This window comes from Salvelinus namaycush, chromosome 24, assembly GCF_016432855.1.
Source record: "Salvelinus namaycush isolate Seneca chromosome 24, SaNama_1.0, whole genome shotgun sequence".
In the NCBI taxonomy this organism is placed as follows: domain Eukaryota; kingdom Metazoa; phylum Chordata; class Actinopteri; order Salmoniformes; family Salmonidae; genus Salvelinus; species Salvelinus namaycush.
Window position 1 is genome coordinate 25,522,488 of NC_052330.1, and position 72,089 is coordinate 25,594,576.

Genomic DNA, 72,089 nt, shown 5'->3' on the forward strand with positions numbered 1-72,089 from the left:
TATTAGATGATAATATTGGAAATATAATCAGTACGGCCCACACTGAGCCAATAATTGATCAATAAATTGACTGTCCTCCTCTCGCTGTATCATTGTCTGTCTCTGTAGGAGCATCAATGATTTACTGTACACCGCAACCCTTATAAGCATATTATCCATGTTTTGTAGGTAAAGGTAGACAGCGAAATGATGTAGAAAGTAAACAGCATAGTGGGTCAACTAATAGCATTGAAGATTGAGGCTCAACTTCTCCGCTGTTTTGGTCACGTGGCTGCCACAATGTGAACCGTGTGACGTGAACCCGTGCATATGCGCAGATACTGTGTGTGACTGAGAGAGCGAAGTCTTGCAGCGCACTCATCTCAATATTTGCGGTACTGCTCGTTGCACCGTTTTTCTCTGAGTCTACCTTTAAATTTGGACGTAGTCTGGCGTTTGAAAGTTTAAACACTGCTTGTGTCTAGATTCTTGTCAGCAATTGTTTTTTTTAAATCAAACGTGGGCATTATAGGGGATACAAGTGGTTTGCAGTCAAACAGAACGTCACATTCCACACAATTGAAGACAACAGTTTGACAGGTTTTTGTAATGGCTTTGCAGTAAGGGAGTCAACCATAGCGATGCTATAAGGAAACGGAATAATTGTAATAAGTCTCCCATGCTTTCATGAATCAAGCTTGCTTTGTCCTGCAACAACCCATTGTTTACAGATGACTAGTAGTTGAGGCTTCTGTAGCCTGGCGTCCTTTATCAACCAAACCTACATTATTTGGTTTCACAAAAATAAAGTTTACCCGCAACAGAGGCACATCCAATATCTCTAGCAACAATACTTACGATTTGTCAGGTTGAATGTGTCCTTTGAAACACATCTCCCATTTTCCGCCTCTGTGCAGCCATTGTCTAGACCACGCAAGAGCAGGCTACTATGTAATCTCCCATTTTCCGCCTCTGTGCAGCCATTGTCTAGACCACGCAAGAGCAGGCTACTATGTAATCTCCCATTTCAACAGGTGGAAAATGGGAGACCCTGGATAAAAATGTGTTTTAAATACTTATTTGATAGCAAAGGACACATTCAACTCGATGAATCTAAATTATTGTTCCTAGGGATATTGGATATGCCTCTGTTGACGGGAAACCTCTGTTACGGAAGCTTGCGCAAATGGGAGACCCTGGATAAAAATGTGTTTTAAATACTTATTTGATAGCAAAGGACACATTCAACTCGATGAATCTAAATTATTGTTCCTAGGGATATTGGATATGCCTCTGTTGACGGGAAACCTCTGTTACGGAAGCTTGCGCAACGAGCCATCTGTAAACATTGTTGCGGGCCAAGGCAAGAATCAACCATTATTCTACAATACAATGAGAATTTGCTTATCTTCTATAGTTTGACTGAGATGGGACCTACCCAGAAATAGAATGGTAGGGGGTACTTCTGCAAACATCAATAATAAATAATACAAATGTATTAATTAGGTATTGCTTTTTCATAATCAGCTATTCGACATTACAGCGTGATTGAAATTTAAAGGCAATGTTTCCACGTTGGCAGAAACTGCATTCAAGGTAAACGCTGCATCAGCTCAGTTGAAAATTACCTTTACATTTCAACCGTGCTACAATGCTGATCTTCAGCATTATGGATTGAATACAGCCCTTAGTCAATAAATGTTGGTTTGCAAGTACAGTGTGCTGGAGTCACTTCAACCAAAGTTCTTCATTTTTCTTCACTGATTTAAACACCTGTTCTACAATGTGTACTTCATGTGTGTCAAAGTGATCTTTACTTGAGTTGCAAAACTCAAAGATGGTTTTGGGGATGTGAATTGTGTCCTTTATCAGTTCAAAACATGACTTATAGTGATGCTACTGTAGGTGATTAAAATGTCCACATCTGAAACAGTTTTTATGGGCTTTCAGAAACAGTAACATAACTGTATAACAGGGATTTTATCAGGGGTTGGTCCTGGAAAATAACATTTTTCAAGGAACCGAAACGTTTTTTTTTTTTAATGCATTGGAACTGGTTAATAATGTTATTTTATTTTCTAGTCCCACAAAAAAAATGAACAAAGCACCTATGCAAAGCCCTCACTCTGTCACTCAGAAACTTACTTCAGTGTCTGCCTGCAAAGCTGAAAATCTTTGCCAATGTGTGTGCGTGTTTAGGCTACCTGCCCCTCCCCCCTCCGAAGCATAAGCTACTGTACTGAAGTTACAATCTTGATTCAGAAGATAGGAAGAGAGATTTTTAATTAGCTAGAGAAAAATGTATTCACTTTTTCAATGTTAGTTAAGGATACTATAGGCATAGTTACCACGTTTCATGTTGGATTTATTAACTACAAAAAAGTAAAACGAGTTTTTAAATCTTGTGCCGCTCTGCACAGACAAGCTTGTTAGCTAGCTAGCTCAAAAGACATTCAAAGTTCCTTCATAGAAGCCGCTCCTCCTAGGTATAATTCTGTGGACCTAATTCAGATAATGCATGTCATAACAAGATGCCCAGCGCTTCAAGCCTCCTCCTCAACCCTCTCTAGTTCTGTCCCCAACTGCAAAACACTGGGGTGGCAGGTAGCCTAGCGGTTAGAGTGTTGAACCAGTAACTGAAAGGTCACTAGTTCAAATCCCTGACCTGACAAGGTGAAAAATCTGTTGATGTGCCCTTGAGCAAGGCACTTAACCTTAATTGCTCCAGGGTTGCTGTTCATAATGTCATTTAAAAATATATATTTTTTATTTAACTAGGCAAGTCAGTTAAGAACAAATTCTTATTTACAATGACAGCCTACCCCGGACGACACTGGGCCAATTGTGTGCCGCCCTATGGAACTCCCAATCACAGCTGTATGTGATACAGGTACTGTAGTGACACCTCTTGCACTGAGATGCAGTGCCTTAGACCGCTGCACCACTCGGGAGCCCCTCTAAAATGATTGACCCCACTCCCTGAGGGTGTCTCACATTTCCAATTCAAAAGTGCATGTTAATAAACAATTGTACATGTGTGAAATAGCACAAATATAAGCACCCATCAAATTATTATACTGTACCCTGCCCTTTAAAAGCAGACAACTGCACTCAGTCTGACAACTGAATCGGTGTAAAGTGGTCTTTTGTAACATTGAGGAACATGTGAGGGGGCAAAATTATATAATAACAAACAAAGAGTGTTATAAGATCAAAGAGTGTTATAATATTTTTTAATCTATATATATATATATTAACATGTATTTCTTCCGTGAAGGTTTAGAGATATGATCAAATAATTGTGACAGGCCTATACATTTAAACTTTTGGTTCCCTGACAATAATGTAATTGTATTTTTCAAACATTGCTTTAAAGAGTACAAAGAGGGAAGTTATTTAGTATGCAACACTTAAGACAACACCGGGGGTGAGGACATTGACAAACCAGTGATAGCAGAAATGAATAATCCATGAAGACGCTTACATAATAACTACATTCCAAAAACCAGATCTGCTCAATACCACAGGACTGTATTCACAATAAGGTTCCAAACTATACATACCATGGTTGCATGACAAGCATGACAACATTATTTGGGGTCATATAGGGTCATATTGCCCCCCCGCCCCCCACAATACATGGGAAATAGGTTATGTACTGTATATCTTATCTTCATGAAGCATGGAGCTCCTAAACTACGTATAGATCTGTAGGAACCCAGATGCATCACCTATGAGATTAGTGTACAGTCTATGGCATAGCCGGGTCAACTAGATGCATGAAATCCCCATCATCAATCCGTGGTTGCCCACCCAGAGGAGCCTCAGCAGGCTCTGCTCGCAGTCCTAGCTGACTGCTACTTAGCATGCTAGCATCCTATTTAGATAAGAGTGCCTGCTAAGTCTCAAGACAAATATAATAATACAGTATTATATAGAATATATGCCATTTAGCAGACGCTTTTATCCAAAAGGAATTACAGTCATGGTAAAGTGGGTTTGCCAAGCTATGTGGCCATGGGAATATTAAACAGAATTAAAAGTTAATATGAACAGACACCCAATTCCTCCGTCACAAATTCAGATTCCGTCCGACCTCAACTATGACTTTTCAACCCCCTTAGTGGCTGGCGTGTGACCTTTGAGGCTGGGCTGGGATCCATCCTGAGCACTAGAAGCATCCGTTTCTCCATCCTCTCCTCTCCTCATGGGATCAGTCCTGAGCACTAGAAGCATCCGTTTCTCCATCCTCTCCTCTCCTCATGGGATCAGTCCTGAGCACTAGAAGCATCCGTTTCTCCATCCTCTCCTCTCCTCATGGGATCAGTCCTGAGCACTAGAAGCATCCGTTTCTCCATCCTCTCCTCTCCTCATGGGATCAGTCCTGAGCACTAGAAGCATCCGTTTCTCCATCCTCTCTTCTCCTCATGGGATCAGTCCTGAGCACTAGAAGCATCTGTTTCTCCATCCTCTCTTCTCCTCATGGGATGAGTCCTGAGCACTAGAAGCATCCGTTTCTCCATCCTCTCTTCTCCTCATGGGATCAGTCCTGAGCACTAGAAGCATCCGTTTCTCCATCCTCTCCTCTCCTCATGGGATCAGTCCTGAGCACTAGAAGCATCCATTTCTCCATCCTCTCCTCATTGGATCAGTCCTGAGCACTAACAGTGTATTCCCTCTTTAGTGCAGGGCACTACTTTTGACCAGGGCCCATATGGCTCTACATAGGGGATAGGGTGGACCCAGGCTTAGTGTCTCCATCCATCCTCTCCTCCATGGGAATACGGTCACTTCCTTCCTCTGCATTGATCAATGGTAGCTGTGTTTATCTAAAGAAAACAGCCCAACTACTGTACGCTCCGTCCATTCAAACCGTATACGGTCTATGATTCCCTATTGGCTATAGCATATTGTCAATCCTCTTCATCCTGGCAGCCAATTGGCTTGGGAACCAGTCCAGAAATCCTCTCATTGGTTGCCATTTTTCACTCACATCCATTGAGTTAAGATACAGTAGTGCAAACACGCCCTCTTTCATTTAACCATCAATACAGGATTTGATATTACCCTGCAAGTTATGTTGCACACACCAGTTGTGCTTATTAAAGTATAACTTGTCTTTATGTAAAAACTATTTTCATGCCAACAGCAATTGATTCAGGCGTATAACAATAAAATCATAGACATTGGTCTTAGCTCGTTTCAAATGATATACTGTATGATGTCCTCTCTCATGACAATCTATAATTCCTCAGGGTCTAAATTATTATAAAAGTTCACCATTGTCTCTAAAAGTTTTCGTCAATTCAGCATTCTGTGAAACCTCATCTCATCACCGACACCCACGGGTAGAGTTCACCAAGTTCAATGGTGAACTTTTATGGTCATTTAGACCCTGACTGGATGAGGAATGATAAGATTGTCATGAGAAAGGACATCATACACTATACCCCTTACCCCCTCCCTCCCCGAGGCCTTCCTATTGGCTGTCGAATGAGTTTAACCTGGTCTCCATCTCCCGGCTCTTCCCAGAGGACAACTTATCCTCAGTGGTCCTCCCAACCACCGTGGCCACCACCTTCTCCCCCTTCTCCGTCCGGCTGCCGTCACACACCAGGTAGATGGCGTTGTCCGTGATGTTGTTCCTGGCGCTGGAAGCATGACATGCGTTGGATCTACCACACAGCTGCTTCACCTCCTGCTTAAAGGTCTTGCTGAAGATATAGTAGATCAGGGGGTTGTAAAGAGTGGAGGACTTGGCAAACAGGCAGGGCAGCATGGTCACCTCAGGGGGGATGAACTCACTGCCCCTGACAACAGACACCAGGCTCACCAAACCGTATGGAGCCCATGATAAGATGAAGCCCAGGCTGATCAGGACTGCTATCTGTAAGATAGAAGAAACACTGTGAAAATGGGCAGGCAGAGAAAACTATCTGAAACAGAGGGTAGAAAGCAAACTAGTTAAATATACTTTGAAGACCATGCAGTTGAAACATTGTTGTTGAATCCATATCTTCAGTTAAAATCTGATTTGGACACTGTCCCTGAAACAGGATTTTGAACGGTGGGATTTACTTTCTCTTTCTTAGGGCATAGGAAATAACACTGTTAAAATGAATGTATTACCTATGTTTTTATACTTATTTCAATGTATTCCTATCTTTCTGACAAAATATTTTTTTTATCTCCATAGATAAACTGATATCTGCTTTTATCTGGAACAAGAAAAAACCTTGAATACGTAAGAGCGTATTGCAGAGATCTCGCCCCCAGGGTGGTCTAGCACTTTCAAACTTTTTCAATATTATTACTGGGCAGCTAATATAAGAATCGTTCTATATTGGATGACAGAAATCCCGGATGTTACAGGCCTGAAATGGTTGACCTTGGGGATTTCATCCTGTGGCCCCACCTCCTTAGCTGCCTTACTCTGTTCTAAACTAGCTGAGACCGTTTCCAAATACATTAAAAACCCTATTGTGAAACATTCTCTAACAATCTGGAAATAGTTCAGGCGATCGTTTGGTCTCAGTGAATTTTCAACTTGTGCCCCATTATTAAAGAACCATACATTCTCTCCATCATTATTAGAGAGCAGGCAGGCATAAGTTACGAACAACAAACACAATTGCATTTTATCGATGGCAATTTGAATGCACAGAGATACTGTGACGAGATCCTGAGGCCCATTGTCGTGCCATTCATCCGCCGCCATCAACTCATGTTTCAGCATAATAATGCACGGACCCATGTTGCAAGGATCTGTACACAATTCCTGGAAGCTAAAAATGTTCCAGTTCTTCCATGGCCTGCATAATCACTAGACATGTCACACATGTTTCTTTGGATCGACGTGTACGACATCGTGTTCCAGTTCCCGCCAATATCCAGCAACTTCGCACAGCCATTGAAGAGGAGTGGAATAACATTCCACAGGCCACAATCAACAGCCTGATCAACTCTAGGAGATGAATCCCACTGCATGAGGCAAATGGTGGTCATACCAGATACTGACTGGTTTTCTGATCCACGCCCCTACCTTTTAAAAAAAAGATATCGGTGACCAACAGACACATATCTGCATTCCCAGTCATCTGAATTCCATAGATTAGAGAATCATTTATTTATTTCAATTGACTGATTTCCTGATATGAACTGTAACTGTTGCATGTTGCATTTATATTTTGGTCAGTATATATAACGTATAAAGTTAAAAGTATGTGTAAATAGGCCTGTATAATGTCCATATTCTAGTCCTTTAAAAAATATATTTAAATTAAGATGGTGTGACAAAAACAACTCTATAGGAATTCAACTCCAAGCCAGCAAGTCACTCACTATGAGAAGGCGGCGGTGCATCTTGATGATGTTTGGGATATTTTTGCTGTGGTCGAGGGACTTGTAGGTAATGTACAGCTTCAAGGCAATGCCAAAGTAGCAACAGAGGATGATGAAGGAGGGCCCCAGCAAGTTGAAGGAGAAGACGGAGATGACGAAGGAGAAGCCTTGTTCCTTCATCTCTCCCCAGGCCAGGGTGCAAGAAAGGCCGAAGGGCTCTGGACCGTACCGGCCCCAGCCCAGGAGAGGGAAGCAGGCCCACAGCAGGGCATAGAGCCACGTCCACAAACACAGCAGCTTCACGTTCCTCCGGCTGATCTTCTCCTCTAGGGAAACACACACAGACAGTTGGTCACTAAGAGGTTTAGTGGGAGAGCAGTACTTCCTGTGTGGCTCAGCTGGTAAGAACACTAGCAATGGAAAGGCCATGAGCTCAAGTCCTGGAGGGATCACATACGCATACCAAACATGTAAGCACTCACTTACTGTAAGTTGCTCTGGATAAAAGCGTCTGCTAAGTGGTATATATTACACTTCTGACCTCAAGGTCCGGATTTTAGACATTTTCCCGGATCTCTGTAGTGTGAGAGTGAGAAAATAATTTGAGGAGCTTTATATAGTTTATCTGTTGCTATTTCTGGGTTGTACTCTTCAAAAACAAGAGGTATTTTTCAGGTTTAAATGCTGCGTGGGCATTGAGAAATCAGTTGGGGCCCCTAACCACACACCACTTTTGTAAATGCTTCCTTGTTTGTGTGTTTTTTATTCCAAACATCCACAATTACTTTCCAAAATGTTCCTATGATGACAAGTGGTGGTATCACTCACTCACTCACACAGCCTATACACAAACTGACTCAAACACACACAAATTCCAATGGTCCTAACATCATTCCCTGTGGTACTCCTGCTCCACATGCTCTATGTACTCACTGGGAGACTGGAGGCTGAGGGAGACGACGAAACGCACCACAGCCATCACGGTCATGGTCATTATGCTGGCCGTGCCAAAGAAGAAGCCTACCAGGCCGTAGTAGATGCATGTGGTGTCTCCTCCCAGCCAGTGGTGGTTCCAGGCCGAGGCCACAGCCAGAGGGTACATGGCGACAGCAGCTCCCAGGTCTGTCACCGCCAGGTTGACACTCAGCAGCTCCGGGGGCTTCATGTGAGATGAGTGCTTAAATGCCATAATAAGCACCAGCAGGTTCCCCACAATGGACAATATAGCTAGAGAGAGGGGAGAGAGAGACAAAGAGGGAAAGTCCCAACACCCAGACCAGACCCAACAATCCCACCAGGCTAACATTGGTTATTTTCTTGTCTGGGTAAACACTAAATTATTAGGCATTCAAAAAGCACATGAATCCCTCCGGAGAGAAATTGATTTGGTCAACATGGTCTCCACGTGATTCCAACATACCTTCAATGCCCAGACCCGTGTAATGGTTTAGTGAAAGAGATTACATAAAGTTAGCACACGATAGAGCAATACGATGAGCCATAGAGAGTTAACCGTTTAATTTTCAGACAACACAGATGGTTAACTGAAGATCAGACCTAGATTCCTCAAGCTGTCATGGCGATTGGACCATTGAGAAGAAACCTCTGTTTACCAACAGGAAAACATCAAGGTTGTATAAACTGTGAATCTTTTCTCAATGGGTCTTTTGTTGTGCCAATGAATGGCGAGCACATTCAGTTTTGTTTGATTGGGAGTATTTGAGGTCATCAGTAATAGACAAGAAAACAGGTCTGATAGGATCTGACAAGGATCCCATTTTGAGCCTAATATAATTTCCAGATAAAAGAAATATGAAGAGTATATGCCTCTGGCAGAGGTTCTTCGTCTGAGTAAATTAATGTGGGCCAAAAAATATCACGTTACCTTTAACTCTAAATACACAGGAGTTAGATAAGATAAAGTAAGATCGAGTTCGGACTTCAGCATGATATTGATAACTCAATAAAACATTGTAAATTGGTTTCATTTCAATGCACATTGAATTAAATAAAAAAGCTATTGGAAAAACAAATCCCGTTTTCTGTGGTATACCCCACACAGCTGCAGGTCAAATGGAAGGAAAGAGACATCCCACTAAAATCAGCAAAGAAGATACCTGATTCCTGGACAAGGACAACGGTGGAAATGGCAATGAATGAACTGTATAGACTACAGGACAGCCTCTCAACAGACAATGTACGACAGATGGGGCACTGGAATACTTGACTGTTTAGGCTACTGAAACACGCTTTTTGAAAATACAATCACAGCACCACTCAGGAGATCTGTCTAAATGAATAACACTTTAATGACTATTGGTTATGCAGCTTAAATGACAACCAATTCATTGGTAGGCTATAGCCATGATCTAAATGTTCAAGTAACAAACTGACAAATGAACAGGACAACATGATGATTGCTATGATCTGGACAATTATTTGCGAATGCTCCCCAGCCGATAGGCTCCAAAGGCCTGGGTGGATGGAAAGAATTTAAACGGCCCATATGTGAAAAAAGACTGGGAGGGATCAAATGTCATACAGCCTAAGAACCTGAAAATGTAAGCACACAGTACTTTTTCCCCCGTTGCTTTTACTCCCAATTCTTTTTAAATGTATTTACTTTTGCCCTAATACTGGTGTCTTCGCCCAAGACATTAGTGACCACTGACCCGTCGTTTGTGTTAGAGATGTGAGAAAACAACAATCCTAGCCTCATGTCATCACAAAGAGGAACTATAAAAACATCAGTGAACAGTTTTTTTTAAACATTTTCTTTATTTTAGTGACATTGCTTGTATTTCAGCTATCCCTGAACCTGATTTAGCTTTGAGCCTTTTTGCAGATGTCTTCCACACTATTGTGGATAATCATGCTCCCTTCCGAAAATTAAGGGTTAAAGCTAGATCGAATGCCTGGTACACTCCGGAATTATCAGAAGTCATTCATAAAAGAGTTGATGCTTGGGTCAAGAACAAGAACACATGCCTAGGCCTGGACTGGCAAGCTTTTAAGCAACTGAGGAATCATTGTGTAAAACTAATCAGAAAGGCCGAATCTGATTATTATGTAACCGCTCTTTGGATTGCAATGGGAACATGGCTAAATTCTGGAATACTGTCAAATCCCTGAAGGGTTCTACTTACTCCTTTGGGCCACAACAAATTTATTTAAACACTGGTCTCATTACAAAAAAAGAAAAGTCATCATTGATGCAGACTCATCTCTTCAGTAGGTCCTATGATTGAGTGTAGTCTGGCCCAGAGTTGCGATGGTGAATGGCAAGACACTGGAGCGACGAACTGCCTTGCTGTCTCTGCCTGGCCGGCTCCCCTCTCTCCACTGGGATTCTCTGCCTCTGACCCTATTACGGGGTCTGAGTCCCTGGCTTACTAGTGCTCTTCATGCTATCCCTAGGAGAGGGGTTGAGTCACAGACGTGATCTTCCTGTCTGGTTTTGCGCCCCCCCAGGCCTGTGCGGTGGAGGAGATCTTTGTGGGCTATACTCAGCCTTGTCTCAGGGAAGTAAGTTGGTGGTCTGTTGATATCCCTCTAGTGGTGTGGGGGGCTGTGCTTTGGCAAAGTGGGCGGGGCCATATCCTGCCTGGTTAGCCCTGTCTGGGGATATCGTCGGACGGGGCCACAGTGTCCCCCGACCCACCCCTGTCTCTGCCAAAGCACAGCCCCCACACCACAGTCTCCAGTATCTATGCTGCAATAGTCTATGTACTGGGGGGCTAGGGTCAGTTGTTATATCTGGTGTAATTCTCCTGTCTTATCTGGTGTCCTGTGTGAATTTAAATATGCTCCCTCTAATTCTCTCTCCCTCCCCTCCCAGAGGACCTGAGCCCTAGGATCATCCCTCAGGACTACCTGCCCTGATGACTCCTGGCTGTCCCCAGTCCACCTGGTCGTCCTGCTGGTCCAGTTTTAACTGTTCTGCCTGCGGCTAGGGAACCTTGACCTGTTCATCAGACGTGCTACCTTGTCCAGGACCTGCTGTTTTCAACAGTAACTAAGGTACAGCTCCAAATCTCTCTCTCTCTCTCTCTCTCTCTCTCTCTCTCTCTCTCTCTCTCTCTCTCTCTCTCTCTCTCTCTCTCTCTCTCTCTCTCTCTCTCTCTCTCTCTCTCTCTCTCTCTCTCTCTCTCTCTCTCTCTCTCTCTCTCTCTCTCACACCTGCTGTCTCGACCTCTGACATTTACTCCTGAGGTACTGACCTGTTGCACCCTCTACAACCACTGTGATTATTATTTGACCATTCTGGTCATCTATGAACATTTGAACATCTTGAACAACAATCTGGCCTTAAATGGCCATGTACTCTTATAATCCTTAACCCGCACAGCCAGAAGAGGACTGGCCACCCCTCAGAGCCTGGTTTCTTCCTAGGTTCCTGCCTGTTTGGGGTTTTAAGCTGGGATTCTGTATAGCATTTTGTGACATCTGCTGATGTAAAAAGGGCTTTATAAATACATTTGTCTGATTGATTGAGAGGATCTGCAGAGAAGAATGGTAGAAACTCCCCAAATATAGGCGTGCCAAGCTTGTAGCGTCATACCCAAGAAGTCTCGAGGATGCAATCACTGTCAAACGTGCTTCAACAAAGTACTGAATAAAAGGTCTGAATATTTATGTAAATGTGTTATTTCAGTTCTATATTTTTTATACATTTGCAAACATTTCTAAAAACCTGTTTTTGCTTTGTCCTAATGGGGTATTGTGTGTAGATTGACGAGGGGAAAAGCATTGTATGTCAGTGGCAGTCAGGGGCATTTTTTTTCATGAGCATGGCCTTATTCATATTACAGCATATTGAATGAGTGTCATTCATATTCCATTCACCCAGTTCAATATAAGATTTTTGGCTACAACATGTTTTGGGTACGACATGTTTTGGCTACGACATGATGCTAAAATTTTCCCTATACCCATCATGAGGTTGCTACATAATAGCCTATGAATGAAAGTTTACAACGTAGTTGCACACAGGTTGAGAGAGAAATTTGAGATGACAGACAGTGACACATTCAATACCGCCTTGCACACTCTTGCCTGCATCTAGCTGATATAGGGTGTAATCATAAGTTCAACAGTTGCAACACATTCAGGTACTGTATGTTAATCCTGTTTCATTCTGTTTGCTTCCATTTAAGAAAAGTTTTTCAACAGAATCGGCAGAATGAATACACGCCTGATCACACAAGCACAGGTCCCTTTCATAGCAGCCACGTTGTATTCCTTCTTGCATCTATGCCCTCTCCACCTCTTACCTTTTTCCTTCGCTTGTTGACTTCAATGTACAACACATCTGCTATATGTGACCAGGCGAAAACACCTTTCCAAGCCAAACCATATCATAACCGCTACACACAGCCTACATCGTTGTTACCATATGAGCTAAAGTAACATCATAGTCAACATAGCCAATAGAACTAACGCATTAGTAAACCTGCTACAATCATGCAGTACAGTGTACAGTCAGTAAGCAGTTTAGCAGTTACACCGGCGGGCCCCAGTGGCAATAAATTAGTAAAACCAAACACTTATCTTGACTTGGAAGAGTTCCAGTGTTGTGTTGGATAGTCATAGCCAGCTAGCTAACATTGCATCCCTTTGTTTGAGCCGGGTGTTTGAGTAGGCTAAACTAGCTAGCTGCATGTGCTATCTAAGTAAGTGAACATCACGTGTGCTCCCTCTCTGTCCTCTAGGTCACCAGGCTGCTCATTATGGTGCATACCTGTCACCATCGTTACGCACACCTGCGCATGGACTCCATCACTTCCCTGATTACCTTCCCTATATACAGTTGAAGTCGGAAGTTTACATACACTTAGGTTGGAGTCATTAAAACTCATTTTTCAACCACTCCACAAATTTCTTGTTAACAAACTATAGTTTTGGAAAGTCGGTTAGGATATCTACTTTGTGCATGACACAGATAATTTTTCCAACAATTGTTTACAGACAGATTATTTCATTTATAATTCACTGTATCACAATTCCAGTGGGTCAGAAGTTTACATACACTAAATTGACATACACTAAATTGACAACAAAGTCAAGGTATTGGGGTGGCCATCACAAAGCCCTGACCTCAATCCTATAGAAAATGTGGGGGCAGAACTGAAAAAGCATGTGCGAGCAAGGAGGCCTACAAACCTGAATCAGTTCCACCAGCTCTGTTAGGAGGAATGGGCCAAAATTCACCCAACTTATTGTGGGAAGCTTGTGGAAGGCTACCTGAAACGTTTGACCCAAGTTAAACAATTTAAAGGCAATGCTACCAAATACTAATTGAGTGTATGTAAACTTCTGACCCACTGGGAATGTGATGAAAGAAATAGAAGCTGAAATAAATAATTCTCTCTACTATTATTCTGACATTTCACATTCTTAAAATAAAGTGGTGATCCTAACTGACATAAGACAGGGAATGATTACTTGGATTAAATGTCAGGAATTGTGAAAAACTGAGTTTAAAAGTATCTGGCTAAGGTGTATGTAAACTTCCGACTTCAACTGTATGTCACTCCCTTTGGTTCCTTCCCCGGGCGTCATTGTTTCTGTTTCTGTTTCATGTCTGTGTGCTGTTAGTGTTTCTTGTTTTGTATTATGTTCTGATTATTTTATTAAAACACTCACTCCCTGAACTTGCTTCCCGTCTCTCAGCGCATAACGTTACAGTGAAAGTGAAAGTAAAATGACAAAATATAGGTCTCAATCTCTCTCTCTCTTGCTTCTCCATTTTTGAAGAAATGAATTTGTTCAAAACTGTTAAACTATTGACTTTCTCTATTGTCATGACGTGGCCCTCTTTGGGTATAGCGAGTGCCTTCCCCCTCTCTCTCCCTCTTACACCCAGGTTCTGTTATCTCAGGTCGTAAATTCCTAGAGCACTCTCTTCCCCCCCGGTCATGCAGTATAGAGAGTGGGTTCATAGAGAGAACAAAGGAACTTCTTCTACATCACAGAACTTGAGAACTGAACAATGTCCATGTTTTGGAGAAAGCGTAAACGGTCGGTGGAGAATCCAGCTACGACCGGTCCATTTTGTTTAATGTTTGTGACCTCATTGAGAGACAATACAGCCACATTACCATAATTCTGTTTATACAGGAGCCTCCGTTATGAGATGTGTATTTAATTATTGTATAAAATGAATGAGTAAAGATTAAACTATTTGTGAAATTATGTAATGTGATTTTAAACTGTTTAATGAAAGAGAATCCAATTCCCTTTAAAGTTATCTAAGTAATTGGCCCGCCCCATGAGCACAGACATTGATCTGGCATCATGGAACAGCCTTTTCTGCTGTTCCGAATAAAACCCCACCTAGAGAAATCATCTGCAGACCATGCGTACCTCGATTACCGAGAGGGCTAAGGTTTGAGTAGAGACCATGCGTTCCTCGGTTGTTGAATTCCTAACCAAACCACGTGGAGCATTGGCTACACTGGTGGAAATGGTTAAACTCTGAGACTATCGATACCGACAGAATAAGAGCAAATTTTTGATACTAATTACTAGTCTGCAGCTAGAATTTATGTTGACTGTATGCGAAGACCGACAACCGCCGAAACATCTATTCTATAAGAACATTTCTGAATGGGACTCTGAAGTATCCATTCTAACCACAAAAGACTCCAGGGACGCAAAGAGAAGATCAGATGAACTTTTCAACAGAAAGACGGACGACTCCAACAGAGATTATGACGACACACTTAACGTAAATATATATATTGATTGCAATTATTCCCGAATGAGTGAGCGTTCATGTGCAAAGGATTAGCATTTCAATTATTATAATTATCAACTTTGTAGTGTCTCTTGTCTTTCCCGGCCTTCTCAGTCCGCACCCACTTTCCTTATAATTTCCTTGTAACCATATATATTGTTGTTTGTTTATGCATTTCTGTGATTATTTAGTTAGTTAGTAAATAAATGATTAAAACAATTGATGTATGGATGATTCATAGTGAAGGCTGGGTTTGTGCAGATAACCAACCATTTACGACGTTTGGAATGAGACTAACGTGAGGTAAAGAATGATTCATTAATTAGAAGACTAACGGATCAGATATTAAAATATCTGAAAAGTTATATTAGGAAAATTATAACTTTGTAATCTGAAGATTTTCTTTGGTGCCCCGACTTCCTCATTATTTACATTTACATGATTAGTTTAATCACGTAATAATAATTACAGAGAATTGATTTGATAAAATAAGTCTTCACTTTAATGATGTCAAAGACACAACACTATCTTTGAGTCAACAACTCACCACATGTTATGCAGTGCAGTGCTAGCTAGCTGTAGCTTATGCTTTCAGTACTAGATTAATTCTCTGATTCTTTGATTGGGTCGACAACCCGTCAGTTCATGCTACAAGAACTCTGATAGGTTGGAGGACATTCTCCGGATGTTGTCATAATTACTGTGTACGTCTATGGAAGGGAGTGAGAACCATGAGCCTCCTAGGTTTTGTATTGAAGTCAACATACCCAGAGGAGGACAGAAGCTAGCCTCTGGCTACATCATGGAGCTACCTTACAGAGTGCTGCTGAGGCTACTGTAGACCTTCATTGCAAAAGAGTGTGTTTTAACCAACTATATATTTAGTATCGTTTTTTTTTTCTTCCCCCCACTATTTTTATTTTTACGAAATTCATTGAGGAGGATGATCCTCCCCTTTCTCCTCTGAGGAGCCTCCACGAATGTACAGTACCAGTCAAAAGTTTGTATACCCCTACTCATTCAAGGTTTGTTTTACTAAATATTTGTACCATTTTCTACATTGTAGAATGATAGTGAAGACATCAAAACTATGAAATAACACATTGAATCATGGTGTAACCAAAAAAGTGTTAACCTGTTATGGCTGCAAGGGGCAGCACTGAGTAACCTGGAAAGAGGTGGCCATTTCAAACGGCCTCCTACTCAATTCTTGCTCGTACAATATGCATATTATCATTACTATTGGATAGAAAACACTCTCTAGTTTCTTAAACCGTTTGAATTATTTCTCTAAGTGAACCAGAACTCTTTCTGCAGCCCATTTCCTATCCGGAAGTGAGATTTCCAAATGCGAGGTCTCTCTTCAAGAGCTTGTCTATAAAAGGGCATGTCACTTGGGACTATAGAAACACATCATACGCCTTCCCTTGGGTGTCATGCGGAAGTGAGAGCAGAAATGACTTGAATATCTCGTTCAGGGATTGAATACATCATCTTTGAGTGAGAGGTCCGCCATTATGTTTTGTTTCGAAGGCGCGAAGTTGGACCTGGAATTGCCTCCTGGAAAACCGTCGTTATAGGTGAATATGATCTCTGGCTTCGATTTTACTTGATACATGTCACAATATCATCCTAAAGTATGTTTTTTCAATATAGTTTAATTATATTATTGAAATTTATTCGGGACTTTAGACGTGATTCGTTGGAAGAATTTTTTCAAGAAGGAGAGGTTAGCGCCGCACGGCCAGTGTGCTTGCTAATTCAAGAGGGAAATAGTTCGTTCTGGATCCAAACAAAGAAGGTTCTGGACAATGGACCCCTTTACAACATTCTGATGGAAGATCAACAAAGATAAGGACCCAATTTGGGATGCTATTTCATATATCTGTCGAGCTGTGCTATCGCTACCGATTACTTGGAATCAATGCTGTTGTGTGTTAGCCATTGCAGTAAGCTAATATAACGATATATTGTGTTTTCGCTGTAAAACACTTAAAAAATCGGAAATATTGTCTGTATTCACAAGATCTTTGTCTTTCATTTTGCTATACACCATATATTTTTCTGAAATGTTTTATGATGAGTAATTAGGTAGTTGACGTTGGTGTCTGTATTTACTCTGGCTACTCCCGTGCTATTTCTGACTGTAGCTATGATGGTAGCATCAATGTAAAACTGATTTATAGCTCAAATATGCACATTTTTCGAACAAAATATAGATTTATTGTGTAACATGTTATAGGACTGTCATCTGAGGAAGTTGTTTCTAGGTTTGTTTGGTTGGATCTTGGTTAGTTAGGTTGGCTTTGTGCATGCTACCTGTGCTGTGAAAAATGTCTGTCCTCTTTTGTATTTGGTGGTGAACTAACATAAATATACGTGGTGTTTTTGCTGTAAAACATTTTAAAAATCGGACACGTTGGCTGGTTTCACAAGATCTTTATCTTTCAAATGCTGTATTGGACTTAAATATTTAAAAAAAATAGATTTTGAATTTCGCGCCCTGCAATTGAGCTGGATGTTGTCATAAGTGTACCGACCTCGGGCTTGCAGCCATAAAAGGTTAAACAAGTAGCCACCCTTTGCCTTGATGACAGCTTTGAACACGTTTGGCATTCCCTCAACCAGCTTCATGAGGTAGTCACCTGGAATGCATTTCCTTTCCTTCTTAATGCGTTTGAGCCAATCAGTTGTGTTGTGACAAGGTAGCGGTGGTATACAGAAGATAGTTCTATTTGGTAAAAGACCAAGTCCATATTATGGGAAGAACAGCTCAAATAAGCAAAGAGAAACAACAGTCCATCATTACTTTAAGACATGAAGGTCAGTCAATGCGGAACATTTCAAGAACTTTGACCGTTTCTTCAAGTGCAGTCGCAAAAACCATCAAGCGCTATGATGAAACTGGCTCTCATGAGGATCTCCACAGTAAAGTGAGACCCATAGTTACATCTGCTGCAGAGGATAAGTTCATTAGATTTACCAGCCTCAGAAATTGCAGCCCAAATAAATGCTTCACAGAGTTCAAGTAACAGACACATCTCAACATCAACTGTTCAAAGAAGACGTGAATCAGGCCTTCATGGTCAAATTTCTGTAAAGAAACCACTACTAAAGGACACCAATAATAAAAAGAGACTGGGTTGTGCCAAGAAAACACGAGCAATGGACATTAGACCGGTGGAAATCTGTCCTTTGGTCTGATGAGTCCAAATTTTAGATTTTTGGTTCCAACCGCTTTGTCTTTGTGAGACGCAGAGTAGGTGAACAGAGGATCTCTCTACATGTGTAGTTCCAACCATGAAGCATGTAGAAGGAGGTGTGATGGTGTAGGGGTGCTTTGCTGGTGACACTGTCAGTGATTTATATAGAATTCAAGGCAAACTTAACCGGCATGGCTACCACAGCATTCTGCAGCAATAGGCCAGTCCATCCGGTTTGCGTTTAGTGGGATTATCATTTGTTTCTCAACAGGACAATGACCCAACACACCTCCAGTCTGGGTAAGGGCTATTTTACCAAGAACGAGAGTGATGGAGTGCTGCATCAGATGACCTGGCCTCCACAATCACCCAACCTCAACCCAATTGAGATGGTTTGGGATGAGTTGGACCGCAGAGTGAAGGAAAAGCAGCCAACAAGTGCTCAGCATATGTGAGAACTCCTTCAAGAATGTTGTTAAAGCATTCCAGGTGAAGCTGGTTGAGAGAATCCCAAGAGTGTGCAAAGCTGTCATCAAGGCAAAGGGTGGCTACTTTGAAGGATCTCAAATATAAAATGGTTACTACATGATTCCATATGTGTTATATCATTGTTTTGATGTCTTCACTGATATTCTACAATGTAGAAAATAGTAAAAATATAGAAAATCCAAACTTTTCACTGGTACTGTATGTGCTATTATTTCATTGTGGCTAGGAATTTATATCCATCCATCTCCACGATTTTGTCTGTTGGGAAATGTTAATATTGGTGATCAATATTAGAGAAAGTGTTCTAATCTAGGTCTAATTGCTGCAAAAATTTGTATAGCCATCAATTGGAAACGCCTCATATTCACACTCAATAACAAACTGGAGGACTGAACTATCTAGTTACATCCCACTAGGTGTCAGGTTCTCCCTAGGAGAGGTGGGTGTGGAGTCAGGCGCAGGAGAGTGAGAATTGCAGGAAGGGCGTTTATTTACAAGTCCAATAAAAAACAGGCACAGGACCACAACAGGACCACAAAAACACCTGTTCAACAGAACAAACCAAACGCAACCCAAACAAATGACAGATACGCAAACAATCCCGCACAAAACCTAGAGGGTAGGGCGAGATTAAATACCCCACAATTAACCTAAACTCGACACAGGTGAACAACAAGACAGACAAAACCAAACGAAAAGGAAAAGGGATCGGGGCAGCTAGTAGACCGGCTACGATGACCGCCGAGCGCTGCCCGAACAGGGAGAGGAGCCACCTTCGGTGGAAGTCGTGACACTAGGTTTCTATATACTATGAAGTCAAACAAAAACCAGACTTATATGACAGAGTTTGGAGGCCATATGTGGACCATCTCGGGGAGTGTGGTGCTTAAGTGGAAGTGACGGCTACTTGTGCCGCGCTTGCGTGCCGGTCGGGGCTCGGGGGTTTCCAAATTTCTGATTGGTTGTGGTTGTGCGCATGTCGCGTTTGTGTTTTTGTGTGTGATTGTGGGCAAGTGTAGGCATGTTTTTGTGTTTTGTTTTTGCAGTGTATTGTTTCTGTTTGTGAATGTCAGTTTATTTTGGATAGATTTTTTACTTTAATATTTTGTTCAATATAAAAAAAAGTTATTTGTGAATGTTGAACCATTATCAAAATAAACATATTTTCTAGCGAATTTGCCATAATATTGTCTAGATAAGGGGTGGGCAATTCCAGTCCTCGAGGGCCTGATTGGTGTCAGTTTTGCCCCAGCCAACACATCTGACTCCAATAATCACCTATTCATGATCTTCAGTTTAGAATGCAATTTGATTAATCAGCTGTGTTTGCTAGGGATGGAGAAAAAGTGACACCAATCAGGCCCTCGAGGACTGGAGTTGCCCACCCCTGGTAGATGATGCACTGATTTCTCTTCATGGACAGTACTGTACCCTACCCTGGTGATCAAAGTAGTGCACTATAGAGAATAGAGTGCCATTAGAGACACAGCCTATGTTCCGTTAAGAATAGATGACAGGAGAGGAGAGGAACCTCTTGAAGCCATTAATGGCAGCATCACTCAGGTTAAGTGCCTGTGTGTGTGTTTGTGTGCATGGATGTGAGTCCCATCCTAAATCAGTCCTGTTCCTGAGGGACTGTGAGGAGTGTCTCTCTACGTCTACCTGAGGGACTTGTGGATGACATTAGATCAGTCAGGCCTACTAATCCAACTAATGACTCTCTCATACATGCTCTCACACACTCACACACACACACACACACACACACACACACACACACACACACACACACACACACACACACACACACACACACACACACACACACACACACACACACACACACACACACACACACACACACATATATAGACACCTGTGTTGGAGCTCAAAGCCTCAGGCTCTTAAAGCCATCTCCCCTCCTACTCCCCTCCACCCCCTCACCTCTCTGTGTGTCACGGTGAATGCATAAATGTGAGGAGATATTCCATTATGAAAGGAATCCAATAGGTGGCTGCATTGCTTAAGCCTGGCCTGGACTCATTAAGGTCAGGGTCATAATAACAACACACAACACACCCACTCTCTGTACCTGGGGTGACTTTCCAGTACATCTCTCTCAGACTTATAGAAGAGCTGGAGCTGGAGGCATTGCCTCAGGGTCTTAAAACCACCTCCCCTCCTCTAGCTCTCCCCTCTCTATACATGTCAAGGTACATACTTACATACAATGTCCATGGTCACATAAGCAGCACTTCTATTACAGTTTTTTCCAACTGCTTACACACAAAATCTTTTCATGTCACACGATTTTTGAAACCTCTCACTCAAAGTGCAAAACTACGCACCAAATATCCAAAACCATAAGCTATTTCTCAGCCTTTGACTCAGTTGTCAATTGCATAAAACACTTTTTTCAAAACACTACACACAATTCTCTACCTAAAACACAAAAATCTAACAGGAAGTGACTTGCTTTCCTTTTCCAAACACAACCAATCAAAATGCTACACTTATTCACAAGGTCACACACACACTCCTCACATGTGCAAACACTAATAGCTTAACTGATCAATAACCAATCACTGCTTTACTGTAGTACAGGCCTATAAATAGGTCAAATGTCAGATTACCTGTTTTGAACAATGGATGCCAACAATGGACAGAGAGCAAGAGGAGTAGGAGGGAGAGGAAGAGGAAGAAGAGGACGAGGGCAAAGAAGAGAAGGAAGGAGAGCCATCTCTGATGAGATTAGGGCAACACTGTGATCAACCACGGTTTGACCATGAGAGAGGCTGGACTGAGAGTCCAGCCCAACTTGAGTCGATTTACAGTGGCGTCCATAATTCGAACCTTCAGAAATGAGAACAGGTATGCAACTATCTAATGACTATTTTAGCATTACAGTAATGTACTGTGAAATACGTATGACTGCATAGTATTGCATAAACATTTGTAACTCTAAGCCATCCATTTACTGCACTGTATTGAATGAATGAGGTTGGTTATTATGCTGTACTACCTTCTTTTGTACATTGTTTACAGTTCCTATGCTGAACACATACTGTGTTTGAATTCTGTACAGAGTGGAAAGGCAAAGACATCATGGAGGACGAGGACGCTTGTTTACAGATGTACAAGAGACTGCAATTACAAATATGGTTTTGGCCAACAATGCAATTAGGATTCGAGAGATAAGAGAGCATATCTTGAATAATGACACCATATTTAACAAAATCAATGCTGTAAGCCTGTCGACCATACAACGCATCCTCCAACGGCACCGAGTGACGATGAAACAACTTTACAAGGTGCCATTTGAGAGAAACTCTGACAGAGTCAAGAATATGCGACATGACTTTGTAGAGGTATGTATGCAACACTACTTCCAGTACTTCAGACATACCATATTTACTCATCTGTATGTCCTTTTGTCTGTTACAGAGAGTATTGGAGCTGGATGCCCATGTAATTCGCCTACATCTGCATTGCTTGCTGTTTGGGGTTTTAGGCTGGGTTTTTGTATATCTGCTGATGTAAAAAGAGCTACATAAATACATTTGATTGATTATGATTAGGGTAATAATAACAGTAATTATCTATGGCTGATTATGGTAAGCTAAATGTTTCATACAGCAGGTTATCATATAGCAGCAGTGACCACTCGTCATTCAAGGCACATTGAGCCCCACATTTTTAGCTAAATAAGTATTAAAAGAAAATAAAGAAATTGGGCATTAAAACGTGTCACATATATATCATTGAGTTAATAAAGCCCGCATGGTCTCTTTTTTGTTTTCTTGAGTATGGGAGCTCCAAAATGCAGGTGTTTCAGCCTAGCTCAGTGCTTTCTGTGGTGGTGGGGCAAGCCAGCAGAAAATACAGAGCGTTGCGCCATGATTGTCTCAGTGTTTTGTCACTCATGGGGACACTACGTTACCACCAAGTCTAAGGGTAGACCTCGAAAAATGTTGCCCTTTGGGTGCTGCCATAGAGTTACATTAGATGTGCCCATCCAAGAAGGCTCTAGGTCATTGGCCACAGATAAAATGACATCAAATTACGTTATATGTACAGTAGCTTTGATTGGACTGATCATGTCAACATCATACTTTCAAAATATTAGCTAGCAGTCATCATCATGAATCAAGTCGACAATCTACTGGCAAATCCTTTTTAATCTTTGTCATATGAAGAGAAATAATGAAGAGAAATTATAGATAAAATGAATTGGTGCTCATCGGCCATTGGACATAAACATTACACAACAAGTTGGAAATCGCAAATTCAACAACGAGTGGTTTGGAAGGAATTAGTGACAGTGGCTGTGTGGTCCCAATTCTAGGATTAAGGGGCTCTTTTCCAAGTTTAAAATGATAAACATTCAACCGTGCTCAAAACAACAGTTAACTCGGAACTGCGAAAACTTGACTTCAGTGAGTTCAACAACTCAGAATTGAATCCGGCCTCTTTCTTGGTGCTACGACCTGAAGATTATTGACGTCATCATGATTCAACCTTGTTTTTATCAGAGTTCCCAATTGTTTTGAAAGCACCATAAATCCAGAGAATGCCAGACTTTTATGACAAAATTTGCCCATAAAGGACCGCCGCGCCAACTTCCTGTTCAAGTGAGCACAGCACAACAAGGTGAGTCCAAAAATGTATTGTATGCTGCTGCAAAAATGATGTAATATGCCAGGGAGATATGTATACTGTAGCTAAGAAAGTAATACTAAGTGTATGTTGTGTAGTAAGATGTTAGTAGCCCATGTGCAGCAGCCGAATCATTTGGTCTATTTACCCCTCTCAATTTCGCCTACTGTTCTGACTTGGTGATGCATATGTAGCCTATAACCTGTTTTAGAGAAATTTTATCATTGAATATTGTAAGAGCTTTCATTGTCTGCTTATATGCCCCCTTTATTTATCCTACGGTTCTGACTTGGTGTACAGGGAGAACACTGTAAGAATGGCCTATGTTCTGAGTTCTGTCGCTGTACATTTCAAAAGTGCCAAATAAATAGTTATATTGACTACGTCCATCGTCGCCTGCTCCATAATGTCTAATCGAAATTACGGATTGCCTCTTATCCGCTTGTTGTCCCCTTATGCCATAGTTTGTACATCTCAATAGTCATTAGAAACCACATTTGTTAAAGCTAGTCAGACATATTTATTAAAAGGCAGAAAATAAGGTGTTTCGTTGCCAGACAAGGCTCCGCTGATAGCCAGGTGTAGCAGTGGCAAGATGTTGGGGCTGCTGTTGGGACAGCTTTATGTAGGCCCTAACAGTTTGTGGACACCGTTTGTCACCGTTATAGTGCTATTAATGTATTGTTTAGGGTTGTGTTGTGTAATGGCTTTGCTGGCATGCATCCCATTTTTTTTTTTTTTACCCCACCAAGATTTATATGATAAAATTGCCTCTGTACAGCAGGTTATCATGACCAATTATTAAGGAAGGTATCCCTGTTGTTGACTGCTAGTGAAGTCTTCACTGTTGGGGACTAAAATAGCTCTATTGGACACTATACACACAATCTAAATAACAACACACACACACACGCTTGGCAACAGGTTAGTTATCTCAGTAATCAGACATTATAGATCAAAATAACCTGTTGCCCCCTTGATCACATGTGGATCCCTCCACTTACAGTCGCATAGAATATATACCATTCATAAGACATTTCATTACTTTAACATAACATCTACATCCTCCAATCACCACCTGAGCAGATATCCAATTTGTGCAAAAGATATCACTCCTGCCTAATTCGTATGCGGTTGGATAGTAGTCATGTAGAAAATTAGATGGATAGTAAATGCCAGAGGGCATAAAAAGCACTTTCTAATATAATACCATTGACATACAATATCGGTCAAAAGTTTTAGAACACCTACTCATTCAAGGGTTTTTCTTTATTTGTACTATTTTCTACATTGTAGAATAATAGTGAAGACATCACAAATATGAAACAACACATATGGAATCATGTAATACTTTCTCTGTGGGACAAATGGCAAATAAAGTCTCTTTGTCAAGTTAAGCTGGTTACACATAGTCATTTCCATGTAAAAGGACCCATGACCACCAACATTTTCAGACAGGTGTAGACGATTGAGGCATCGTGGTCTGATTGTGGTCAGATCTTCCTTACCACCTCAGGAGGTATTCTGGCTCGCATTGTGTCTGAATATCATACAACTGTAGACGGATCTGGACTGTGAAATCATTTTTATCATCATCTCACCTTCTAAATTCATTGACAGCTGGGCACCATTGACATACACTACCGGACAAAAGTTTGAGAACATGTACTCATTCAAGGGTTTTTCTTTATTTGTACTATTTTCTACATTGTAGAATAATAGTGAAGACATCACAACTATGAAATAACACATATGGAATCATGTAGTAAAAAAAAAGTGTTAAACAAATCAAAATATATTTTATATTTGAGATTCTTCAAATAGCCACCCTTTGCCTTGATGACAGCTTTTCACACTCTTGGCATTCTCTCAACCAGATTCACCTGGAATGCTTTTCCACCAGTCTTGAAGGAGTTCCCACATATGCTGAGCACTTGTTGGCTGCTTTTCCTTCACTCTGCGATCCAACTCATCCCAAACCATCTCAATTGGGTTGATGCTGGGTGATTGTGGAGGCCAGGTCATCTGATGCAGCACTCCATCACTCTTCAGCACTCTCCTAAGTGGTTTCTTAGGCGCAATTCGACCATGAAGGCCTGATTCAAAAAGTCTCCTAAGAACAGTTGATGTTGAGATGTGTCTGTTACTTGAACTCTGTGAAGCATTTATTTGGGCTGCAATTTCTGAGGCTGGTAACTCTAATGAACTTATCCTCTGCAGCAGAGCTAACTCCGGGTCTTCCATTCCTGTGGCGGTCCTCATGAGAGCCAATTTCATCATAGCGCTTGATGGTTTTTGTGACTGCACTTGAATAAACTTTCAAAGTTCTTGTAATGTTCAGCATTGACTGACCTTCAATTCTTAAAGTCATGACGGACTGTCGTTTCTCTTTGGTTATTTGAGTGTTCTTGACATAATATTGACTTGGTCTTCTAGCAAATAGGGCTATCTTCTGTATACCCCTCATACCTTGTCACAACACAACTGATTGAATCAAACACATTAAGGAAATAAATTCCACAAATTAACTTTTAACAAGGCACACCTGTTAATCCAGCCGCTGTGTCAGATTTCAAAAAGGCTTTACGGCGAAAGCACACCATGCGATTATCTGATGACAGCGCCCAGCACACAAAAGCATTAATAACATTTTCCAACCAGGCAGATGCGCACGAAAGTCAGAAATAGCGATAAAATAAATCACTTACCTTTGAAGATCTTCTTCTGTTGGCACTGCAAAAGGTCCCAGCTACATCACAAATGGTCGTTTTGTTCGATAAAGTCCTTCATTATATCCCCAAAAACTCAGTTTAGCTGGCGCGCTTCATTCAATAATCCACCGGTTTCCCTCCTTCAAAATGTATACAAAATGAATCCCAAAAGTTACCAATAAACTTCTCCAAACAAGTCAAACAACGTTTCTAATCAAACCTCAGGTAGCCTAACACGTAAATAAACTATCAAATTTAAGATGGAGAATAGTTATTGTCATTATTGGAGATAAACAACAAAGTGGGAGCCACTTAGAAAAACTACAAATTCTAGCTAATTTTTCCAAAAACAAGCCTGAAACTCTTTCTAAAGACTGTTGACATCTAGTGGAAGCCCTAGGAACTGCAATCTGGGAGGTATTTCTTTCATATTAAAAATGACAGCCATAGTAATCAATGGTGGGCTGAATTTGTTTTTCTGGATGGTTTGTCCTCGGGTTTTCGCCTGCCATATCAGTTCTGTTATACTCACAGACATTATTTTAACAGTTTTTAGAAACTTGAGAGTGTTTTCTATCCAATAATACCATATGCATTTCCTAGCTTCTGGGCCTGAGTTACGGGCAGTTTCACAGTCATCCAAACTTCTGAATACTGTCCCCTAGCCTTAAGAAGTTAAACAGATTGGACATGATTTGGAAAGGCACACACCTGTCTATATAAGGTCCCGCAGTTGACAGTACATGTCAAAGCAAAAACCAAGCCATGAGGTCGAAGGAATTGTCCGTAGAGCTCAGAGACAGGATTATGTCGAAGCAAAGATCTGGGGAAGGGTATCAACATATGGCTGCAGCATTGAAGGTCCCCAAGAACACAGTGGCCTCCATCATTCTTAAATGGAAGACGTTTGGAACCGCCAAAGACTCTTCCTAGAGCTTGCCACCCGGCCAAACTGAGCAAACGGGGGTGAAGGGCCTTGGTCAGGGAGGTGACCAAGAAACCGATGGTCACTCTGACAGAGATCTAAAGTTCCTCTGTGGAGATGGGAGAACTTTCCAGGAGGACAACCCCGGTATGAATGATATTGACCTCATTCCATCAGTAGAAGATGCCTGGTTATTCTTTAAAAGTGCTTTCCTCACAATCTTAAATAAGCATGCCCCGTTCAAAAAATGTAGAACCAGGAACAGATATAGCCCGTGGTTCACTCCAGACCTGACTGCCCTTGACCAACACAAAAACATCCTGTGGCGTACTGCATTAGAATCGAATAGCCCCCGCGATACGCAACTTTTCAGGAAAGTTAGGAACCAATATACACAGGCAGTTAGGAAAGCTAAGGCTAGCTTTTTCAAACAGAAATTTACATCCTGCAGCACAAACTCCAAAAAGATCTGTGACACTGTAAAGTCCATGGAGAATAAGAGCACCTCCTCCCAGCTGCCCACTGCACTGAAGCTAGGAAACACTGTCACCACCGATAAATCCACGATAATTGAGAATTTCAATACGCATTTTTCTACGGCTGGCCATGTTTTCCACCTGGCCACCCCTACCCTGGTCAACAGCCCTGCACCCCCCACAGCAACTTGCCCAAGCCTCTCCAATTCCTCCTTCACCCAAATCCAGATAGCTGATGTCCTGAAAGAGCGGCAAAATCTAGACCCCTACAAATCAGCAGGACTAGACAATCTGGACCCTCTCTTTCTAAAATTATCAGCCAAAAATGTTGCAAACCCCTATTACTAGCCTGTTCAACCTCTCTTTTGTATCGTCTGAGATCCCCAAAGATTGGAAAGCTGCGGCAGTCATCCCCCTCTTCAAAGGGGGAGACACTCTAGACCCAAAATGCTACAGACCTATATCTATCCTACCCTGCCTTTCTAAGGTCTTCGAAAGCCAAGTGAACAAACAGATCACCGACCATTTTGAATCCCACCGTACCTTCGTCACTATGCAAACTGGTTTCCGAGCTGGTCATGGGTGCACCTCAGCCACGCTCAAGGTCCTAAACGATATCATAACCTCCATCGATAAGAGACAATACTGTGCAGCTTTATTCATCGACCTGGGCAAGGCTTTCGACTCTGTCAATCACCACATTCTTATCGGCAGACTCAACAGCCTTGGTTTCTCAAATGACTGCCTCGCCTGGTTCACCAACTACTTCTCAGATGGAGTTCAGTGTGTCAAATCGGAGGGCCTGTTGTCCGGACCTCTGGCAGTCTCTATGGGGGTGCCAAAGTGTTCAATTCTCGGGCCGACTTTCTCTGTATACATCAATGATCTCGCTATTGCTGCTGGTGAGTCTCTGATCCACCTCTACGCAGACGATACCATTCTGCATACTACTGTCCCTTCTTTGGACACTGTGTTAACTAACCTTGAGATGAGCTTCAATGCCATAAAACTCCCCTTCCGTGGACTCCAAATGCTCTTAAATGCAAGTAAAACAAAGTGCATGCTCTTCAACCGATCGCTACCAGCCCCTGCCAGCCCGTCCAGCATCAGATCTCTGGACGGTTCTGACTTAATATGTGGACATCTACAAATACCTAGGTTTCTGGTTAGACTGTAAACTCTCCTTCCAGACTCACATTAAGCATCTCCAATCCAAAGTTAAATCTAGAATAGAAACTATTTCGGAACAATGCATCCTTCACTCATGCTGCCAAACATACCCTCGTAAAACTGACTAGCCTACTGATTCTTGACTTCGGCGATGTCATTTACAAAAAGTCTCCAACACTCTACTCAGCAAATTGGATGCAGTCTATCACAGTGCCATCCGTTTTGTCACCATAGCCCCATATACTACCCACCACTGTGACCTGTAAGCTCTCGTTGGCTGGCCCTTGCTTCATATTTGTCGCCAAACCCACTGGCTCCAAGTCATCTATAAGTCTTTGCTAGGTAAAGCCCTGCCTTACCTCAGCTCACTGGTCACCATAGGAGCATCCACCCGTAGCACACGCTCCAGCAGGTATATCTCACTGGTCACCCCCAAAGACAATTCCTCCTTTGGCCGCCTTTCCTTCCAGTTCTCTGCTGCCAATGACTGGAACGAATTGCAAAAATCACTGAAGCTGAAGACTCATATCTCCCTCACTAACTTTAAGCACCAGCTGCCAGAGCAGCTCACAGATCACTGCACCTGTACATAGCCCATCTGTAAATAGGCCATCCAACTACCTCATCCCCATACTGTTATTTATTTATTTTGGTCCTTTGCACCCCCGTATCTCTACTTGCACATTCATCTTCTGCACATCTATCACTCCAGTCTCTGTCACTCCAGTGTTTAATTGCTACATTGTAATTATTTCACCACTATGACCTATTTATTGCCTTACCCCCCTTATCTTACCTCATTTGCACACACTGTATATAGACTTTTTTTCTATTGTGTTATTGACTGTATGTTTTGTTCATTCCATGTGTAACTCTGTGTTGTTGTTTGTGTCGCACTGCTTTGCTTTATCCTGGCCAGGTCGCAGTTGTAAATGAGAACGTGTTCTCAACTAGCCTACCTGGTTAAATAAAGGTGAAATAAAAAAAATATGCAGCACTCCACCAATCAGGCCTTTATGTTAGAGCGGCCAGTCGGAAGCCACTCCTCAGTAAAATACACATGACAGCCTGCTTTGAGTTTGCCAAAAGGCACCTAAAGACTCTAACGATAAGAAACAAGATTCTCTGGTCTGATTGAAACCAAGATTTAACTCTTTGGCCTGAATGCCAAGAGTCACATTTGGAGGAAACCTGGTACCATCCCTATGGTGAAGCATGGTGGTGGCAGCATCATGCTTTGAGGGATGTTTTTCAGAAGCAAGGACTGGGAGACTAGTCGTCAGGATTGAGGCAAAGATAAACGGAGCAAAGTACTGAGAGGTCCTTGATGAAATCCTGCTCCAGAGCGCGCAGGACCTCAGACTGGGGCGAAGGTTCACCTTCCAACAGGACAACGACCCTAAGCACACAGCCAAGACAATGCAGGAGTGGCTTCGGGATAAGCCTCTGAATGTCCTTCAGTGGTCCAGCCAGAGCACAGACATGAACCCGATCGAACATCTTCTGAAAATACCTGTCTAGCAACGCTCTCCATCCAACCTGACAGAGCATGAGAGGATCTGCAGGGAAGAATGTGAGAAACTCCCCAAATACAGGTGTGCCAAGCTTGTAGAATCATACCCAAGAAGACTTGAGGCTGTAATCGCTTCCAAAAGTGCTTCAACAAAGCACTGAGTAAAAGGTCTGAATGCTTATGTAAATGTAATATTTCCATTTCTTAAAAAAATAAAATAATAATAATCTAAAAACCTGTTTTTGCTATGTCATTATGGGGTATTGTGTGTAGATTGATGAAGAAAAAAACTATTTAATACATTTTAGAATAAGGCTGTAACCTAACAAAATGTGGAAAAACTCAAGGGGTCAGAATACTTTCTGAAGGCACTGTAAATAAATAACTATAAAGAATAAAAATAAAACAATTATTAAAAAAGGCACACGTAGCCTACATATCAATACATACAAACTATCTAGGTCAAATAGGGGAGAGGCGTTGTGCAGTGAGGTGTTGCTTCATCTGTTTTTTTAAACCAGGTTTGCTGTTCATTTGAGCAATATTTGATGGAACGGAGTTCCATTTAGTAATGGCTCTATATAATACTGTACGCTTTCTTGAATTTGTTCTGGATTTGGGTACTGTGAAAAGACCCCTGGTGGCATGTCTGGTGGGGTAAGTGTGTGTGTCAGAGCTGTGTGTAAGTTGACTATGCAAACAATTTGGGATTTTTAACACGTTCATGTTTTTTATAAAAAGAACAAGTGACACAGTCAGTCTCTCCTCAACTCTTAGCCAAGAGAGACTGTCAGCATAGTATTTATATCATATATATATATATATATATATATCTGATTACAAATAAAGATCAGGACGTGCCGCTCTATTCTGGGCAAGCTGCAGGTTAACTATGTCTTTCCTTGAAGCACACGACCACACGACTGGACAAAACTAGAGCTTGCAGGACTTGCTTTTTGGAGTGTGGTGTCAAAAAAGCAGAGCATCTCTTTATTATGGACAGATCTCTCCCCATCTTTACAACCATTGAATCTATATGTTTTGACCATGTTTTTACAATCTAAGGTAATGTCAAGTAATTTAGTCTCCTCAACTTGTTCAACAGCCACATCATTAATTACCAGATTCAGCTGAGGACTAGAATTTAGGGAATGATTTGTACCAAATACAATGCTATTAGATGTAGAGATGTTCAGGACCAGTTTATTACTGGTCACCAATTCCAAAACAGACTGCAACTCTTTGTTAAGGGTTCCAGTGTCTTCATTAACTGTGGTAAATGATGCGTATACAGCATACGTGGACACGCAGGCTTTGTTTAATGCCAGTGGCAGGTCATTGGTAAAAATAGAAAAGAGTAGAGGGAATAGAGAGCTGCCCTGCGGTACACCACACTTTACATGTTTGACATTAGAGAAGCTTCCATTAAAGAAAACCCTCTGAGTTCTATTACATAGATAGCTCTGAATCCACTATATGGCAGAGGTTGAAAAGCCATAACAAATATGTTTTTTCAACAACCGGTTATGGTCAATAATATCAAAGGCTGCACTGAAATCTAACAGTACAGCTATCACAATCTTCTTATTATCCATTTCTTTCAACCAATCATCAGTCATTTGTGTCAGTGCAGTACATGTTGAGTGCCCTTCTCTATAAGCATGTTGAAAGTCTGTTGTTAATTTGTTTACAGTGAAATAGCATTGTATTTGATCTAACACCATTTTTGTCCTACAGTTTGCTAAGAGCTGGCAGCAAGTTTATAGGTCTGCTGTTAGAACCAGTAAAGGCCGCTTTACCACTCTTGTGTAGCGGAATTATTTTGAATGTCCTCCAGGCCTGAGGACAAAGACTTTCCTCTAGGCTCAGATTAAATATATGACACATAGGAGTGGCTATGGAGTCAGCTACCATCCTCAGTAGCTTTCCATCTAAGTTTTCAATGCCAGGAGGTTTGTCATTATTGATCCATAACAATAATTTCTCCACTTCTCCCACACTAACTTTACAAAATTCAAACTTGCAATGCTTTTCTTTCATTATTAATTTTTTTATGCATGAATTTGATGTCTCACTGTTCGTTGATGGCATTTCCTGCAAATTTTTTCCCACGTTGCCAATTATTGGTCTTTCTGGACATAATTTAATTTAACGTTTTTTCCCCGTCATTCTTTATATCATTGCGCTTGGCTTCATAATACAGTTTCTTATTTTTTGTTGTTGAGTTTAGTCACATAATTTCTCAATTTGCAGTAAGTCAGCCAGTCAGATGTGCAGCCAGACTTATTAGCCATGCCTTTTGACCCAGCTCTTTCAACCATACAGTTCTTCAATTCCTCATCAATCCATGGAGCCTTAACAGTTCTAACAGTCAGCTTCTTAACAGGTGCATGTTTATCAATAATTGGCAGAAGACATTTCATAAATTCATCAAGTGCGCATCTGGATGCTCCTTATTAATCACATCAGACCAACAAATATTTTTAACATCATCCACTTAAGAGTCTCAGCAAAATCTTTTGTATGATCTCTTATACATTATTTTAGGCCCAGTTTTTGGAACTTGTGGTCTTGTTCCTGTAGTGTTGGTAAAATCCTGGAAGGTAGTTTAATAACCTGCACCAGATTACAGGCACTGGTTATAGTGAGAAGCTTCCTATTGAGTGGACAGCTTGATGAAAACCAGTCAATATTCAGGTACCCAAGAAAGTAGACCTCTCTGTTTACATCATATACACTATCAAGCATTTAGATATTGACTGTTATCACTTGGTGGCCTATTGCAACACCCCAAAAGAAAAGGCTTTAGAGCACTTCAATAACACTTGACATAAGATCTTCTCTAAGCATTACAGGGATATGGCTCGGAATATATACAGCAACACCTCCCCCATAAGCATTTCTGTCTCTTCTATAGATGTTATATCCTTGTATTGCTACTGCTGTTTCATCAAATGAATTATCTAAGTGAGTCTCAGAAATGGCTAATATATGAATGTTATCTGATGTTAGCAAGTTATTGATTTCATGAACCTTATTTATAAGGCTACATATATTAATATGGGCTATTTTTAACCATTTCCTGGGTAGCTTCTCAGAGATAGACATAATATGGAAAAGAGCAAACAAAGCAAAAGAAAGAATATACATTCAGCAGTCCATTGATCAAATGGTGTGTGTGTGTGTGTGTGTGTGTGTGTGTGTGTGTGTGTGTGTGTGTGTGTGTGTGTGTGTGTGTGTGTGTGTGTGTGTGTGTGTGTGTGTGTGTGTGTGTGTGTGTTCTGCGGGGTTGAAGCTACGAAACCATAGGCTTGGCTCTCTCATCCCTTCCAGTCTTCTGGGAGGGAGGGTGGACAATGAGCCTGTCATAGCGGATGTAAGCAATGTCCCCACGGGCTCCAGCAGCTTTCATGGCCAGGATAAGTTATTTCCTCTTCTGGCCCACAGCTTCAAGATAGTCCTCGTTGAGGAAGAGATACGTTCTTCTCAAGTTCTTGGCTCTTTCCAGAACAGCTACCTTGTCCTTGAACCTCAGGAACTTGAACACTATCGGCCTGGGCCTGTCACCTGGGCCGGTGGTGGGTTTTCCAGTCCTGTGGGCTCGCTCCACCTCAATCTTCCTGTGGTCCATCCTCAATTTCTCTAAAATAATTTCCCTCACTTTGTCCTCAGACTCCGTCCAGGTCTCATGTGGAGATTCTGCAATTCCGTTCACAACCATGTTGCACTTATTAATAATTAACAGCAGGAAAGCACAACATGTTACTAGTGCAAATGGACAAATGGACAAAATAGGAGATAACGTTAAATGTGGAAAATCTACAATTTCATAAGATTGGTGCTTTGACTCCAGCGTCGTTAACGCCGTTGCCTGGGGAGGGTGAATCGCATACATGTGACCCAGATAAGATTACTCCAAAGCCTAGGCCTGATTTGCAAGAGGCAGCATTGGAATCGGGACAAGTATTGTATACAGATGGCTCTAGTTACATGACCATAGAAGTGAAGAGAGTAACGGGGTACGCTGTGTGTGATGACAGGGGAATAATGAAGGCTGGTCTACTGCCAGCTTCGGTGTCAGCCCAGGGGGCGGAGTTACATGAATTAGCTGAGGCCTGTAGGTTGTCAGAAGGGGAGAATGTAACAATATACGCTGATTCTCGATATGCATTTGGAGTAGTTCATGATTTCGGTACATTGTGGTCACAACGGGGCATGTTAAGCAATAAAGATACAATGTTTGTACAGATGTGTAGGAGGAGACTCAGCATGGAGAAAGGGTTAAATATCAGTGCTTGTGTGAACAATGTCTTTGTCTACATGGAGCTGTATTGACCCTCGGGGAAGAATAAACTTGGTTTAAGCTTTCATAGTGTCCATCAAGTTTTTCCTCTGAGAATTAGAACCTAACACATTGTAGTATCGTCAATTTCTTTAGCCAAACCGTCTTGATGGCCTTGATCAATTCATCTTTGCTTGTAGGCTTGGCAGAGATATGGATGAATGATTTCAGTTGATGCCAAACAAGTTCGATCGGGTTTAAATCAGGAGACCTACATGTAGAGATTAAAAAAACATTTTTAGATATACTGTAGGACTACTGTAGGTGTTGTAGGTATTTTATTTGTTTCTTTTTATTTTACCTTTATTTTACTTCATAAAGGTCTACTTACTCTGCTGGCGTCTTGACCCAGTTTATGCCCTAATTTGCAATGCAAACCCGGGTGGCAGTGTGTTTTGGGTCGTTGTCTTTTTTTCTTCTCCAAATGCAGACATTAAGCCTAACAGCCAACAATACTAGAAATATACATGTACATAGGCCTAAACATAACAAAATATTGCTATAATCCTACCTTGAAAGAAATGATGTGGTCCCAGAAACACCTCTGACATAGGATCCAGCATATCTCTCGATGATTTCTTCCTCAAATAAATTTTGAGCCATGATACCTGAAAAAGGAAGCAACAGTGAATTATTGTGGAACACATAGCATTCCGTGCAGTGTAGGCTACAACATTTTATGTACCTTTGATTTGTAAATAGCCAAACCTACCATCAAAAATCAAATATTCGCCTGGTCCCTGACAAGAAATTGCCCCCCAAACATGGAGTTTGAGAGGATGCTTAGGACTCGGCTTGCTTGACTTTCCTTTTTTTCTGTAGCAATTTTGAGCAAATTGCTCAAGGGCCACGGTTGATTCGTCTGTCAAGATGACATCATTGAATGTCTCGCCAGCTTTGATCGATGCCTGGGCCTACAGGACGCAAAGTTCTTCGTTTGTCAGACGAATCATCGGGTCAAAACTACAGAACAGTACAAAACAAGTGAACACACATTGTAAAAACGTCTTAAGGATCTGCCCCCCCCTTTTTTTTATCCCTAAAATGACATACCCAAATCTAACTGCCTGTAGCTCAGGCCCTGAAGCAAGGATATGCATATTCTTGGTACCATTTGAAAGGAATGTAGGAGATCTCCACCCGGCACAGCCAGAAGAGGACTAACCACCCCTCATAGCCTGGTTCCTCTCTAGGTTTCTTCCTAGGTTCTGGCCTTTCTAGGGAGTTTTTCCTAGCCACCATGCTTCTACACCTGCATTGCTTGCTGTTTTGGGTTTTAGGCTGGGTTTCTGTACAGCACTTTGTGACATCAGCTGATGTAAGAAGGGCTTTATAAATACATTTGATTTGATTTGAGAATATAACACAATAGATCTGGTAAAATATAATAACGTTTTTTTGTCCCATCATCTTTGAAATGCAAGAGAAAGGCCATAATGTATTATTCCAGCCCAGGTGCAATTTAGATTTTGGCCACCAGTTGGCAGCAGTGTATGTGCAAAGTTTAGACTGATCCAATGAACCATTGCATTTATGTTCAAAATGTTGTATCAAGACCGCCCAAATGTGCCTAATTTGTTTATTAATAACTTTTCATGTTCAAAATTGTGCACTCTCCTCAAACAATAGCATGGTATTCTTTCACTGTAATAGCTACTGTAAATTGTACAGTGCAGTTAGATTAACAAGAATTTAAGCTTTCTGACAATGTCAGAAATGTCTATGTCCTGGGAAATGTTCTTGTTACTTTACAACCTCATGCTAATCGCAAAGCCTTTGTAAGCTCAACCATCCCGTGGACAGGACACCGATCCCAAATAAGTTTCTAATGTTCTGAAAAAAATGATATATATATATAAAACATGTCTTACCGAGCCTTTCCATAAGTCCACGCAAGTTTCTTCACCTGTCTTCTGACTGTGATTAGAGTGATGTTGATGTTGTGCCATGATGCCAGCAGATTACAGATGGACTTTGCCGATCGCTCATCATCTTCATTCATCAGTGAGTCGATGGCTTGAATAGTCTTGCTGGATATGGAATACAATGTAAAAATGTGCAGCATTCAGTAAAGACCAGTAGTTGATTTATTTAAGCATTCTTTTTAGCATTATTAGGCCTACTTTACAGTATTGTCGCCTACTGTACCTGTTCATAGGCCACTGTAATCGATGGGGGCTCAGGGCGGTACCATTCTGCTCATCTGATGAAGGTGCACATGGATCAGATTCAAACTTTGAAGACCGAGATCGAGTCATTGAAGGCAGACCAGCAGAAAGAGAAACATTATCTGAGGGCAGAGATATGGGCGACAGCTGATGCATTGGTCCAGAGCTAGGCGGCATTGGTGGAATGTCAGGCAGAGGATGACGCGTTGAAGAGGGCGAGGAACGAGATGGAGTCACAATCCATGCCAGGCACCTGTGAGCTCTGGAACTCCACTTCCAACAGGCAGAGTCAACATACCTGGCGGGTTCATCAGGTCGTCGGTTCACCCTGACGTTTCCATTCCTCTTCTGTCAACAGAACTTGACCAACTGCTCACAGGCACAGCAAGGTCCATACGGACCGTTCTGCTGTTCTGCTATAGCCTAATAAACAAATGCAGGTGGCTTATATCTTCAAAATGCTTTTTATATTTATTTCACCTTTATTTAACCAGGTAGGCAAGTTGAGAACAAGTTCTCATTTACAATTGTGACCTGGCCAAGATAAAGCAAAGCAGTTCGACACGTACAACAACACAGAGTTACACATGGAGTAAAACAAACATACAGTCAATAAAACAGTAGAAAAATAAGTATATATACAATGTGAGCAAATGAGGTGAGATAAGGTAGGTAAAGGCAAAAAAAAGGCCATGGTGGCGAAGTAAATACAATATAGCAAGTAAAAACACTGGAATGGTAGATTTGCAGTGGAAGAACGTGCAAAGTAGAGATAGAAATAATGCGGTGCAAAGGAGCAAAATAAATAAATAAATACAGTAGGGGGAGAGGTAGTTGTTTGGGCTAAATTATAGATGGGCTATGTACAGGTGCAGTAATCTGTGAGCTGCTCTGACAGCTGGTGATTAAAGCTAGTGAGGGAGATAAGTGTTTCCAGTTTCAGAGATTTTTGTAGTTCGTTCCAGTCATTGGCAGCAGAGAACTGGAAGGAGAGGCCAAAGGAAGAATTGGTTTTGGGGGTGACCAGAGAGATATACCTGCTGGAGCGCGTGCTACAGGTGGGTGCTGCTATGGTGACCAGCGAGCTGAGATAAGGGGGGACTTTACCTAGCAGGGTCTTGTAGATGACCTGGAGCCAGTGGGTTTGGCGACAAGTATGAAGCGTGGGCCAGCCAACGAGAGCGTACAGGTCGCAGTGGTGGGTAGTATATGGGGCTTTGGTCACAAAACGGATGGCACTGTGATAGACTGCATCTAATTTGCTGAGTAGAGTTTTGGAGGCTATTATGTAAATGACATAGCCGAAGTCGATGATCAGTAGGATGTCAGGTTTACAAGGGTATGTTTGGCAGCATGAGTGAAGGATGCTTTGTTGCGAAATAGGAAGCCAATTCTAGATTTAACTTTGGATTGGAGATGTTTGATGTGAGTCTGGAAGGAGAGTTTACAGTCTAACCAGACACCTAGGTATTTGTAGTTGTTCACATACAGTGGGGAGAACAAGTATTTGATACACTGCCAATTTTGCAGGTTTTCCTACTTACAAAGCATGTAGAGGTCTGTAATTTTTTATCATAGGTACACTTCAACTGTGAGAGACGGAATCTAAAACAAAAATCCAGAAAATCACATTGTATGATTTTTAAGTAATTAATTTGCATTTTATTGCATGACATAAGTATTTGATCACCTACTACCCAGTAAGATTTCCGGCTCTCACAGACCTGTTAGTTTTTCTTTAAGAAGCCCTCCTGTTCTCCACTCATTACCTGTATTAATTGCACCTGTTTGAACTCGTTACCTGTATAAAAGACACCTGTCCACACACTCAATCAAACAGACTCCAACCTCTCCACAATGGCCAAGACCAGAGAGCTGTGTAAGGACATCAGGAATAAAATTGTAGACCTGCACAAGGCTGGGATGGGCTACAGGACAATAGGCAAGCAGCTTGGTGAGAAGGCAACAACTGTTGGCGCAATTATTAGAAAATGGAAGAAGTTCAAGATGATGGTCAATCACCCTCGGTCTGGGGCTCCATGCAAGATCTCACCTCGTGGGGCATCAATGATCATGAGGAAGGTGAGGGATCAGCCCAGAACTACACGGCAGGACCTGGTCAATGACCTGAAGAGAGCTGGGACCACAGTCTCAAAGAAAACCATTAGTAACACACTACGCCATCATGGATTAAAATCCTGTAGCGCACGCAAGGTCCCCCTGCTCAAGCCAGCGCATGTCCAGGCCCGTCTGAAGTTTGCCAATGACCATCTGGATGATCCAGAGGAGGAATGGGAGAAGGTCATGTGGTCTGATGAGACAAAAATAGAGCTTTTTGGTCTAAACTCCACTCGCCGTGTTTGGAGGAAGAAGAAGGATGAGTAAAACCCCAAGAACACCATCCCAACCGTGAAGAATAGAGGTGGAAACATCATTGTTTGGGGATGCTTTTCTGCAAAGGGGACAGGACGACTGCACCGTATTGAGGGGAGGATGGATGGGGCCATGTATCGCAAGATCTTGGCCAACAACCTCCTTTCCTCAGTAAGAGCATTGAAGATGGGTCGTGGCTGGGTCTTCCAGCATGACAACGACCCGAAACACACAGCCAGGGCAACTAAGGAATGGCTCCGTAAGAAGCATCTCAAGGTCCTGGAGTGGCCTATCCAGTCTCCAGAACTGAACCCAATAGAAAATCTTTGGAGGGAGCTGAAAGTCCGTATTGCCCAGCGACAGCCCCGAAACCTGAAGGATCTGGAGAAGGTCTATATGGAGGAGTGGGCCAAAATCCCTGCTGCAGTGTGTGCAAACCTGGTCAAGAACTACAGGAAACGTATGATCTCTGTAATTGCAAACAAAGGTTTCTGTACCAAATATTAAGTTCTGCTTTTCTGATGTATCAAATACTTATGTCATGCAATAAAATGCAAATTAATTACTTAAAAATCATACAATGTGATTTTCTGGATTTTTGTTTTAGATTCCGTCTCTCACAGTTGAAGTGTACCTATGATAAAAAATTACAGACCTCTACATGCTTTGTAAGTAGGAAAACCTGCAAAAGCAGCAGTGTATCAAATACTTGTTCTCCCCACTGTATTCTAAGTCAGAACCATCCAGAGTAGTGATGTTGGACGGGCGGGCAGGTAGCGATCGGTTGAAGAACGTGCATTTAGTATTTAGTATTAGTAGTATGCACTTGTATTTAAGAGCAATTGGAGGCCACGGAAGGAGAGTTGTATGGCATTCAGGCTCGTCTGGAGGGTTGTTAACACAGTGTCCAAAGAAGGGCCAGAAGTATACAGAATGGTGTCGTCTGCGTAGAGGTGGATCAGAGACTCACCAGCAGCAAGAGCGACATCATTGATGTATACAGAGAAGAAGCTTTAAATGCTTTATTATCCAAATGTATAAAAGCATATACTGTGCAGTACTGTATTTCTTCATCAGCATCTTTATGCTTTCGTTAATAAAATAATGATAAAAATACTCTTTCAAAATGCCGATGTTTATTTAGTTATGGATTTAGAACAAATTACTATGGAAATAAATATCACTGAATTACAGAAATATTGGAACAAAGTTTAATAATGAAGGTAAACAAATTGTTGCTTACTGGAAAATACTCTTTCAAACACACACGGTCACGTTGTACAGCGCCATTATGGCTATTAGCAGGTAGCTGGATAATAGACTTTCCTAGAAGGAGGAAAGGGGGAGAATTCTATCACCAAATGTATTTCTTAGTTAGGTTGGCCGTGATTGGTTGCAATTTCAGTATAATCCATCAGAAAAGACAAAACAAATAATACAACAAAAAGTATTATTATGTATCACATCCGACCGTGATTGGGAGTCCCATAGCGTGGCGCACAATTGGCCCAGTGTTTCTCTCCCTCTAAAAATAGAAATAAATGTTTTGGCCTTCACAAATATTACTTTGGCTTTTATTCAGAACCAACCTCCCATCTTTTCCCACCCTCCCTACCACTCAGACACATCCATCCATCGTCTTACTCACACATTCTCATTCAATCCCGCCCAACATATACCCTATGCATCCACATAGCCATTCTCTCCCACCCTCTTACACATATTCACATTCTTCATCCCTCACTCTTCCTTCACAATCCCATTCATATACACAAACACACACATATACACACCTACACTCCCACACGCACGCACATTTTGCATACGCTCTTATCCAGAGCGACTTACAAATTGGAAAGTTCATACATATTCATCCTGGTCCCCCCGTGGGAATTGAACCCTGGTCCCCCCGTGGGAATTGAACCCACAACCCTGGCGTTGCAAGCGCCATGCTCTACCAACTGAGCCACACGGGACCACATCCATAGAACAGTTATTGACATACAGTACATGCTATATGTCCCCCTTTGTATTGTCGTTTCAGTGTCCATATAGCCCATTGGCAACGGCTACTTCTATCATTACTTCATAGAGAAGAACAGTTACTTGTGGAAAGTAGAGTATAGATTGTATTGGGAGGAGGGAGAAAGGACACTGTCTCAACTTACGATAAGCTGGTCTTAGGCATCATTGTATGTAAATAAATTAGGTTAAATAACACAAATAAAAAATGTAGCCTAATGCGCTTATCGTTTTTTCCGACTTCTCAGAGCAGGGGGATCTCCTACTTCAACTGGAAGGTTTCTTGTAGCTTGATTAGGGCTTCATCGGGGGCTTGTGAATTTCATCCTTTGTGTTCCCTTCCATACCCACAGCACTGCCAGGAAGCGGAGCTGAGACTTGATCCCTTTTTCCTCCAGTGACTGTCTGATCGGAATGTATTCCTTGCGTCTCTTTCTCAGCCTAGCAGACAGGTCGAATGGACCCTCCGTGGATTTTGATCTCCTTTCTTCCTGTGCCCTCAGAATGTTTATTTTGGTCTGATAGTTCCACAGTTTGAAGATGACCATACGTGGGTATTTAGCATTCTTCTGTTTTTCACGGCGATCCTATGTTGATATTTCACCAGATCTATATCCACGTCAAGTTCCTCTGATATCAGTTTGGCCATGCAGCTGGAAAGGTCTCATTCTTCCTTGTTTTCTGGTAAGGACAATATTCTTATGTTGTTTAGTCTCATTCTGTTTTCTTGCTGGTCCAATTTGTCTTCTAAAGTTTGTAACTTTGTTTTCCAAAAGGCAAATATGTTGTGTTGCTCGTTCATGCGCACACCTTGTTTGTGCGTGTCTGACACGATAGCCTCTACTTTCTTTTCGAGCAAATCTACTTTTATAATAAAAATTGTACCAGTTAGTTTGTTTTGGTGTGCACTGAGAGCATTTTAGCGATGTTTTCCTGGATAGCCTTTAACTGTTCGTTACTCTCGTTTTCATCTCCAAATTGATCCTTGTCTTTTCCTCTGGGGGAAGCCATGGCTTTTTGGATTCGTGTCGCTGCCACGCTTTACCAACTGATTGGTTTGCTGTTGTACATAACTGATTGCTCACACTTTCCCAGTTGCTTGGGGATATGTTGATTTATCTATTTTAGAGGATTGATTTAAACTTTGTTGTCTGGTTTCTACATATAACCACAGTTTTTCAGGTACAAAACTGAGCTACTCACACCCCATGCAAACTATCGGTACGCACATGCGCCTTGATTTCAACGTCCAAAGGTGTTGATTTTTGGTCCAGTCCCAAACATAGACGTCCATGATTGATGACCGGACCAAATCTGAACCAATCATAGATGTCTATGTTTCACAAGTTTGGAAAGCACAGTACAGTGAAGCACAGTACAGTAGAGTAGGGTTCAGTACAGTCCAGTAGAGCATACTAGAGTACAGTATAATGTACTGTTTGTACTGTATTTAATGTACTGTACTGAACTATACTGTACTATACTATATTCTACTGTACTGTACTCTACTGTACTGTGATGTGCTGTGCTGTACTGCACAATGCTGTGCTCTACTGTGCTGTACTGTGATGTCTAATAAAGTTGTGTAACATAGACATCTATAATGGGTTCAGATTGGGTCTGTTCTGGATCAACCAAATTTGGTCTTGTTTGGGGGAGGAGCTCATTAGAATAACAGCCAGTGTGTAGAATAATACCCATATATGTAAAGGATGACATTGCATATTTCTAACTTTGTGTACCTATTCAAGATACATCACCATGAAGAGAAAGACATTCATATCCATAATTATGCATTTCTGTTTAGTACAGATCATGGACCCGTGATGTAATTCCGTTACCGTAATTCTGTTACCGAGTGTAAATCCACTTCACTAGTTCAATAACAAAACGTTTTTTTCAAAGTCAAATTCAGAGCATATATTTAATAGGGTTTATTGGAAAACGTGGTTGAGACTTCACCGTATTTCTGTTACCGAACTTTGCATCTGCAAAATTCTTCCAGTAAACATGTTTTGTGACATTTTCTGTGTAAATTGTTCAAAGTAATGCTACTGCATAGAGTTGTATGGTTTATTAAACTTTGAAATCAATGTTTTTTGTTTGGCATACATTTTAGGGTAAAAAATCTGAGTCTCAGCATAATTCCGTTACTGTGGAATTGCCCACATGCTACACGATATTCATCACAAACATTCGGGATATCTTGTGTAACTTCTTATGGCTGCAGGGGCAGTATTCAGTAGCTTGGATGAAAGGTGCCCAAATTAACGGCTTGCTCCTCAGTCCCAGTTACTAATATATGCATATTATTAGTAGTATTGGATAGAAAACACTCTGAAGTTTCTAAAACTGTTTGAATTATGTCTGTGAGTATAACAGAACTCATATGGCAGGCAAAAACCTGAGAAAAAATCCAAACAGGAAGTGGAAATTCTGAGGTTGGTCGAGTTTCAACCAAGATCCCATTGAAATCACAGCGATATATGAATGAGTATTCACTTCCTACGGCTTCCACTAGATGTCAACAGTCTGTAGAACTTTGTCTGATGACTCTACTGTGAAGGGGGGCCGAAGGAGAGAGGAATGAGTCACCACTGCCATGAGGTGACCATTCTTTCACCATGCGCCTTCACATAAGAGGGAGCTCCGTTCCATCGCTCATCTGAAGTCAATGTAATTCTCCGGTTGGAACATTATTTAAAATTTATTTTAACAACATTCTAAAGATTGATTTAATACATCATTTAACATGTTTCTACTGACTGTTACGGAACTTTTGGACATTTCGTCAGGTTTTAGTGAACGCGCTTCGTGACTTTGGAATTGTTTACCAAACGCGCTAACCAAAGTAGCTAATTGGACATAAATAACGGACATTATCGAACAAATCAAGCATTTATTGTGCACCTGGGATTCCTGGGAGTGCATTCTGATGAAGATCATCAAAGGTAAGGGAATATTTATCATGTCATTTCTGGTTTCTGTTGACTCCAACATGGCGGCTAATTTGACTATTGTTCTGAGCTCCGTCTCAGATTATTGCATGGTTTGCTTTTTCCGTAAAGTTTTTTTAAAATCTGACACAGCGGTTGCATTAACCTCTACTTCATCACCATCCCTGATCCGGGAGCATCCTCATCAGTAAAAAGCTGACTAGTATAGCCTAGCATAGCGCCACAAGTAAGTACTAGCATATAAATATCATGAAATCACAAGTCCAATACAGCAAATGAAAGATACACATCTTGTGAATCCAGCCATCATTTCCGATTTTTAAAAGGTTTTACAGCGAAAACACAATATGTATTTCTATTAGCTAACCACAATAGCAAAAGACTCAACCGCATATTTTTTACCGCATAGGTAGCTATCACAAAACCGACCAAATAGAGATATAATTAGTCACTAACCAAGAAACAACTTCATCAGATGACAGTCTTATAACATGTTATACAATAAATCTATGTTTTGTTCGAAAATGTGCATATTTGAGGTATAAATCATAGTTTTACATTGCAGCTACAATCACAAATAGCACCGAAGCAGCCAGAATAATTACAGAGAGCAACGTGAAATAACTAAATACTCATCATAAAACATTTATGAAAAATACATGGTGTACAGCAAATGAAAGATAAACATCTTGTGAATCCAGCCAATATTTCAGATTTTTTAAGTGTTTTACAGCGAAAACACAATATAGCATTATATTAGCTTACCACAATAGTCAAACACACAACCGCATTTATTCACCGCATAGATAGCATTCGCAAAAACCAGCAAAAGATATAAAATTAATCACTAACCTTGACCAACTTCATCAGATGACAGTCTTATAACATCATGTTATACAATACACTTATGTTTTGTTCGAAAATGTGCATATTTTGAGCTGCAAACCGTGGTTATACGTTGTGAATATGTAGCATCGATTCACCAAATTATCCGGAGATATTTTGGAAAGTCACCTAATCTGACCAAAGAACTCATCATAAACTTTACTAAAAAATACATGTTGGACAGCAAATGAAAGATACACTAGTTCTTAATGCAATCGCCGTGTTAGATTTTTAAAAATAACTTTACCATAACAAACAGCTTACGTTATAGCGAGACAGCGCCCGCAAAATGGGCGGAAAATAGGACTAAACATTTTCCACAGAAATACGAAATAACATCATAAATGGTTCCTACTTTTGCTGAGCTTCCATCAGAATCTTGTACAAGGAGTCCTTTGTCCAGAATAAATCGTTGTTTGGTTTTAAAATGTCCTCTTCTCCTGTCGAATTAGCAACCTTAGCTAGCCAAGTGGCGCGAAGAAGTCCATCTTCACCTAACGCAGAGAACGGAAAACTCCAAAACTCCCGATAAACGTTGAATAATCTGATAAAACTATATTGAAAAAACATACTTTACGATGATATTATCACATGTATCAAATAAAATCAAAGCCGGAGATATTAGCCGTCTATACCGAACGCTTTTCAGAAGCCAATGCTGATGTCCTTCCCGCGCCTTGGTAGACAAAGGAAATTGTGGTCACGTCATTCCAAGAGCCATTGTTCGACCTCAGATCAAGCTAGACACCCCATTCCACCTTCCACTGCCTGTTGACATCTAGTGGAAGGCGTATGAAGTGCATGTATATCCATAGATTTCAAGCAATTGAATAGGATGGCCCTGGAACAGAGCCTCGATTTCAGATTTTTCACTTCCTGATTCACGTGATTCATGATGACTGCTTGTCTAGCTTGCTAGCTAAGATTTTGAAAGTATGATGTTGACATGATCAGTCCAATCAAAGCTACGGCAGATATAATGTAATTTGACGTAATTTTATCTGTTGCCAATGACCTTGAGCCTTCATGGTTGGGCACTTCTAATGTAAATCTATGGCAGCACCCAAGGGGCTTGAATTTTGGAGCTCTCCCCATAGATTTTGTGGTGACGTAGTGTCCCGATGAGTGGCAGAACACTGAGCCAATCACGGCGCAACTAGAGAACATTACCAACCCCTACGATCCATATGTTCTGCTGGCTGCCCCACCACCACAGAAAGCACGGAGCTAGGTTGAAACACCTGCATTTTAGAGCTGCCTTACTCAAGAAAGCAAAAATGAGACCATGTTTGTATGAGGCTTTATTAACTCATAGATTATTTATTTTTTTGCTAAACAGGCTCTGCCCTACCTGCACTGAATGACAGGTTGCCACTGATCTACCAGTTTCAGCATCAGACCTTGCCCAATTCCTAACCTGTTTCAGCATCAGTCCTTGCTCAATTCCTAACCTGTTTCAGCGTCAGACCTTGCCCAATTCCTAACCTGTTTTAGTGTCAGACCTGGCCCAATTCCTAACCTGTTTAAGGGTCAGACCTTGCCCAATTCCTAACCTGTATACCACATACTTTATTTCACTCAGGCCTATACATTCACATTACGTAACTGAAGCGTAATTCTGAACCTCACCACCCCTATAGGGAGATGTACTGTAAGTCTTATACAGGTGGTCAGGGTGGTCGTAGGAGACATTCCAGGTATAATTTGCCCCTAAGCACTCCTGACCACTTGACCTGACTCAATGTTAACTCTAAACCTTGACTTTATTGAAATAAGGGTCACCTTGGTCAGTGTTATGCTTTGGGACACACCTATCTGTCTTCGGATCCCACAGCATTGTGTTGTTTTGATTGGGTGACATGTAGGTTTTTAGGTAAAGTATGTCTGTGAGAGGTCTTGTGTTTTATGAGCGAATGTTTTATTAAGATTGAGATTATGTGAGGGTTAGGAGCTGATTCCACCTTAGACTCTCAGCGCTTTGCCCTTCGGGACACAGTGTTCATAAAACCTTTTAAGCAAGTCAGTCATATAAGCTATGTTTTTTTTAAAGGCAGTAAATGAGGCTGAATTAACTTTTTTGCTACCAGACAAGGCTCCGCTGATAGCCAAGTGTAGCAGTGGTAAGGATTTATTCAATGGTGCTGAAAAGAAAGCTCTGCTGTTGGGACAGCTTTATGTAGGCCCTAACAGTTTGTGGGCACTGTTTGTCACCATTATAGGGAAACTAATGTATTGTTTAGTGATGAGTTGTGTTGTAGTTTTGCTGGCATGCGTCTAAAAAATTATGTTTTTTGTTTGCCCCACCAAGATTTACATGCTAAAATCGCCACTGTGGGAGACTAATGGATAATTAAGCATTTTATTACTATTAATCATTCTATTTATATGGTTATCATTTTGAGCTCCAAAACCATAGTCTATTTCCAGCCCTAATTTCAGGATGTGTGAGAGACATTATTCCAGCATTTCCCAAACTCTGTCCTGGGGACCACAAAGGGTGCACGTTTTGGTTTTTGCACTGCACAGCTGATTCAAGTAATCAAAGCTTGATAATGAGTTGATTATTTTAGTTGCAAGGCAAAAAGAAAATGTGCACCCCTTGGTGTCCCGAGGACCGAGTTTGGGAAACGCTGCATTATAACAATATTAGTTTGACGACATGACAATGGAAGTGGAATAGAAAAGGCTTCTCTGTGATTCAAAACCAAAGTGTTTCTGAATGACATAAATTGGTGTGCTAGAGAAAGCGTAGCTTACAGTCAGTGGTGGAAAAAGTATCCAATTGTCATACTAAAAGTACAGATACCTTAATAGAAAATGACAAGTAAAAGTCACCCAGTAAAATACTACTTGAATAAAAGTCTAAAAGTATATGGTTTGAAATATACTAAGTATCAAAAGTAAATGTAATTGGTAAAACATGCTGAAGTATCAACATCCTTTCAAAGTCCTTATATTAAGCAAACCAGATGGAATAATTTTCTTGTTTTAATTTTATTTGTGTATAGCCAGGGGCACGCTCCAACACTCAGACATAATTTACGAATGAAGCATGTGTTTAATGAGTCCTCCAGATAAGAGGCTGTAGGGATGACCAGGGATGGTCTTTTGATCCGTGTGTGAATTAGACAATTTTATTGTCCTGCTAAGCATTCAAAATGTAATGAGTACTTTTGGGTGTCAGGGAAAATGTATGGAGTAAAAAGTACATACACTTCTTTAGGAATGTAGTAAAGTAAAAGTAAAAGTTGTCAAAAATATAAATAGTAAAGTACAGATACCCCAAAAAACTACTTAATAGTACTTTCAAGTATTTTTACTTAAGTACTTTACACCACTGCTTACAGTGCATGACTTTCATTGGTGCCTGGCTGCCAAACAATCTTCAGAATGCCAGAAGTGAAGAGGTCTCCACCTCATGCGTCAGTTGGCACGAAGAATGCAGAGACCTAGGTCGAGGTCACTTCATGCAAACTCAACCTATATTCCACTAGTTTAATATTCTCTACCAGCCTGTGGACTAAACTTCATGCAACGATATCATGAGTGAGTAAAAGGCAGCAATCACCCTGTCGCATGGATGGTCACACACGCATTCACGCACACACATGGATGGTCACACGCATGCACGTGCAAGTTCCTCGGCGTACACATCACGGACAAACTGAAATGGTCCACTCACACAGACAGCGTGGTGAAGAAGGCGCAACGGCACCTCTTCAACCTCAGGAGGCTGAAGAAATTTGGCTTGTCACCAAAAACACTCACAAACTTTTACAGATGCACAATCGAGAGCATCCTGTCGGGCTGTATCACCGCCTGGTACGGCAACTGCTCCGCCCACAACCGTAAGGCTCTCCAGAAGGTAGTGAGGTCTGCACAACGCATCACCGGGGGCAAACTACCTACCCACCAGGACACCTACAGCACCCGATGTCACAGGAAGGCCAAAAAGATCATGAAGGACAACAACTACCCGAGCCACTGCCTGTTCACCCCGCTATCATCCAGAAGGCGAGGTCAGTACAGGTGCATCAAAGCTGGGACCGATAGACTGAAAAACAGCTTCTATCTCAAGGCCATCAGACTGTTAAACAGCCATCACTAACATTGAGTGGCTGCTGCCAACATACTGACTCAAATCTCTAGCCACTTTAATAATAAAAAATTGGATGTAATAAATGTATCACTAGTCACTTTAAACAACGCCACTTTATATAATGTTTACATACCCAACATTAATCATCTCATATGTATATCCTGTACTCTATACCATCTACTGCATCTTGCCTATGCCGTTCGGCCATCGCTCATCCATATATTTATATGTACATATTCTGATTAATTCCTTTACACTTGTGTGTAAAAGGTAGTTGTTGTGAAATTGTTAGATTACTTGTTAGATATTACTGCATGGTCAGAACTAGAAGCACAAGCATTTCGCTACACTCGCATTAACATCTGCTAACCATGTGTATGTGACCAATAAAATTTGATTTGACACACATGGATGGTCAAACACATGCACGCACACACATGGATGGTCACACACACATGCACATTAGTGGTCAAACACGCATGCATGCACACACATGGATGGTCACACACGCATGTACCCACACACATGGATGGTCACACACGCATGCACATTAGTGGTCACACACGCATGCATGCACACACATGGATGGTCACACGCGCATGTACCCACACACATGGATGGTCACACACGCATGCACATGGATGGTCACACACGCATGTACCCACACATATGGATGGTCACACACGCATGCACATGGATGGTCACACATGCATGCACGCACACATGCATGGTCACACACACGCATGCATGCACACACATGGATGGTCACACACGCATGTACCCACACACATGGATGGTCACACACGCATGCACATTAGTGGTCACACACGCATGCATGCACACACATGGATGGTCACACACGCATGTACCCACACACATGGATGGTCACACACGCATGTACCCACACATATGGATGGTCACACACGCATGCACATGGATGGTCACACATGCATGTACCCACACACATGGATGGTCACACACGCATGCACATGGATGGTCACACATGCATGCACGCACACATGGATGGTCACACACGCATGCACATGGATGGTCACACACGCATGCACATGGATGGTCACACACGCATGTACCCACACACATGGATGGTCACACACGCATGCACATGGATGGTCACACATGCATGCACGCACACATGGATGGTCACACACGCATGCATGCACACACATGGATGGTCACACACGCATGCATGCACACACATGGATGGTCACACACGCATGTACCCACACACATGGATGGTCACACACGCATGCATGCACACACATGGATGGTCACACACGCATGTACCCACACACATGGATGGTCACACACGCATGTACCCACACACATGGATGGTCACACACGCATGTACCCACACACATGGATGGTCACACACGCATGTACCCACACACATGGATGGTCACACACGCATGTACCCACACACATGGATGGTCACACACGCATGCATGCACACACATGGATGGTCACACACGCATGTACCCACACACATGGATGGTCACACACGCATGCATGCACACACATGGATGGTCACACACGCATGTACCCACACACATGGATGGTCACACACGCATGCACATGGATGGTCACACACGCATGTACCCACACACATGGATGGTCACACACGCATGCACATGGATGGTCACACACGCATGCACGCACACATGCATGGTCACACACGCATGCATGCACACACATGGATGGTCACACACGCATGTACCCACACACATGGATGGTCACACACGCATGCACATGGATGGTCACACACGCATGCACATGGATGGTCACACACGCATGCACGCACACACATGGATGGTCACACACACGCATGCACGCACACATGCATGGTCACACACGCATGCACGCACACACACATGGATGGTCACACACGCATGCACGCACACACATGGTTGAGCAGTCTTATTACTATGTACTGAGCAGACAGTGTGTCCGAGCCAAGGCAGTATCACTTAATCTTTCATCATCTCCTCCTCTCTTACTCTCCTTTCTTTCTCTCTCTCTTTCTTCATAGAGGAGAGCACAGCGGCACGTCGCAAGACAACCAGAGATGCAGAGAGGAAGGCACGGGGAGGTCTCTGCTGGAATCACACACACGTCCACTCACACACGTACAGACACAGCCAGGGACACTAAACATGGTCTGATTCACATCCTCCGCTAACCACTTGTCTGCCACCGACTTCTGTCTCTGACACTAGATGAACAGTGAAATGTGCTCATTTGTGTGTGTGTGTGTGTGTGTGTGTGTGTGTGTGTGTGTGTGTGTGTGTGTGTGTGTGTGTGTGTGTGTGTGTGTGTGTGATGTGTGCGTGCTTGCGAGAGAGAGATAGACAGAGAGAGGGAGGATGAGAGAGAGAAAGAGAGTCTAAGACAATAGAAAAGTGGGAAATGTATGAGAAAGTGGGAATTTGTCTTGAGAGCCTTTATGATCCCTAATGACAAGACTGTTTAGAAGTGGAGACTAATAAAGACGTTACCATCGAATCAGACGGTAACTTGAGAGACATATATTTCAAAATCCATGTACCCTTCATAATACGTAATAATAAAGTTATTCAATAGACTAGTTAAGTAGGCTAATAACCAAGCCATCACCCGCCATGTGTTTTGGTAAACAGCTGAGGGATGGCGCTGAAGAAATGTAAGTGCTGACAACCATGAGATCAAAATGATAGGCTATGTTTTGAAGCTACATTGTTTGTTTACGATTACCTTGTTTACAAACAATGGAGTAAAAATAGCATAGGCTTATTTTGGGTTCGATGGGGTGAGATTGTTGAACTAATCTCATGAATCATTTATAAATGATATTCTTCAATAATCATGCACCAATCCCAGATTGCCCGTTTATTAATTTGGCTAGATTAGGTACTGTAAATGCTTCATCAGTTTCTTATCATCAAAACTATTGAGATAAGTCGTAAAAGGCTAACCATTTGGCGCGCGACAAATTAAGCTAAACATTTACAGTGACATAAGAAAAAGCGTTTACCTATAATGAGCAGGAAAGCACCGGCTGCGAAATCCACTGCAGGTGATAACTTCGACGAATAAATATCCATCTGGGACATTAATTTGTAGATTTGCGCCGAAGCACCAATCCAAAGGCAAAAATCTGTAAAATATTCTGCTTTCATGTAAACGCAAACCTAAATACGCAGCGGAGACAGACACAATTGATGTTGTGGATTTCTTGTGTCAAAACCATCTGACTTGAAGTATCCAGACCAGCAGCCTGTACTAACTCGGCTAGCTGCGATGTGAGAAAGAAGCGGGTTTAGGTGGAGTTGACGCTGCTTCTAACCAAGTCAGAGAGTGAGTGTGAGAGAAGGGTGGGCTCGATATCTGAAATCCCGTGCAACCCATGTGTATATCAAACACTATCGTCTGGGGGAGTGTTATGTTGAATAGAATTCAGTTACATAACATTAGAACAGGCACTGTCTTTGTCCATGAAAACAACTTTTGAGCGTGTATAATTAACGTGTGTGTAAAGTGGCGGTCGCGGACAGCGCAGACAACCTGGTCTCAGAGCATTTCGTATTATTCTGTACATAAATCCGAGAGGTTCGATAAACAGTTTTATGATGTTATGTTTGGTATGGTTACATATGACAGATGGTTACTCAAGGCAAAAACAAAAGGAGGGTGGTTGGTCGGGGTGGAAAGGTAATACCTCAAATCTTATCAAGACAACTTTAGCATTTTATCTAATTAGAAACTTTTCAATTACATACTACTTTTAGTTACTTTGCACCTACTTAGCATGTTAGCTAACCCTTTCCCTAACCCTTTTAGCTTACCCTTCACCTAACCCTAACCTTAAACCTTAAACCTAACTCCTAAACTTAACCCTAACCTTAACCATAACCCCTAACTCTAACCTAGCTAATGTTAGCCAGCTAGCTAATGTTAGCCACCTAGCTAGAATTCGTAACATGTCATACATTAAAATTCATTACATATTGTACGTTTTGCAAATTCGTACCTTATTGTTTATTTATCAAATTCGTAACATATAATACAAATTGTAATTCATAACATATCATACGAAATGGGGGATGGACATCCAGAAATTAATACATACCATACAAAATGTAACATATCATACTAAATGGAGTCAGGATTTACGTACAGAATGAAACCAAATGCTCTGAGACCAGGTTGGCGCAGACAAGCAGTCCCATAAATAGCCAGTTTGTCACACTTACATTGCATGCATGTGTGATGGATCATCTTTGTCACATGCATTTGTGGTGCTTTTCATCCAGCAGAGGGGACCTCTCGCAAGGTTGCTTCATGTGCTCTCACACTCAGGTTCTCACACTAGCCTAGACCAGGGGTCTTCACCTTTTCTTGCACAGGGACCCCCTCCCAGGCAAACTGGTGACCCAGGAACCCCAATCATACTTTAGCACAAAATATTTGTTTCACATGTCTTGTCTTATCATCAAGTGAATGATAATGGCAAGGAGAAGTAGTCAACATTTTAAAATGAATAGATTTGTGTTATGGGATTTTTATGAATAATGACTAAATGATGTATACATTTAACGTAGAAATATAACTAACAGAATTATATCCTGTCTGATGAAGAATGTTTGTCCATAAGAAAGAGGGACTGTTAGCAGGTAAGGAACTGTGGCAGACAACTTGTGACCACTGTGGAACTGATAACAGGGAAGGAAGTCTCCCCACCCAGGGAGGGGAGAAACCTTGGGCTTGTAGTAGATTGTATAACAGGTGGCAGGCAATGTATGAGAAGGAGAAGACTTGTGAACTATATTGTCATTGTATTAGAGGAGGAGGGACAGTTATGACGAAATGAGAGGTATATAAACCAATGTACAGGAATTGATAAGCACAGTGCTCTCGTAAATACATTTTCTGACTATTGTGGCTGGGCCTCCGTCTGATTCATTTCAACCAGTTTCTTACAAATTCTGGGTTTCAGGCTGAGTAATTAATTCAATTGGGTATTATGAACACTGAGAACAAAATTCTCTTAACAATTTGGTCGATAGTTTTTCATTATTTTGACCTCCCCACATTATAAATGGAAGAGGAAATGTAAACTCTAACATAGTCTACTAGCTAGAAAGGTTCGTCCAAACACATTTTAGGTAAGAGCAGCTACCCAGCTAACAAAAGTACTTTCCAGGACGTGACCAAAGTTATTTTAATCCCCACATAATTCATGATAACGTTATTGTGAAACGTGCCTTCTACGTAGCATTGGTGCCCGCGGACAAAACATACGTCCCAAGTCTTTTCAGGACGTAGAAATGTGTGGGATTTTCAAGAGACAAATAACGTTATTCAGTAACGTTACAAGAGATGGCCTTGGATGGTCCCTGAACGTGCACACTGTTACGTGTCTTATTGGTACTGTAGGTACCCACTGACGAAAGTTACGTTCCCAGTGGTTACCAGATACTGCCTTTTGTGTGGCTCTCAATGTACTTTCTGACTTTTAGCAACGTTATGAGGTTGACCTAAAAATAATGTTTTCATATAAAGTCTCCTAGATGTACCTGTGGTGTCAGTTGACACAAGTTACGTCCCAAGTCACTTCAGGAAGTTAAAATGAGGGGGCCCCTGAATATCTAATATCTAATATCACGTCATTTAATCTACCCTGAAAATATACACAGTCTCCTGTCGGTAGGTGTCCACTCACAAAATATGCAAAAATCCAGAAAATAAGAAGTTCTCTTTTTATTTTATTTTTTACTTAAACTGTATCACAATAGATTCGGAAACAAAATCATAGCAATAAGCTCACAAAATAAGAGTCAGTAAAAACATGAACACTGCACTCCAATCAAGAACTGTAAAACTGCTTAAAGCTAATAACTATGTTATGTTTATTCAGGTGCTGCTGCTCCATCCTCATCCACTGACGCTCCTGGAAGTCACTAACACAAATTGGTCATTTAATGTCGACTCCCTTCTACATTCCTTTTGTACTAGCACAATAATTGAGCTATACCGACCGACTGGAAAAAAGTGAAGTAAAAAAATTATATAAAAAAGAATAAAGTGTTGTTTTTAATCATACCTTTCACCAGCCGAGCTGGTGCATGTTTGAGAGCGTCTGTTATTTTGTCATCAACCTCTTGGTAGGCGCCTTGGGGTGTGATTTCAGGGACGCTCCTATGTTGTGAAAAAAAATTAAATGGTACATTCCATGTAATATCACTACTTTTCCACCTATGCTGGCTGAGACAGAAGTTGGGTATTGTCCCTCTCTTCCCTCATAGGCAGTTTTGGCCATGAGACCTCTCTCCACCTTTCCTTTGTCCTCTCTCCATGACCTTAACAGGTGGTAGGATTTCACATTTAGTTTGTAACTGCCTTGTTACTGATTGAATTCATATGACATTTTTATAAATACACAATTGATTTACCATCACTTGACCAATAATACTATCTACTAAATAATAATAAATATCGATCTAAACTTGTGCATTTACTTACTTGTGACAGCATCATAGATTGATAGCTCATTAAAGGCCCTCTTCCCCTTCAAGCAGTAGCCTGTACACAGCTCCTCTGTTCCAATTTTTATCATCATTCGTGTGATTCCTGAGCCCAGGTCCTGGCCGCAGCAGAGGGTCAGATATCCGATCTGATAAAAACAAAAGTCCCACTCATTTGTGTTTTCCTCAGCTAAAACAGCTGGCCATACAGTTCTGATTGATAGTAATGAGAAATCATTTTTGTAGTGTATCATGTAATCATGGGCTAAAACTTGTAAACAGGCAGAGAGAGGGCTGATCATTTCTTCTTAAGACAAGTGTTAATTGGGAAATCAATCGAAACACTAAATAAGCATATGGCATATATGACAACTGCATTTGACATTAAGATATTTGGATTCAATAATATTGCAGGTTGCAATCTCTCAAATCTGGTCACATTCCAGTGGCTCTTGATAAACAGCAATTTTTTTTTTTTCAATTGCTGTTCAAATACGTGATATAGATGACATTTTTTTAAATAAACAAAGACATTTTAAATGGCCATCCCTACCATTTTCTTTCGATAGTGTGAGTCTAAATGTTTCAAAGATATCCTTCAGTTCCTCATTTGATATCCTTCAGTTCCTCATTTGTTGCCACCCTCCCGGGTGGCGCAGTGGTCTAGGGCACTGCATCGCAGTGCTAGCTGTGCCACCAGAGTCTCTGGGTTCGCGCCCAGGCTCTGTCGCAGCCGGCCGCAACCGGGAGGTCCGTGGGGCGACGCACAATTGGCATAGTGTCGTCCGGGTTAGGGAGGGTTTGGCCGGTAGGGATATCCTTGACTCAGTATGTAAAAAAATGTAATAAAATGTATGCACTCTACTGTAAGTCGCTCTGGATAAGAGCGTCTGCTAAATGACTAAAATGTAAATGTTTTTGCAGGGTTTTGCACTATTTCAAGTTGCCCCAAGGAACTGACTTCTTTGGCTGACTTCTTTGGCTGACTTCTTTGACCTCTATGGCCTCCATAACTTGGTTCAGAGCAGTCTTGAACTCTGTACGTGTCACGCCCTGACCATAGAGAGCCTGTTATTCTCTATGTTGGTTAGGTCGGGGTGTGACTAGGGTAGGTCATCTAGGTGTGTATATGTCTATGTTGGCCTGTTGTGGTTCCCAATCAGAGGCAGCTGTTTATCGTTGTCTCTGATTGGGGATCATATTTAGGCAGCCATTTCCCCTTTGTGCTTGGTGGGATCTTGTGTTTGTGTAGCTGCCTGTGAGCAGCCCAGAACGTCACGTTTAGTTTGTGCTTGTTTGTTTTGTTTGGTGAGTTTCAATTTATAAAAATTATGTGGAACTCTACACACTGCGCCTTGGTCCATTCCTTATAACAATCGTGACAGTACGGATCATCTCCAGTTTCATTATTATCCTCAACTCCACTGCTTAAAGATCTGCAAGACTCAATTTAGCTGCAAGCAGCGTGATGATACAAGCCATGAGTACCAGGCACGACATGTACAGTATGAAGGCCATGTGAAATACCTCGATCAAAATATCCACCCTTCATATTTATTAGTAGTATTGATAACCATACAGCTGCGGACAGCCATACAATTTGGAATTGATGTTGATAATACAAGAGAAGCAACAATTTGTAACACATACGCTAGCATAATATACCTTCAATGTATACAGCGGGCACCACAGGCTCATCAAGCAGGGATGGTAGCTCTTGGTCTAAAATATAAGTAAAAATTCATGCTGTTATTTAAACTTTCTACATTTATGATTTCAAGATCAATATCTTGATGGCAAAATAAACCTGATTCTGATACTCTGTCTTGGCCAGCTTCTGTCTGGCTGCCTCTTGGACTAACTGAGAAAACAGAAGAAAAAAATTAAGACATACTTCGCATGCTTTTTAAACTGGCATAGCACCAAAGTGAAGGGATGTCAGTCAGGAGCTATTTATTTTTTCTCACCTTTACTTAACCAGGTAGGCTAGTTGAGAACAAGTTCTCATTTACAACTGCGACCTGGCCAAGATAAAGCAATGCAGTTCGACACATACAACAACACAGAGTTACACATGGAATAAACAAACATAGTCAATAATACTGTAGAAAAAGTCTATATACAGTATGTGCAAATGAGGTAGGATGAGGGAGGTAAGGCAATAAATAGGCCATGGTGGCGAAGTAATTACAATATAGCAATTAAACACTGGAATGGTAGATGTGCAGAAGATGAATGTTGAAGTAGAGATACTGGGGTGCAAAGGACCAAGATAAATAAATAAATACAGTATGGGGATGAGGTAGTTGGATGGGCTATTTACAGATGGGCTTTGTACAGGTGCAGTGATCTGTGAGCTGCTGTGACAGCTGGTGCTTAAAGCTAGTGAGGCGGATATGAGTCTCCAGCTTCAGTGATTTTTGCAGTTTGTTCCAGTCATTGCAGCAGAGAACTGGAAGGAAAGGCGACCAAAGGAAGAATTGTTGGGTAGAGTGTTGGAGACTATTTTGTAAATGACATCGCCGAAGTCGAGGATCGGTAGGATAGTCAGTTTAATGAGGGTATGTTTGGCAGCAGGCTGTTGAGTCTGCCGATAAGAATGTGGTGATTGACAGAGTGAAAAGCCTTGGCCAGGTCAAGGAACACGGCTGCACAGTAATGTCTCTATTGATGGCGGTTATGATATCGTTTAGGACCTTGAGCGTGGCTGAGGTGTACCCATGACCAGTTCTGAAACCAGATTGCATAGCGGAGAAGGTACGGTGGGATTCGAAATGGTCGGTAATCTGTTTGTTAACTTCTTGCCGCACGGATCCCTTTAGCGGGATAATTTTCGTAAACAACCGCTGAATTGCAGAGCGCCAAATTCCCCCAAAAATGCTAAAGATATTTATAATCATGAAATCACAAGTGAAATATACCAAAACACAGCTTAGCTTGTTGTTAATCCACTTATCATGTCAGATTTTGAAAATATGCTTTACAGCGAAAGCAATCCAAGCGTTTGTGAGTTTATCAATCACTAGACAAAACAGTAAGAACAGCTAGCCGCAAATTAGCTTGGTCACGAAAGTCAGAAAAGCAATAAAATTAATCGCTTACCTTTGATAATCTTCGGATGTTTGCACTCACGAGACTCCGTTACACAATACATTTTATTTTTGTTCCATAAAGATTAGTTTTATAACCAAAAACCGCCATTTGGTTTGCGCGTTATGTTCAGAAAACCACAGGCTCGTTCCGGTCCTGAAAGGCAGACAGAAATTCCCAAAAGTATCCGTAATGTTCGTAGAAACATGTCAAACGCTTTTTATAATCAATCCTCAGGTTGTTTTTAACATACATAATCGATAATATTTCAACCGGACGGTAACCTATTCAATATTACAGAGAAAGAAAATGTTGAGCTACATCTCTCGCGCGCAGGAACTAATCAAAGGACACCTGACGCGTTTTGAAAAATCTTGCTCATTTTTCAAAATAAAAGCTTGAAACTATGTCTAAAGCCTGGTCACAGCCTGAGGAAGCCATTGGAATCTGGTTGATACTCCTTTAAATGGAGGGGCAGGCAACGGAACAGGGATTTTTCCAAATAAAAGGCACTTCCGGGTTGGATTTCCTCAGGTTTTCGCCTGCAAAATCAGTTCTGTTATACTCACAGACAATATTTTGACAGTTTTGGAAACTTTAGAGTGTTTTCTATCCTAATCCGTCAATTATATGCATATTCTAGCATCTGGACCTGAGAAATAGTCCGTTTACCTTGGGAACGTTATTTTTCCAAACATAAAAATTCTGCCCCCTAGCTGAAAGAAGTTAACTTGGCTTTCGAAGACCTTAGAAAGGCAGGGTAGGATCGATATAGGTCTATATCAGTTTGGGTCTAGAGTGTCTCCCCCTTTGAAGAGGGGGATGTCCGCGGCAGCTTTCCAATCTTTGGGAATCTCAGACGATACGAAAGAGAGGTTGAACAGGCTAGTAATAGGGGTTGCAACAATTGCGGCAGATAATTTTAGAAAGAGAGGGTCCAGATTGTCTAGCCAGGCTAATTTGTAGGGGTCCAGATTTTGCAGCTCTTTCAGAACATCAGCTATCTGGATTTGGGTGAAGGAGAAATGGGGGAGGCTTGGGCGAGTTGCTGTGGGGGGTGCAGGGCTGTTGATCGGGGTAGGGGTAGCCAGGTGATAAGCATGTCCAGCCGTAGAAAAATGCTTATTGAAATTCTCAATTATAGTGGATTTATCGGTGGTGACAGTGTCTAGAGACGTTTAAACCAGGTGATGTCACCGCATTTGTGGGAGGTGAAACTAAATAGTTGGTTAAGGCATATTGAGCAGGGCTAGAGGCTCTACAGTGAAATAAGACAATAATCACTAACCAGGACATTAATGGACAAGGCAGTTGACAGTTTGTCCATATTTTATTGTATTCTCTACTTAACATCCGTGTTACGGTCTGAAAATGATGAAACAATGATATGACAATGGCTCTACACATACAGTACAATATGAAATTGGACTGCCTTACTTGTCCATTGAAAATGAATAACCAGTTAGACAACACATAGGTTTACCTTTTTTTAAGACATTTTCAATTTCAGAACACTAAGTAAAGAAATGGTTAATCTCTACTACCCAAGACATTATCCATAATATCAGTGTCACGCCCTGGCCTTAGTATTCTTTGTTTTCTTTATGTTTTTTAGTTAGGTCAGGGTGTGACATGGGGAATGTAAGTGTTTAGTTGGTCAGGGCGTGAGTTGGGGTGGGCATTCTATGTTTTGTGTTTCTATGTTTAGGTCACTTGTAATTAGCCTTATATGGTTCTCAATCAGGGACAGGTGTTTGACGTTTCCTCTGATTGAGAACCATATAAAGGTTGGCTGTTCACACTGTTTGTTTGTGGGTGATTGTCTTCCGTGTTCTGTGTCTGTGCACCACACGGGACTGTTTCGTTTGTTCGTTCGTTTGTGTCGTCTGTACCAGTTCATGCGTTCTTCGTGTTATGTAAGTTCGTTTGTTCGGGTCTGTTTGACTTCGTTTATTATTTTGTATATTCTCAAGTATGTTTAGTTTTCGTCTTGTTCAATAAATATTCATGTCGTATCACAACGCTGCGTTTTGGTCAAATCCCTACTCCTCCTCTTCGTCTGAAGAGGAGGAGGACACCCGTTACAGAATCACCCACCAACCAAAGACCAAGCGGCGTGGGAGAGCGCAACAGCGAAACCAGGACTCGTGGACATGGGAGGAAATATTGGACGGAAAAGGACCCTGGGCTCAGACAGGGGAATATTGCCGCTCTGTTGAAGAGAGGGAGGCAGCTAAAGCCCAGGAGCGGTGTATTGAGGAGGCAGCAAGGAGACGTGGCTGGAGACCCGAAAAGCCTGTGAGTAAACCCCAAACATTTCTTGGGGGGGGGGGGGGGGGCTAAAAGGGAGAGTGGCGAAGTCAGGTAGGAGACCTGCGCCCACTCCCTGTACTTACCGCGGAGAGCGAGAGTACGGGCAGACACCGTGTTACGCAGTAGAGCGCATGGTGTCTCCTGTACGTGTGCACAGCCCGGTGCGGTACATACCAGCTCCTCGTATCGGCCGGGCCAGATTGAGCATTGAGCCAAGTGCCATGAAGCCGGCTCTACACATCTGGCCACCAGTGCGTCTCCTCGGGCCGGCTTACATGGCACCAGCCTTACGCATGGTGTCCCCGGTTCGCCTACATAGCCCGGTGCGGGTTATTCCACCTCCCCGCACTGGTCGGGCAACGGGGAGCATACAACCAGGTAAGGTTGGGCAGGCTCAGTGCTCAAGGGAGCCAGTACGCCTGCACGGTACGGTATTTCCGGCGCCACCTCCCCGCTCCAGGCCAGTTCCACCAGTGCCTACACCACGCACCAGGTTTCCAGTGCGTCTCCAGAGCCCTGTTCCTCCTCCACGCACTCTCCCTGTGGTGTCTCCAGCCCGTGTCTCCAGCCCAGTGCCTCCAGTCCCGGCACCACGCATCAAGCCTCCTGTGCGTCTCCAGAGCCCTGTACGCACTGTTCCTTCTCCCCGCACTCGCCCTGAGGTGCGTGCCCTCAGCCCGGTACCTCCAGTTCCGGTACCACGCACCAGGCCTATAGTGCGCATCGAGAGTCCAGTGTGCCCTGTTGTTGTTCCCCGCACTAGCCTGAAGGTGCGTGTCCTTAGCCCGGTACCTCCAGTCCCGGCACCACGCACCAGGCCTACAGTGCGTCTCAGCCGGCCAGAGTCTGCCGTCTGCCCAGTGGCGCCTGAACTGCCCGTCTGCCCAGCGGCGCCTGAACTGTCCGTCTGCCAAGCGTCGCATGAACTGCCCGTCGGTACTGAGCCTTCAAAGCCGCCCGTCTGCCATGAGCCTGAAAAGCCGCCCGTCTGCCATGAGCCTACAGAGCCGTCCGCCAGACAGGAGCCGCTAGAGCCTTCCGCCAGACAGGAGCCGCTAGAGCCTTCCGCCAGACAGGAGCCGCTAGAGCCTTCCGCCAGACAGGATCAGCCAGAGCCTTCCGCCAGACAGGATCAGCCAGAGCCTTCCGCCAGACAGGATCAGCCAGAGCCTTCCGCCAGACAGGATCAGCCAGAGCCTTCCGCCAGACAGGATCAGCCAGAGCCTTCCGTCAGACAGGATCAGCCAGAGCCGTCATCCAGCCATGACCAGCCAGAGCCGTCAGCGAGCCATGACCAGCCAGAGCCGTCAGCGAGCCATGACCAGCCAGAGCCGTCAGCGAGCCATGACCAGCCAGAGCCGTCATCCAGCCATGACCAGCCAGAGCCAGCCAGCCAGGATCCGCCAGAGCCAGCCAGCCAGGATCCGCCATTCAGTCCGGAGCTGCCGTCCCTCAGTCCGGAGCTGCCGTCCGTCAGTCCGGAGCTGCCGTCCCTCAATCCGGTGTTACCCCTCATTCCGGTGTTGCCTCTCATTCTGGTATTGCCCCTTAGTCCGGTGCTGCCCCTTAATCCAGTGGGGTTAATTTGGAGGGTGGCCATTTGGAGGAGGCTACCAAAGCGGGTATTGACAATGGTGGAGTGGGGGCCACGTCCCGCACCCGAGCCGCCGCCATGATGGGGCCCACCCCGGACCCTCCCCTTTCTATTTCAGGTTGTGCGGTCGGAGTCCGCACCTTTGGGGGGGGGGTACTGTCACGCCCTGGCCTTAGTATTCTTTGTTTTCTTTATGTTTTTTAGTTAGGTCAGGGTGTGACATGGGGAATGTAAGTGTTTAGTTGGTCAGGGCGTGAGTTGGGGTGGGCATTCTATGTTTTGTGTTTCTATGTTTAGGTCACTTGTAATTAGCCTTATATGGTTCTCAATCAGGGACAGGTGTTTGACGTTTCCTCTGATTGAGAACCATATAAAGGTTGGCTGTTCACACTGTTTGTTTGTGGGTGATTGTCTTCCGTGTTCTGTGTCTGTGCACCACACGGGACTGTTTCGTTTGTTCGTTCGTTTGTGTCGTCTGTACCAGTTCATGCGTTCTTCGTGTTATGTAAGTTCGTTTGTTCGGGTCTGTTTGACTTCGTTTATTATTTTGTATATTCTCAAGTATGTTTAGTTTTCGTCTTGTTCAATAAATATTCATGTCGTATCACAACGCTGCGTTTTGGTCAAATCCCTACTCCTCCTCTTCGTCTGAAGAGGAGGAGGACACCCGTTACAGAATCACCCACCAACCAAAGACCAAGCGGCGTGGGAGAGCGCAACAGCGAAACCAGGACTCGTGGACATGGGAGGAAATATTGGACGGAAAAGGACCCTGGGCTCAGACAGGGGAATATTGCCGCTCTGTTGAAGAGAGGGAGGCAGCTAAAGCCCAGGAGCGGTGTATTGAGGAGGCAGCAAGGAGACGTGGCTGGAGACCCGAAAAGCCTGTGAGTAAACCCCAAACATTTCTTGGGGGGGGGGGGGGGGGGGCTAAAAGGGAGAGTGGCGAAGTCAGGTAGGAGACCTGCGCCCACTCCCTGTACTTACCGCGGAGAGCGAGAGTACGGGCAGACACCGTGTTACGCAGTAGAGCGCATGGTGTCTCCTGTACGTGTGCAAAGCCCGGTGCGGTACATACCAGCTCCTCGTATCGGCCGGGCCAGATTGAGCATTGAGCCAAGTGCCATGAAGCCGGCTCTACACATCTGGCCACCAGTGCGTCTCCTCGGGCCGGCTTACATGGCACCAGCCTTACGCATGGTGTCCCCGGTTCGCCTACATAGCCCGGTGCGGGTTATTCCACCTCCCCGCACTGGTCGGGCGACGGGGAGCATACAACCAGGTAAGGTTGGGCAGGCTCAGTGCTCAAGGGAGCCAGTACGCCTGCACGGTCCGGTATTTCCGGCGCCACCTCCCCGCTCCAGGCCAGTTCCACCAGTGCCTACACCACGCACCAGGTTTCCAGTGCGTCTCCAGAGCCCTGTTCCTCCTCCACGCACTCTCCCTGTGGTGCGTGTCTCCAGCCCAGTGCCTCCAGTCCCGGCACCACGCATCAAGCCTCCTGTGCGTCTCCAGAGCCCTGTACGCACTGTTCCTTCTCCCCGCACTCGCCCTGAGGTGCGTGCCCTCAGCCCGGTACCTCCAGTTCCGGTACCACGCACCAGGCCTATAGTGCGCATCGAGAGTCCAGTGTGCCCTGTTGTTGTTCCCCGCACTAGCCTGAAGGTGCGTGTCCTTAGCCCGGTACCTCCAGTCCCGGCACCACGCACCAGGCCTACAGTGCGTCTCAGCCGGCCAGAGTCTGCCGTCTGCCCAGTGGCGCCTGAACTGCCCGTCTGCCCAGCGGCGCCTGAACTGTCCGTCTGCCAAGCGTCACATGAACTGCCCGTCGGTACTGAGCCTTCAAAGCCGCCCGTCTGCCATGAGCCTGAAAAGCCGCCCGTCTGCCATGAGCCTACAGAGCCGTCCGCCAGACAGGAGCCGCTAGAGCCTTCCGCCAGACAGGAGCCGCCAGAGCCTTCCGCCAGACAGGAGCCGCTAGAGCCTTCCGCCAGACAGGATCAGCCAGAGCCTTCTGCCAGACAGGATCAGCCAGAGCCTTCCGTCAGACAGGATCAGCCAGAGCCGTCATCCAGCCATGACCAGCCAGAGCCGTCAGCGAGCCATGACCAGCCAGAGCCGTCAGCGAGCCATGACCAGCCAGAGCCGTCAGCGAGCCATGACCAGCCAGAGCCGTCATCCAGCCATGACCAGCCAGAGCCGTCATCCAGCCATGACCAGCCAGAGCCAGCCAGCCAGGATCCGCCAGAGCCAGCCAGCCAGGATCCGCCATTCAGTCCGGAGCTGCCGTCCCTCAGTCCGGAGCTGCCGTCCCTCAATCCGGTGTTACCCCTCATTCCGGTGTTGCCTCTCATTCTGGTATTGCCCCTTAGTCCGGTGCTGCCCCTTAATCCAGTGGGGTTAATTTGGAGGGTGGCCATTTGGAGGAGGCTACCAAAGCGGGTATTGACAATGGTGGAGTGGGGGCCACGTCCCGCACCCGAGCCGCCGCCATGATGGGGCCCACCCCGGACCCTCCCCTTTCTATTTCAGGTTGTGCGGTCGGAGTCCGCACCTTTGGGGGGGGGGGGTACTGTCACGCCCTGGCCTTAGTATTCTTTGTTTTCTTTATGTTTTTTAGTTAGGTCAGGGTGTGACATGGGGAATGTAAGTGTTTAGTTGGTCAGGGCGTGAGTTGGGGTGGGCATTCTATGTTTTGTGTTTCTATGTTTAGGTCACTTGTAATTAGCCTTATATGGTTCTCAATCAGGGACAGGTGTTTGACGTTTCCTCTGATTGAGAACCATATAAAGGTTGGCTGTTCACACTGTTTGTTTGTGGGTGATTGTCTTCCGTGTTCTGTGTCTGTGCACCACACGGGACTGTTTCGTTTGTTCGTTCGTTTGTGTCGTCTGTACCAGTTCATGCGTTCTTCGTGTTATGTAAGTTTGTTTGTTCGGGTCTGTTTGACTTCGTTTATTATTTTGTATATTCTCAAGTATGTTTAGTTTTCGTCTTGTTCAATAAATATTCATGTCGTATCACAACGCTGCGTTTTGGTCAAATCCCTACTCCTCCTCTTCGTCTGAAGAGGAGGAGGACACCCGTTACAATCAGAATCATAACTTAAATGAGGAAAGAGGTGATTACAGCTTCTCAGGATATCGTGACACTGCAAGGCGTTTTAATAATTGTGGTGTTATAGAATGGATAAATTGCACTTTTCATAATCTGGATTGTGCAAATTTAGGTAGCCAAAGCTTGCATTATATTTTTGTATGTGCTTATGCTCGTAGTAGACCAAGAACACTCGCAATGTTGTTCTTCAGGACCTAAGAACATGATTACTGAACCCTGTAACACAGGCTGACATTACGCAGTGGAACAAAGCTGTGCAAGACACATCCTACTCACAATAGCTTTTTCTTATTTTACACCATCAGTCACCTTCCCTGAAATACAAGCCAACAAATTCCACACGGACTGAGTGGAAATCAGCAAATGGAGTTCCAATATCTATTTTATCATGGCTATCACACAAAGGAACCACAGGAACAACAAAAAGTACACCAAGTTAAATGACTACATTATATCTATTCAAAGCCCTCGTGAGTGAATAAGTTGCGCAAACATCAAAAACCATCAGGTTGAAGTCAGGTTCTTTTAACAAGTATATAGAGCATTCTGGAATGGAACAGAAGTATATATGATTCACCTGAGAAAAGGTACCAGGCGTATTGATCACAAATCAAAGGAACAGACGGAACAGCATATTTACATACAGAATGAAGTGATCGGACAGATTGTTTACATGACAGTGGATTGGTGTAATTCAGTGATATGCCCTGGTTACTGTCAGATTTACTGATGCCCAGCTGTCAATTCGTGCACAAGTCTGTGACCGTTTGCGTCTGTTTCCTTCTTATCATAAACCAGTTGTTCTTAAACAAGACAACTTACTCAAAGGCAGAGGCAGAGTTATATCATATCTTATCTGCCTCCACTGCTGCTCTTACTTGATCCTAAACTAAAGGCCCTCTTTCCATTGGCAGTCATATTTAGGGATAGGTTCCAAGACCAGCTCTTCCCCAGAGTCACTGCTGCCACAAGACTACTGTGGAGCAGTCAGGTATTTATCCTCGCACGGCCGGAAGTTTGTTCACACACAGGGATACTCCGTTACACATGGAACAACTTCACATGGATCCACAAACACAAGCAGCACTATCCATGGCCATTAGCAATCTGGAACGTGACATGAAAGCAAAGCTGCATTGTGCCACATTCAAGTTAATGTTGAGACTTAAATTCCTGACTTTTTCTGCATGTCTTCTTTAGAGAATAGAGAAAGGATAGCCCTAGCAACATTTTACTTTATATGTTTATTTGAATTTAGCATTGTTTTAAAACCTCTCTGGGGTAGGGGGCAGTATTTTGACATCCGGATGAAAAGCGTGCCCAAAGTAAACTGCCTGTTACTCAGCCCCAGAAGCTAGGATATGCATATGGTAGATTTGGATAGAGTTTCTAAAACTGTTAAAATAATGTATGTGAGTATAACAGAACTGATATGGTGGACAAATCATCAAAAAAAAATATTATTACTATTACTTTAAATATAAGGCCAAGTCCTCCCAGATTGCAGTTCCTATGGCTTCCTCTAGATGTCAACAGTCGTTAGAAAGAGTTTCAGGCTGGTTTTTGGAAAAATGACCCAGAAATTGTAGTTTTTCTAGGTGGCTCCCATTTTGGCTGTAACGATTCTCCGTCTTAAATTTGATCATTTATTTGCGTATTAGGATACCTAAGGTTTGATTATAAACGTTGTTTGACTTGTTTGGAAAAGTTTACTAGTAATGTTTGTGATTCATTTTGTATGCATTTTGATGGAGGGAAAATGGGTGGATTATTAACTGAAGCGGGCCAGCTAAACTGAGTTTTTATGGATATAAAGAAGGACATTATAGAACAAAAGGACCATTTGTGATGTAACTGGGACCTTTTGGAGTGCCAACAGAAGAAGGTCATCAAAGGTAAGGCATTTTTTATATCGCTATTTCTGACTTTTGTGTCGCACATGCCTGGTTGAAATATGATTTTCATGTCTTTGTATGCGGGGCGCTGTCCTCAAATAATCGCATGGTTTGCTTTCGCCGTAAAGCCTTTTTGAAATCTGTCACGGCGGCTGGATTAACAAGAAGTTAAGATTTATTTTGATGTATTAAACTTATATTTTCGGTTGTCTTGAATATTGATATTTCTGTAGTTTGAATTTGGCGCTCTGCAGTTTCACTGGATGTTGTCAAATCGATCCCGCTAAAGGGATTGAACTCGCGAACAAAATGAAGGTATTTGGACATAAATGATGGACTATATTGAACAAAACAAACATTTATTGTGGAACTGGGATTCCTGGGGGTGCATTCTGATGAAGATCATCAAAGGTAAGTGAATATTTATAATGCTATTTCTGACTTCTGTTGACTCCAAAAAATGGCAGATATCTTTATGGCTTATTTGGGCTCTGAGCGCTGTACTCAGATTATAGCATGGTGTGCTTTTTCCGTAAAGTTTTTGGAAATCTGACAAAGCGGTTGCATTAAGGAGAAGTTTATCCAAAGTTCCATGTTTAATACTTGCATCTTTTATCAATGTTTATTATGAGTATTTCTGTAAATTGATGTGGCTCTCTGCAAAATCACCGGATGTTTTGGAGGCAAAACATTACTGAACATAACGCGCCAATGTAAACTAAGATTTTTGGATATAAATATGAACTTTGTCGAACAAAACATACATGTATTGTGTAACATGAAGTCCTATGAGTGTCATCTGATGAAGATCATCAAAGGTTAGTGATTAATTCTATCTCTATTTCTGATTTTTGTGACTCCTCTCTTTGGCTGTAAAAATGTCTGTGACTTGGCTCTGACCTAACATAATCGTTTGTGGTGCTTTCGCCGAAAAGCCTATTTGAAATCGGACACTTTGGTGGGATTAACAAGAAGTGTATCTTTAAAATGGTGTAAAATACTTGTATGTCTGAGGAATTTTAATTATGAGATTTCTGTTGTTTTGAATTTGGCGCCCTGCAGTTTCACTGGCTGTTGTCATATCGATCCCGTTAACGGGATCTCAGCCGTAAGAAGTTTTAACAAATGTTCCTATACACTTAGAAAGACAATGTTACAAGAGTACCACCACTTGACTTACAGACAACGTTACAAAATGTATTTCTATCATTCCGATTGTAACATAATGAAATGTTGCTAGGATATCTCTAAAATGACATGATATTCATAACCTTTCATGGACTACCAAGGAACGTTTTTAATGTTCCCATGATGTCTGTAGAGTGAACGGATATTTTTTAAACTCTAAAATATTTATCAGGAACATTATGCCTATAATGACCCAAACGTGCTATGACATTCAGTACCTCTAGAAGACTTAAGGGGAACGTTATAAATGTCTCAGTTACGTTCCTTGTTAGCTGGGTAATTAACTGGCTAAACAAAGGTTAGCCATGTGTTGCCAAAAATGTACATTATATATACACAAGTATGTGGACAGCCCTTCAAATTAATGGATTTGGCTATTTCAGCCACACCCATTGCTGATAGGTGTATAAAATTGAGCACACCGCCATGCAATCTCCATAGACAAACACTGGCAGTAGAATGGCTCGTACTGAAGAGCTCAGTAACCTTCAACATGGCACGTCATAGGATGCCACCTTTCCAACAAGTCAGTGCTAGAGCTGCCCCGGTCAACTGTAAGTGGAAACGTCTAGGAGCAACAATGGCTCAGCTGTGAAGTGGGAGGCCACACAAGCTCACAGAACGGGACTGCCAAGTACTGAAGCGCGTAGCTTCAGTACCGAGTTCCAAACTGCCTCTGAAAGCCACGTTAGCACAAGAACTGTTCGTTGGGAGCTTCCTGAAATTAGTTTCCATGGCCAAGCAGCCACACACAAGCCTAAGGTCACCATGTGCAATGCCAAGCGTCGGCTGGAGGAGTGTAAAGCTCGCCACCATTTGACTCCGGAGCAGTAGAAATGCGTTCTCTGGAGTGATAAATCACACTTCACCATCTGGCAGTCTGACAGACGAATCTGGGTTTGGCGGATTCCAGGAGAACGTTACCTGCCCAAATGCATAGTGTCAACTGTAAAGTTTGGTGGTAGGTCTTGTGGCTGAATGAAACAAGGTCCCACAGCAGTGTTCAAACATATAGTAAAATACCTTCCCAGAAGAGTGGAGGCTGTTACAGCAGCAAAGGGGGGACTACCTCCATATTAATGACCATGATTTTGGAATGAGATGTTCGACAAGCAGGTGTCCACAGGTGTCAAGGTGTCCATGTAGTGTATGTCCAAGTCAAGAAAGATGAGAAAGATGATTCTCTTTTCTACTGTAGGTATCTAATTCAACATTTGTTTAGGCCTATTCTGTTGTTGTTTGCAATATTAATGAAAACATATATTTTTTTATTCCAATTTTTGTGTTTCTTTGCAGACCCCTTGCAGTATCTCCCTGGACCCCTAGAGGGCCGCGGACCCCTGGTTAAATACCCCTGAAATATTTTCATGTTATGTTGTTTCAAAATTGTTTTAAATATATTGGCTATTTATTTAGTAGTTGTGTATTAATAGAATAGTCTGTTGAGTGAGAGAGACAACAATGTGCTGTATTGAAAAACAACAAGAGAAATTAATTATTTTCAAGGTGTCAAGGCTCCATCATTCTTTTCACCACATTTAATTTTAAACAGGGAACATATTACTGCTCCCTGCTCTATTCCCTGACCATGCATATGCAAAACATCCTAGACTGACAAGATCAAGTGATAGATTACTGTCACTTGAGTATTCGTCAATTGGTGTCAGTTGATCATTTATTTGACCTTTATCGCATTTCATTCAGAAAGAGAACAGTGATAGATAGATAGATAGATAGGTGGCATAGGCCTGTGTTACACTATTAGATAGGTGTTATTGGGATCTGTAGCCAGAGCTAACCTAGGTCTCCACATCCTCATTATAACTCTCATTACCTGACGCAGAGCACATTGATTTGAAGCTGATCTTTCCATCTCATCTCTCAACCCGGGAGCCTCTCATCAACATCTTGACTTCTGATTAAAAGACAGGCGTGCAGTGGGTATTTTGTGCCTTTGACTCCACTGTAGGCCTATCACCAATGAACAAATTATCCAAAAGGTCAGTCCCACACTCAAAAGGATGCAACAAGAGTGAGTGATGATTTCTCAGAATCGGAAAAGTTTTGTTTCTAGTTTTGTTTCTTCCTGAAAGAAGATGATCCCTAGGAAATCTCTCAGCTTCACTGACCTGACTTGTGCTAACAGATGGATATTAGGTATGATAGTATTCTATGATAAACTCAGCATAAATATAAACGTCCCTGTTTCAGGACCCTGTCTTTCAAAGATAATTCGTAAAAATCCAAATAATTTCACAGATCTTCATTGTAAAGGGTTTAAAACCTCTTGACGCTAGGGGTCAGATTATTATTTATTTTTTTAAATAACGTTCCCAAGGTAAACAGACTATTTCTCAGGTCCAGATCGTATAATGCATATAATTTACAGATTAGGATAGAAAACACTCCAAAGTTTCCAAAACGGTCAAAATATTGTCTGTGAGTATAACAAAACTGATTCTGCAGGCGAAAACCTGAGAAAATCTAACCCGGAAGTTATCTTTTTTTTTTTTTTTTTTTATCTGTGTTTCCTGGCCCGTCTTTCTTCCGTTTAAAGGGGTATCAACCAGATTCCTTTTCCAATGGCTTCCTCAGCCTGTGACCAGGCTTTAGACATAGTTTCAGGCTTTTATTTTGAAAAATGAGCGAGATTTTTCAAAAGTAGTCAGGTGTCCTCAGATTAGTTCCTGCGCGCGAGAGGGTAGCGCTCCATTTTCTTTTTCTCTCTTATTGAATAGGTTACAGTCCGGTTGAAATATTATCGACTATGTTTGTTAAAAACAACCTGAGGATTGATTATAAAAAACATTTGACATGTTTCTACATCCATTACGGATACTTTTTGGAATTTTTGTCGAAACGGAACGAGGCTTTGGTTTTCTGAACATAACGCGCAACCCAAATGGTGTTTTTTTGTTATAAAAGTAATATTTATCGAACAAAAAGAACATTTGTTGTGTAACTGGGAGTCTCGTGAGTGCAAACATCCGAAGATTATCAAAGGTAAGCGATTAATTTTATTGCTTTTCTGACTTTCGTGACCAAGCTAACCAAGCTAATATAAGGCTAACTGTTCTAGCATTGATTGATATACTCACAAAAGCTTGGATTGCTTTCATTGCAAAGCATATTTTCACATTCTGACACGATAGGTGGATTAACAACAAGCTAAGCTGTACTTTGGTATATTTCACTTGTGATTGCATGATTATAAATATTTTTAGTAATATTTTTGAATCTGATACGTTTGTGAATTTTCTTCTGGCTTTCAGGACCGGAACGAGGCTGTAGTTTTCTGAACATAACGCGCAACCCAAATGGCGTTTT

The 72,089-nt window shown here is 42.4% G+C and overlaps 1 protein-coding gene across 1 annotated transcript; it reads right to left on the reverse strand.

The window, feature by feature from the left end:
* Positions 1–5,458: 5,458 nt before the first annotated feature.
* opn8b (opsin 8, group member b) lies at positions 5,459–55,657 on the reverse strand. The gene is made up of 4 exons (XM_038962657.1): positions 55,564–55,657; positions 8,254–8,547; positions 7,321–7,646; positions 5,459–5,866 (listed from the first exon to the last, which is right to left on the reverse strand). Exons 1-4 carry the CDS (start codon positions 55,655–55,657, stop codon positions 5,459–5,461), a joined length of 1,122 nt encoding a protein of 373 aa, XP_038818585.1.
* Between the last annotated feature and the right edge of the window lie 16,432 nt (positions 55,658–72,089).

Bases quoted from the DNA above. Each gene is read 5' to 3' on its own strand.
- opn8b (XM_038962657.1), bottom strand. From the start codon at position 55,657: ATGATAAAAATTGGAACAGAGGAGCTGTGTACAGGCTACTGCTTGAAG. The intron at 7,647-8,253 runs GTGAGTACATAG...GTGTTTCCCTAG, and splicing joins CCTCAGCCTCCAGTCTCCCA to AGGAGAAGATCAGCCGGAGG. The intron at 5,867-7,320 runs GTGAGTGACTTG...TCTATCTTACAG, and splicing joins TGCACCGCCGCCTTCTCATA to ATAGCAGTCCTGATCAGCCT.